This window comes from Patella vulgata, chromosome 4, assembly GCF_932274485.2.
Source record: "Patella vulgata chromosome 4, xgPatVulg1.2, whole genome shotgun sequence".
Classification (NCBI taxonomy): Eukaryota; Metazoa; Mollusca; class Gastropoda; family Patellidae; genus Patella; species Patella vulgata.
Window position 1 is genome coordinate 4,485,602 of NC_065882.2, and position 72,089 is coordinate 4,557,690.

The 72,089-nt window shown below is 37.4% G+C and overlaps 1 protein-coding gene and 2 long non-coding RNA genes across 10 annotated transcripts in view; 2 read left to right on the forward strand and 1 right to left on the reverse strand.

Annotated features, from left to right (window-relative positions):
- Positions 1-1,107: 1,107 nt before the first annotated feature.
- LOC126817367 (EF-hand calcium-binding domain-containing protein 7) lies at positions 1,108-35,649 on the reverse strand. 6 transcript variants are annotated; one of them, XM_056100638.1, is made up of 19 exons: positions 35,539-35,649; positions 33,571-33,761; positions 32,456-32,521; positions 29,878-30,023; positions 28,171-28,257; positions 25,248-25,377; positions 23,191-23,247; positions 21,653-21,751; positions 18,335-18,373; positions 16,238-16,344; positions 14,128-14,266; positions 13,897-13,988; positions 12,837-12,994; positions 10,830-10,963; positions 8,250-8,398; positions 6,486-6,608; positions 5,170-5,259; positions 3,874-3,981; positions 1,108-3,160 (listed from the first exon to the last, which is right to left on the reverse strand). In XM_056100638.1, the coding sequence occupies exons 2-19, from the start codon at positions 33,728-33,730 to the stop codon at positions 3,101-3,103; spliced, it is 1,944 nt and encodes a 647-aa protein (XP_055956613.1). In that variant the 5' UTR covers positions 33,731-33,761; positions 35,539-35,649; the 3' UTR covers positions 1,108-3,100. The 6 variants fall into 6 exon arrangements, with proteins under 6 accessions (XP_055956613.1, XP_055956615.1, XP_055956614.1 ...); XM_056100640.1 differs by lacking the exon at positions 21,653-21,751; XM_056100639.1 differs by lacking the exon at positions 18,335-18,373.
- Positions 35,650-40,042: 4,393 nt separating this feature from the next.
- Positions 40,043-62,943, forward strand: LOC126817407 (uncharacterized). Of its 3 annotated transcripts, none has more exons than XR_007678994.2 (5): positions 40,043-40,170; positions 58,222-58,380; positions 59,475-59,655; positions 60,859-61,065; positions 62,842-62,943. It is a non-coding gene; the product is annotated as an uncharacterized LOC126817407 (long non-coding RNA). The 3 variants fall into 3 exon arrangements; XR_007678995.1 differs by lacking the exon at positions 40,043-40,170 and adding an exon at positions 42,945-43,057; XR_007678993.2 differs by lacking the exon at positions 40,043-40,170 and adding an exon at positions 49,807-49,983.
- Positions 62,944-71,473: 8,530 nt separating this feature from the next.
- Positions 71,474-72,089, forward strand: part of LOC126817409 (uncharacterized) — an 11,345-nt gene continuing 10,729 nt past the window's right edge. Inside the window, exon 1 of the long non-coding RNA XR_007678997.2 lies at positions 71,474-71,703. This is a non-coding gene — a long non-coding RNA (uncharacterized LOC126817409). The remainder of the gene's footprint in view (positions 71,704-72,089) is intronic.

Sequence of the window (72,089 nt, forward strand, 5' to 3'; positions counted from 1 at the left end):
ACATTTCTTAACGTATCATCTTGAAACTATTCATACTTATTCTTTGTACCCTAAGGAACATCCCTATCGTTTGGAGTGCATGCCCGACCCCCAGGGGCAGAGCCACGCCCATTTTCTTTTCTTTTTATGTCTGTGTGTCACCTACAGGCCACAATTCTTAATCAATCGTCTTGAAAAATTTTCATATGAATTGCTTATACCCTAACGATGATCCCTATTGTTTTTGGTGCATGTCCGACCGCCAGGGGCAGAGCCACGCCCATCCCTTATATTTATTTATTTGTTTGTCATCTACAGATCGCATTTCTTATCACCTTGAAACTTAGCATACATATTCCTTCTATCCTAAGGAACATCCCTATTATTTGTGGTGAATACCCAACCCCCATTTTCTTTTTTTATGTCTGTGTGTCACTTGCAGACCGCATTTCTTAATCGATCATCTTGAAAACTTTTTTATACTTATTCCTTATAGCCTAAGGCTACTTTTTTATACTTATTCCTTAATCCTAAGGCTGACCTCTATTATTATTTTTGGTGCATGCTCAACCCCTTGGGACAGAGCCACGCCTAATGTTTGTGTGTCTTGTGTTTTGCCTACAGGACGCAATTCTTAACAGATCCTTTTGAAACTTTGCATACCTATTCGAAACGTCATGCTTTTAGAATAAAGACATTGATTGTTTTAAAATAAAAATGGTGTTCTGTTAATGTGAACGAAATGTTAAACTGATAGCAGTCCTACAACCCAGTTTTATATCACAGACCCTCAATGCAAACTGGACCATATCAAACAAAACAGGAATGTGGACGTATATTGCTGCGTTAGCGATGCTCTTGTTTTAAATAATGCAAGTAATTATGTCAACATATCCTTTCCATAAGTATAACACAACTACTCCCGGAGAACGGCGGAAATTACTAAGGTTGAAATTTACCTGTTGCAGGTAATACTGACATTCGGGTTCGTTTTATACTTATGGAAAGGATATGTTAACATAATTACTTGCATTATGTAAAAAGAAAAAAAAAAGAAGCTTTTCCAAGTCAGCGCTCACAAAGAAGTCCCAAGTCATATCAATAAAAAAATATAACCCAGATTTAGACATAAAATATTTATTTGTTTAAATAAATGAGATATCACAGCTAATGATATGGATGTATAATAAATAAAGGTTACAATATAAATGGACGGAACAATACAAATAGACAGGAACAAAATAAACGGGAACAAAATAAACAGGAACAATTATATAACCTATACAATATTACAATCAGGGTCGTAATTTTCTAAAATCTTTAAAAACTTTAAAAAAGTACTGTTAACCCTTTGAAGCCCCTAAAATTTGTTCTTTAAATACACACTTGAGCACGCTATAAATAAGACACTGTAGTGTTAATATTGAAGTTGGTGTCACATGAACAACTTTTAAAAAGTAGTGTTAACCCTTTGAAGCCCCCAAAATTTGTTCTTTAAATACACACTTGAGCACGCTATAAATCAGACACCATAGTGTTAATACTGAAGTTGGTGTCACATGAACATATGGGTTCCTATGATGCAACAATCCGAGCAGAACAGTCGGATATTAAACCCCATTTTATTCCTATGCTGCACAGATGACATGGAGAGAGAGAGAAATGGGGTTTAACGTCCACTCGACACAAACTAGGTCATTTCGGGACTAACATATGGTTTAATTTTTATTTCAATAATTCGCTTGCGCGTAAGGGTCTTTAGCAGTGGGAGGACCCAGAGAAAACCCACGAGGTTGGACAGGCGACCCTACTCCTGGTCACGTGAGATGACATGGAAAAGGGTATCCAGGATATAATGGGTTAATATTAATTCTATCAATTCAAAGACGACTATAAAAGGACTAACAATCTGAACAAAATACAGATTATATTTCGTTTCGTTTTTTATACTTATCATGGTCTACACTACATGAAGATCTAATAAGTTGCACTCGAAGGTCGTGTCAGTGGTCATACGAGCAGCTTTTGACCCTATGATGTCAGACATTGATTAATCAATCAGCGTTGACGTTTCTAGTGGTTTACCCACAGTTCCGTGAATGGCACGCCAAGAAATTGCCGTTACAGACAGTTTCATTGGCTTATCCCTCACTTTACCCAAAACGCCTGTAAGATAACAACTCTTCCAGATCCTAGTGTAGTAAAGACAATTAAAACGAAATTTTGAACTATAAAAAAACGAAATGAAATAGGATTTGTGTTTCAATCAGATTGAAGGACTAATGAAGTTCGATATGTGGCCTAAGGCCCCTGATATGTAAAAAAAAATTAATATGACAATGTTTCTTCACTACAAAATCTACAAAATGGTTATACATGAATTGTTAAAATCATTAAACATATCTAAAATTCCATAACTCTAAAAACATATAGTAACTGTCTACATCGTTATTCTGTATATAGTACTTGATAATCAAGTCTACTGTCAATGAGTATCAAATAAATGTTTTAACGAGATTATTGAGACAAAAGATCTAAAAAAGGTCATAAAAAAAATTATGTCTAAAAGGATATTGATACTAACAAATGGTAGATTGACATTCAAGGCTAATTTAAACTTACATAATTATTGTCTTGTTCTCCAAGTCTTAATTTATATTTAACTAACAGAACTAACCTGAATATAGACTCTAGTATTACATATCTGAACCGGTCGAGTTCCAAAATATATTAACATTTAATTTTAAGCCTGAAGAATTCCAGAATATATTAGATCTAAATTTTAACACAACAAATTCCAAAATATATTAGATTTAAATTTAATCCAGACAAATTCTGGAAATTATTTGAATTCCAGAATGTACTACATTTAAATTTAATCGCAACGATTTCCAGAATTTATTACCTAGATTTAAATATAACACCAACAAATTTCAATTTATATTACATTTAAATTTGAACCCGAAGAATTCGAGAATATATCAGATTAAATGAAATAAATTTTTTAAAGAACACATGCCTAGATATTTAATTATATATGCCCTATCTTTTACGAATTAATGGAATGTTGAACTGTATTGATTTCAAATTTTGTTTGCTAGCTGCACTTGATTGTGTAGGATTATTCACATTTCACACACCAATCCGATCTTTCATCTTCTGGCATTAAGTGGAGGGCAATCTGCAATTATTAGGAAAATCAAATTAGTTATAAATGTGTTCATGGAATAATGAATATTTGGCAAGCTTCTGTAAAGATAGATTCCAGGCAATGAAACATGCGCTCAAGGGATGTTGCACATTTTTCTTTTGTTTCATGAATGGAAATCCTGTGTATAAATTTAAGAGAGAGAGATAGATGGGGTTTAATATCCACTCGACACAACCTAGGTCATTTAGGGACTAACATATGGTTCAATTTTATTTCAATAATTTTCTTGCATCTAGGGGTCTTTAGCAGTGGGGGAAACCGGAGAAAACCCATGAGGTTGCACAGGCGAGTGTATAAATCTAAAGTCGATCAGATAATAACTTGGTGTCTAAAGTACGCACAAGATTTTTCAAAGTCATCAAGAGCAATAACTCTGAAAATCAAAAGACTTCGTCTCATGACATTAAAGACAGTGTATAAATTTAAAACCAATCGGATGATAACTTTTGTTTCTAAAGCATCAAGGGCCACAACTCTGGCAATAATTATCAGAAATCATTGAAAATCATCAGGCTTCTTCGTTTGATGACCTTAACCAATGTTTACAAATTTAAAGTCGATCAGATATTAACTTCATGCCTGTATAGTGTTTAAAATAATTTTCAAAGTTATCAAGGGCTATAACACTGGCAGTAATTATTGGAAATCACTGAAAATCAATAGGCTTCAACATCTGTACTTACAGCTGTAGAGTTTGCTGGTACTGTTACAGTAGGTTCTAGAGTATCGATATTACTACTACAGTTTCTACTACCACTACAATCAACATTAACTTTTACTGGACTTCGCGACTGTAATAAATAATAATAATAAATTATTGCTAAGAACATAATAATGGTGTTCACATTTATTTTACTAGAAGCAAAATAGTTCTACTAATCAAAATAAGTATTTGTGTAGCATATAAAATGAACTAACTGGAAAAGAAATGGGGTTTAACATCCTACTTTTCTGCTCCGACTGGGCTAATGAACATATGAATACACCATGCAGTGTGCTATGAGGGAATTTTTGCCCAGGCTTCAGCGTTAGTCCTACTTAAGGTTTCTTTTACATGCACACAGGAACTTGGTTTTTTTTTCGAACCATCAGAATAACTATACGTTGTCCCTAGCCGGGCCCTTCCTCCTACGCCACGCTGAAAAATCCTGATGAACTTTTTTAGCCAACACCAAGGATCAAACATGGGGCCTCCAGGTTAACTAGCCAACATCTTACTCACCGAGCCACAGCGACTCCCGAACTATTCCGTGGTGTTACAATATACAACTTACTGGGCAAGCAACCGGTGTCTAAAGTGGATTAGGAAATTATAATCTATAACACATACTTATGGAAAAACAGCTACTTAAACATGCATTATGCAAGAGCTAAATCTGCCTATTTCAGGTCTTTCTTTAGGCCTGAAATGTTATCTAAATTATTAATTAGACATTAATTAACTTATCCAGGCTATAATCAACTCTAGATGGCATCGCTAGCCTGCGATCTTTAGTGGATTATGAGCCGATTTACTGCATGATTTAACGATTAAATGGATAATTGAGACTATTCTGTTTATTGTACTGATAGTAATGATGATAGAGACTAGGCGGAAATGTCAATCGCTTAGTTCTCGGTTCATAGTGGATCAATTTGAATGAAATTTTCATCAAATTGCCTTCTACATTATCTAGTTTTTAACTATTATAGTGAGAACTGCCAACTCGTTACCGGATCTCCCATAATGTATCTTTAATTTATTTTGGGGATGTTTCGAAGAGTATTCTCTCAACGTTATCAAGCTAATAACGTTGAGAGAATACTCTTCGAAACATCGCCCAAATAAATAAGTAGCTATTTTTCCATAAGTATGTTTTATAGTTTATTGCTCTATCCAGTTACTAAATGTCTCTAAAAGAATAGGAAATTATGAGTTAAGCAGATTTTACACATAGCTTTGAATGAAAGGCTAATATAGATATTTATTTTTAATATACCTTATTCTCAGCAACTACTGTAGCTCTGGTTTCACCAATATATGTATGTAGGAGTATATCTCTTTTATCTCTACTGTTACTACTCTCACCCTACAAATATATATATATACATGTAATATAAGAGAGAGGGAGTGGCTATGAAGATCTGTTATCCAGGTGTCAGGAATAGTTTCATTTATATTGAACTCTTTAGACTGGTTAGGAGAGAGAGAGAGAGAGTGATGGGGTTTAACGTCCACTCGACACAAGCTAGGTCATTTTGGGACTAACATATGCTTCAATTTTATATCAATAATTTGCTTGCACGTAGGGGTCTTTAGCAGTGGGAGTAAACCAGAGAACCCGGTGAAAACCCACAAGGTTGGACAGGCGACCCTAGTCCTTGTCACGTACAACCGGGGATTCGAAACCACGTCAGTTGACTCAAGTGTGACACAGAATTCAGCCCTGTAACATTTCTGTCAGTCCCGACTGAAGGTGGTGTGAGTAGATTCATGACGTAATTAAACACAAGGAATATGATTCAGCTGTCGTGTATAGTTGAGATATAATCTTACGCAGTTGGTGCATGCATTGTAGTCCGAAATGCACCTTTTTCATTCGATTGCAATTCTGTCAGGACGTTCCCTGACGAAAAATCGCTTGTTAGTGTCTGTATTTTACTTATATTTTATCCTATATGGTGGAAATCAATCAGGCATTAATAATCAAATAGGTATGGACAATATAAGGTCTTAATACTAATTAATCCAATTAACAAGAAAGAGAGAGAAATGGGGTTTAACGTTCACTCGACACAAACTAGGTCATTTTGGGACTAACACATGGTTCAATTTTTTTCAATAAATTGCTTGCGCTTAGGGTTCTTTAGCAGTGGGAGGAAACTGGAGAACCAAGAGAAAACCCACGAGGTTGGACAGGTGATCCTAGCCCTTGTCGCGTACAACTGGGGAAGTGAAACCACACCTGTCGACTCAATGACAGACTTTATGATACTGCACACACGTACTAACCATTCGCGCTCTCCCCCCCCCCCCCCAAAATCAACAAAACCAAACGACTATACTGTAAGTTAACTTAGAAGTTTCACCAAGCATCATATATATCTATAAATGATCAATTTTTTTAACTTTATTCATGTAGGGACTACAATGATATCCGCCAGTCGATTCAATGACAGACCTTATGATACAACGCGCACGGGCTAACCATTCGGCCATCCAACCCCCGCAATTAACAAAGCCTAACGACTAAACTGCGAATGATAATTACTTTAACTTTATTCAGGTAGGAAGTACAAAGATACCTGTCCTTACCTTAGCCATGACAGATTCACAGACATAATCATTGAGACTATCCGATAAAGGTTCTATACCAGTTACTTTAAACTCAACATCATCACATTCTTCAGTATAAACATCTATTTTATACGGACAAGCCTAAAAATAAAACATTTTTTATATAAACAATTATCAACATGTGTTAGACCAGGAAATACTATTATTAAAGGAGCATTATGGGAGATTAGATGGGGACATCTCACTGTGCCCCCTGCTATTGTTCTCATGGGGGGATTAATCAAGCAAGGGGATTATCGAATACAATGGTGTTAAAAGTATAGTCTGTTTTTTTAAACTACTAGGTTTAAACTAATTAACAACTTTATTCACAATAAATTTCATAAAAGTAACAACAAATACATGTATCAAACATAAATCATAACCCTACTAAATGTGATATGGCGTCAGTATATTCAATTGCACTTTTTACTCCATTTAACAGTTTGATTTTTAGATCATTAATAGATTCTTCTACTCTTTTATATTTTCGTCTTTTAGGGGGCAATCGTCCCCCGTTATCCAATTGAACTATTGTATTTTCAGTAAAAGTCTGCTGGTGCTATTGGTTTTCGTATTTTTTACTCTGTACTTATACCCCAAATTAACTAAATTTTGACCTCCTTGAGAATTAGGAATAAACCCTATGCGAACTTGAGCCATTTTAAAAGATATAATGTAATTGGGGGTGACAACTATCCTTATATAATGATCGTGAGTTTCTAATCATATATTTGATTGATTTATGAGTACTGTCTGAATGAAAGGTAGGTGAATAATATTTAAGATACTCGTTAATCGATGACACGTGAACTTAACTTATATATTTTAATCATTAAAATAATTAAATTTTAACTAGGTGAACAGTACTAATAAGGATACAGTCTATAATCCTTTGTTTACTTAAATTTTCACACCACTACCCTATAACACCAGTTGATTGGGGGGCACAGTGAGATTAAACCGATTAGATAAAGCTGGTAGTTCTCACTATCATAGTTAAATAATAGATAATGTAAAGGAAATTTGCTGCAAATTTCAGTCAAATTGATCCACTCTGAACAGAGATATTAGCTTTTGAATTTTAGGCCTAGCCTGGATTATCATTACTGAAGTCAGTAGGATAAAAACATCGTCTCGATTATCCATTTTTTGATTTTAATCATCAATGAGCGTTGAGCAGCAGGTCGGATTCAAATCCAGTAAATATCTCAGGCTAACTATGACATTGTGAGTTGATTATGGTCTGTACAATTAAGTTAATTAATGTCTAATTAATAATTTATATAACATTTCAGGCCTAAAGAAAGACCTGCAATAGACAGATTTAGCTCTTGTATAATATATGTTTAAATGTAAACATCTAATGTACATGAACAGGTATAAACAAACAAACAAAATACGTTTACATGTAAAAACATTTATCTTATATGGAGAGAGAGAGAGAGAGAGAGAGAAATGGAGTTTATGTCCACTCGACACAGACTAGGTCATTTCGGAACTAACATATGGTTTAATTTTATTTAAATAATTCGCTTGCGCATAGGGGTCTTTAGCAGTGGGAGGAAATTTGAGGACCTAGATAAAACCCACGAGGTTGGACAGGCAACCCTACTCCTTGTCACGTACAAGTGGGGAATCAAAACCAAACCACTTGACTCAATGACAGACCTTATGAAGCAACGCGCACGTGTTAATCATTCGGCCACCCTATCCCCCTATATGGCCTTGTGAGAGACTAACCTGATCCAATTCTAGATTTTTATTAAATCCATGACTTGTTAACGTCACCCACAAATCTTCCGCATCTCCGCCATTATCTTCTGCTTCCATTTCATTTAGACGTATAAATCCTTTCTTAGTTATTTCTCCATCTTCTAACTCAACATTTTCTAAAATAAAAATATTTTTGATTAATAGGGTTGGACGATATTGTGAACAAAATATATCACGATAATATTTGAGATAATGTCGTAACATAGCAAGAGAGAAAAATGGAGTTTAACGTCAACTCATACTCCTCGCAGTGTTTCGTTTGATTAGAGCTAATCCCACTAAACATTGCTTTAATGGAAGCAAATTTCTGTTCCAAATTATGACTGGTCAATAGTCCGATTAACAACCAATAGCTAACTGCGTAACAATATCGTTACATTTTAAACAAAGCTCCAAATTAGACCAAACATGTTTATATAACGTTACGTTATGACTCACGATTTTATTATGCCCAATTAACCAGTGCATAGCAGATTATTGCAGAAAAACTAATTGCGTGAGAAACGAGGCTATCAACACGAATACAATGTAAACAATACTGTATGGAGACGAAGAATACTTTCACTGTTTTTAATACCTTAAATCACTGTCCAAAGTTTTAGGGAAGACCCCAGATTAAATGAAGGGCTGTCATGTTGCTGTACTTGGGATAGATTTGATTGAACGGGAAGAATAGACACACTCCCTCAAAAGCTCAAGTGTCAGAAGCCAATCAAGCAATGGCAAGAGAGGGATTTCTCGGACCATTGCTTCAGGAATATGACGTCAACTTGACACAAACTAGACCATGTTGGGACTAATATATGGTTTAATTTTATTTCAATAATTCGCTTGCGCGTAGGGGTCTTTAGGGGTCTTTAGCAGTGGGAGGAAACTGGAGAACCTTGAGAAAACCCACCAGGTTGGACAGGCGACCCTACTCCTTGTTATGTACAACTGGGGAATCGAAACCACGCCAGTTAACTCAATGACAGACCTTATGATACAACACGCGCACGCTAACCATTCGGCTATTCACTCCCACCCCCTTTGCAAATATGTGTTCAATTTAAAGCCAATTAATGTCCATCAAGCATGACAACTTGTCCCCTGACAACTCGTTCCCGGACAATTCGTTCCCTAGGACTATTCGATTCCAGATAATTTGTCCCCAGATAATTAGTCCCCTAGGACTATTCGTCCCCTAAAGATTATTGTTGTTCATGGACAAACTGTCCTAGGTGACGAATAGTCCAGGGACAAATTGTCCGGGGAAAACTGTCCATGGGGATGAATACCCCCTGGGGGCGAATTGTCCTATGGGACTAATAGTCCTGATACGAATTGTCCGGGGAGGAATTGTCCTCAGGGACGAGTTGTCTGGGGACAAATTGTCCTAGAGCCTGACAACTACCATCACAACTACAATAGTAAGCTGCAATTCCAAGATAATTCATCACTCCGTGACATTATCGGGAGAAGTTTCGGAGACAATTTGTTTCAGACTGACAAAATAACAAGCTGATTAAAATACAGATCTATATTTCGTTTCGATTTTTTATACATGCGATGACCTCTACTACATGAAGATCTGACCAGTTGTAGTAGGAGGTCGCATCAGATGTCATACGAGTGGCTGTTGACCCTATGGCGTCAGACATTTGATTAACCAATCAGCATTAATGTTACTAGTGGATTACCCACAGTTCCGTGCAAAACATGCCTAAAGCTTGCCATAACAGACCGCTTCATTGCCTAAGCCATCACATCATTCAGAACACGTCAATGATAACAACTCTTCCAGATCCTAGTGTAGTAAAGACAAGTAACAGAAATTTTGAACTATAAAAACGAAACGAAATATGTTTTAATTCGATTGCATTTAATGGTGACATTTGTTAGATTGTGTTGATGGTCGTTGTGCTATTTTGTTTGAGAAGTTATGAGTGTTTGAAGTTTGAACAAAAAGTAGCTTGGATTGTTTATTATGTTAACAGTATTTGACCGGCAATACTATACACAGGAAAACAATTGGAAAACACCAGAAAACAAAATTTTATACTGAATACCGGAAAACCACTAAATACCGGAAAACACACTAAATACCGGGAAATACTCTAAATAGGTAACCCGGAAACTGGCAACCTAAATAGGTAACCGGGAGCCTGGTCCTCTGTGTGCCTGGGTTAGGGTTAGTTTCTGGTTTATAGTATAGCCCTTCTCCGGGTTACCTATTTAGGATGTTTTCCGGTATTTAGTGTTTTTCCCGTGTTTTCCTGTATTCAGTATAACATGGTGTTTTCCGGTATATAGTATAGCCCATATTTGACAATCGGGGCTAAGTCTTGATTATCTATTTAATCGTTAAAATCTCAAATATAGTATATAATCGACTCAAAATTCGAGCCATCCGATGTTCTAGAAAGTTGATTATGGGCCTTTGTCAGATTTAGCTTTTACATAATGTATCTTTAATCGAATTTTAATTGTTTTACATGATTTAAATTTGTAGCAGATTGACAGAATAATGGATCTGACACAGCAAAAATAGAATTCTTATAAACCAACCTTCAACAACATTCCATTCATCATCTGCTACTTCTTCTCCACTGCTGCGTAAATTAAACATATTAAACTCTTGTCGACTTAATAAACCATTACCATCTAAATCACTCAACTGGAACAACTCTTCGATAGCTTTCCTGATAAAATAGAACAGATGTTCGTTACATCATCTACATTATTTATCCCTCTAATTAATTATTAATAACTCCAATGTTAATTATACCAATTATTAGTGGTCTCACTAATCCTTCATGTGCACCTTGCCTTTGATCATGTTGTTGTATTGCCTTTGATCTTGTTGTTGTTGTCATGCATGGTTTCTGATTTGTTGTTATTGCTTGAATGTCTATATGTAATTGCCCTACACATTTGTTACTGTACTTGCTTGAAAACGTTGAGAGAATATTCTTTGAAACGTCGCCTAAATAAATCAGTAATTGTTTTTCAAAAAGTATGTGTTATAGTTTATCAGTATAACTTATATTTGTGTGAACTTTTGACAAACTATAAACCCAAACGTGCACTAAGGTCGCATGGCAAAAATATACTTGCTGTTCCCAAAACAAAACTAAAACAATTTGGTGATAAAAGTTTCAGTGCTGCTGCACTTCGCCTTTGGAATCAGTTACCAGTAAACATTAAAGAATCTCAAACTTTCACAATATTTAAGTCACAACTAAAAACTCATTTGTTTAAACTCAATTATCCAGATTAGAAACAGATTGTTTTATGTGTGTTTTTAATGGCGAGAGACTCTTTAAATGTTGCGCTTTGAGTATGTGTATATGGATGGATTATTACAAATATACATTATTATTATTATTATTATTATTTATCATCTAAATCACTAACATTTGGGACCTAGAAATTGACAAAAGTGGGTCGCAACGCATATAATACTGTAATATGAATGTATATAAACTGATTTACATTCAATGGTTTCCGTTTTTACTCCAATTTCAAATCAGTTATGTTCCGCGAAATAAGCCAGCAGTCTCAATCGAGTGCAAATTTCTAGCGTCTGGTTATTCCAGTCTACATACGCCGTTCGATTTGGTGCAATGTGTCTAGCCTCGTCCCTCGAGTCTCTTTTTACAACTGGGGCTGAAGCGCATTATGGTACACGATTCGTGTACCAATGGTAAAATGTTTATTTTGTCTTAAATATTGGATATCAAAAGCAAAAGCCCATCTTATTCCGGTAAGATCACAACATCAATGTTGATTTAATTTGAAAAATAAATTGTGTTTTCAATGTTGAAGATTTTGGATGATATTGAGTTAGAGACTTAGCTACTTTAAGATTTAGAGAAACCGGGCCCAGGATCCTAACCAAGAAAGAGAGAAATATATCAAATAAAACCAGAGACAATACTAGACGATCAAGAGCTGTTCCACAATATGTAGTAAGAAGAAAAGAGTGGATGGGTCATACGCCAGATGTGGCGACCGGTTTGTCGAATGCCCATTTTTCACGTATGACACACAACCCATGGTGCTACACAAAATCGATCATTGTCAGCAAATCCTGCAGAACTTCTATGAATGGCATTAAGTAATTGAAAAGTTACAAACTAGGATTTCCATATCGAAAAACAATTATTAGTTTATAGACATGCAAGTAACAATAGTATGTTCGTCTTTATCACAGAGAGAGAGAGAAATGAGGTTTAACGTCCACTCGACACAAACTAGGTCATTTCGGGACTAACATATGGTTTAATTTTATTTCAATAATCGCTTGCGCGTATGAGTCTTTAGCGGTGGGAGGAAACCGGACACAAGTTGTCTCCCTTATGGTGTAGTTCTTCTAACATGGAGAAGGGTTGTTTTTTCCTTTTCACCCACATGTAACTGTGTAACACCCCTGGATCCAAGGATCTAAATATAACATAAAAAAACAACCCCAAAACAGAGAAATATAACAGTGTGCTGATAAGTAAAAAGAAAATTTGTGGATCATAGAACCAAATATGTCATGACAAACTATTTTTAAGACTAAAAATTTACCTGAAAACTTTTGTTATAACGACTTTATCATCTCTGTCTGTTTTAACTAATTTAGCTTCTTGTTTGTTTCTATGGTTACTGACTTTGAGACGACATCCAGTACTAAATGGTATTATCGTATATTTACCAGCCTCCAAATCACCACGCACACCATATTTCTACAATTAAATATATAACGATAAAATGAGAGGGAGAGAGAGGGAGAGAGAGAAATGGGGTTTAACGTCCACTCGACACAAACCAGGTCATTTCGGGACTAACATATGGTTTAATCTTATTTCAATAATTTGCTTGCGTTTGGGGTTTTTAGCAGTGGGAGGAAATCCGAAGGACCCAGAGAAAACCTACAAGGTTAGACAGGTGAAACTACTCCTTGTCACAGAGAATCGAAACCACGCCACTTGACTCTATAACAGCGTAAAATATTTGGTCGAAAATATCTAACATGCTTGTTACAGGCGATCAATCAGGGAAATGGTTCGCTGAGCAGAATCGTCCTCACTGGGCACACTAGCAATTTTAAAAATTGGCGTGATCGGGCAAAAAAATATGGTTGTCTGCCATAGGCATTAGCATATCAACGGTAAAATATGATACTTTAAAGATACATTATGGGAGATTAGATAAAGAGCTGGAAGTTCTCACTATAATAGTTAACGATACATTATGGGAGATTAGATAAAGAGCTGGAAGTTCTCACTATATAATAGTTAAAAACTAGATAATGTAAAGGCAATTAGCTGAAAATTTCAGTCAGATTGATCCACTCTCAACCAAGATTTTAGGGATTGAATTTTCGGCCTAGCCTTGATCATCATTACTCAAGTCAGTACGATAAAAAAAATAGTCTCATTATCCATTTCACGATTAAATCATGAATGAAAGTTAAGCAGCAAATCAGATCCTAATCCAATAATTATCGCAGGCTAACGTTGACATCGAGAGTTGATTATGGTTTGGATAAGTTAATTTAGATAACATTTCAGGCCTAAAGAAAGACTCGCAATAGGCAGATTTAGCTAATACCAAACCTATAAATTTCTTTACTATATCTACTTACTCCCTTGGAATCTCTTTGTTCAGTAAATGTCACGAGTTTTTTATTTTTTAAAATAAAGAGAGCTGTATCAATAGGGAACTCAGGAACTGGCGCTGAAAAAAATAGTAAAACATTTTAAAGAAACTCATTTCAAAGAAAACAAATCGTGTGCTTATATATTAAAGATAAAAATCGTAAATTCTAGTATCTGTCATAATACACTACATTCTCCCAACATTAATATCGAAATACCTGACTCAATGATCTTGATGGGATGTATGGTTATCCAGACGTTAGAAGCTGTAGGCAGATACAGTTGATATTTATGACTGACAATTCCTTCCTCTTGATCCAAGAAAAAACAACCGTTACTACGGATATGTGTCCATTCCTATAATAAACAAATTATAATTATAGATATAATCGGTTTAAGGGGGATCGCAGTGGCTAAGTGGGTAAGATGCTGGCTCGCTAGCCTGGAGGTCGGGTGTCCTATCCCTGCATTGGCAGAGAAAGTTCATCCCGATTTTCTGGCGTGGTTCTCCCTTGTCAGTGATGCAGGACGGACAGCCTGACAAGGACAGCTGTCTAGTCGTTCGGATGGGACAAAAAACTGAGGTCCCGTGTACACATTGGTGTGCATGTAAAAGATCCCTTGAAATTTGGAATTCGATATAAGAGTAGGCCGTAGTGCCGCTGCCCAGTTCGGAGCAGAACAGTAGGATGATAAACTCCATTTTGATTTTCGCAGTCCTAATGTTAGTCATTTTGTAGTCACGGTGACCCAGAACCTCCTATTCTTCAATGTATGGAGGATCTGGGACCGTTGTCAATATTTGACAGCAAGTTCCATTGTCCATGCGTAACCGAGAGTTTGTTTTATTATGTGGTTGATTATCCAGTATCTTTGGCCAAGTCAAGTAAGAAAGAGAGAGAGAGAGAAATGGGGTTTAACGTCCACTCTACACAAACTAGGTCATTTCTGGACTAACACATGGTTTAATTTTATTTCCATAATTCGCTTGCGCGTAGGGGTCTTTAGCAGTGGGAGGAAACCGGAGGACCCCGAGAAAACCCACAAGGTTGGACAGGCGACCCTATTCCTGGTCACATACAACCAGGAAATCGAAACCCCAACAGTTGACTCAATGTCAGACTTTATGATACAGCGCGGACGTGAAGTCAAGTAAGAGTTGCACCCCTTCCCGCAATAAATCCCATAATTCTTGCATTATTATAAGCATGTATGTATCGTGACGACGAATTAGGATTAATTTAAAAAAAACATAGACAATGCAATCAAATGGATTTTCTGAAGTGCCATTCTTAAATTGATTTCATCTTGTTTTAGGACTAGTTACCTCCCTTACACTTTGTTTATGATCTAGTAAATGATCAATGACCTATTATTCTCATATGTTGACAACACATTCTGGATGATAGAGACTAGTCATTTTGTGCTAAGAGAATTGAGATTTATGTTCAGGATGTCAGTTAATTTTGCCGAGATAAATGTAGATTTGGTCTGGCTACGATCACATCAGTTAAAATTATAAAATGAACTGAGATAAATCTAGATTTGGTCTGGCTACGATCACATCAGTTAAAATCATAAAACAAACCGAGATAAATCTAGATTTGGTCTAGCTACGATCACATCAGCTAAAATTATAAAATGAACTGAGATAAATCTAAGTTTGGTCTGGCTACGATCACATCAGTTAAAATCATAAAATAAATCATAAGGGAGAGGGGTTTAATATAGGCTATGCCTGTTCCCCAATCCCTATTCAGATACAAATCTGAATAAAATATTGCTTAAAAAAAAAAAAACCAAGATAAATCTAGATTTGGTCTAGCTACGATCACATCAGTTAAAATTATAAAATAAACCGAGATAAATCTAGATTTGGTCTGGCTACAATCACATCAGTTAAAATCATAAAACAAACCAAGATAAATCTAGATTTGGTCTAGCTACAATCACATCAGTTAAAATCATAAAACAAACCAAGATAAATCTAGATTTGGTCTAGCTACAATCACATCAGTTAAAGTCATAAAATGAACTGAGATAAATCTAGATTTGGACTGTCTACGATCACATCAGTTAAAATTATAAAATAAACCGAGATACATCTAGATTTGATCTAACTAACTACGATCACATCAGTTAAAATTATAAAATAAATCTAGATTTGGTCTAGCTACGATCACATCAGTTAAAATTATAAAATAAACCAAGATAAATCTAGATTTGGTCTAGCTACAATCACATCAGTTAAAATCATAAAATAAACCGAGATAAATCTAGATTTGGACTGGCTACGATCACATCAGTTAAAATCATAAAACAAATTACCCGCAGATTCCTTGGTTCGGATAATTTACTTGATCTAGAAGAAACTGCAGGTTTTAAATCTCTCTTTCCTCGAGGCGAAGGTTTTGGATAATCATGTGGACCTTGATCTAAGAAAGAAAAACATAAAGAAAAGAAAATTAATAATTTGAAAAAAGAAGTGAATAATAATCTTTTATGACAAGGGAAACATATCTGACATATCAATCTTAAAATACTTCAAAAAATCACAAAAACAACACAATGCTGCTTTAAACAGACTTGAACTTCCAGATAAAGAACTATAATTTCAAAATATATACTGTTTGGTAAATTATATTATTAATGTAACCATTATCTTAAAGTAAAGAAATTCAATAAATGCTGTTAACTCTTTCACTGCCCAGGCCTTCTAAAAAAAAAATAGACGTAAATTGCCCAGGTTTTTCTTTAATAGAGATTCATGTTCAATCCCCACTGATGTCGACCTTATAAACAAGCCACGTGGGAATGACATCAACAGTACACGATGGTTTATTCACTAGCAGACGATCCATGTTGTCTGTAGAATGAACTACAACACCAGTTGAGCAGCTACGTCATCTACATTTGGTATTTGATATAAGAGTAGGCTGTAGTGCTGCTGTCCAGGCAAAATTTCCTTCATAGCACACTGTATGGCGAAAGCCTGTCTTCATTAGCCCAGTTCGGAGCAGAACAGTAGGACGTTAAATCCTATTTCATTTAATTTAAATTATGTCTAGTTATTAATCCTCCCTATTATTTTGTTAAATTCTTCGTTTGTAATTACTATACTGTTAACTTGAACACATGAATAATTTTCCTGTTCATTAAGAAACTTGATCATTCCACTGTACCTATGTATTTTATAAAAGAGAGAGAGAGAGATGGGATTTAACTTCCATTCGACATAAACTAGGTCATTTCGGGACTAACATATGGTTTAATTTTTTATTTCAATAATTCGCTTGTGCGTTGGTGTCTTTAGTGGGAGGAAAGCAGAAGACCTGTAGAAAACCTACGAGGTTGGACAGACGACCCTACTCTGTGTCACGTACAACCAGGGAATCGAAGCCACACCAGTTGACTCAATGACAGACCTTATGATACAACGCCCACCCCCCACCCCCCTTAGCTAAAAAATGATTTTTTTATGAAAATCAAAAGATAAAAGCCACACATCTAACTATAAAGCAGCAACTCAGCAAGCCTATAATTTCATTTTAACAATAATTGACCATCTCAATATGTTTAACATTAATATCTGTGAGGTTGGGCTGAAACAATTCCAGCACATGAATTTATCTCGCTTAAGCCGTATGTTGTTTTTTTGAACACATGTAATGGGGTTTAACGTCCACCCAACACAAACTAGGTCATACTGGGACTAACATATGGTTCAATTTTATTTCAATAATTTACTTGCGCGTACAGGTCTTTCTTTAGCAGTGGGAGGAAACTGGAGGACCCGGAGAAAAGCAGGGAATCGAAACCACGCCACTTGACTCAATAACAGACCTTAACCATTCGGCAAGCCAACCCCCCCCCCATTTTAAACACAAGTGGATTTACTTCGATGACTTTCACTGCTCACATATTTAACAATCATTTTTTCCAGAAGCAAGGACAACATTTGCAAGGATGAAGATTGGAGGCAAACAAAGAAAGCAATTCTGTAGTGTGCACAACACGGGTGTCTGTTTATCTTCACAGCCAGAATTCCGACAAATAGCAAATAGGCAAAAAACTGTCACAGGAACTTAGTGTATTTGCCGTAAAACGAGGGTAAAACGGTTAACCATACAGAAGAATTGCTTAGTGTTCATTTGATATTCCTGAAATAGAATGCTTTGGTGCAAATACAAACATAAAAGCACAAACGCTTATACTTCAAGCACTGCCCCAAAAAGCTCTTTGGCTTTAATTGCAATACAAATTTCAAAAACAAAAAACTCATGCAATAAATCAACATTTGGTTAGTTAAACAGAACAGGTAACTCCATGCAAACAAAATGTAAAATACGGGAAAACGTTTAAAAACATAAAAGAAAACTGGGAAGAAAGCAAATAAAAGAAAATAAAAAAGAAAAAGTTTAGTACCAATACTGAGAAGAGATTGACGAGACCCAGACAGACTCGCTGAAATAAAACATTACAATATCATTACAAAACATGCACAGATAGATTTAGTCTAGGTCATCAAGACATCAGATAATATGTCTACACTAAATTGATGATTTAATTAATGATTAATAGTCTTGGTCACCAGGACACTAACAAAAATATATATTTTGACTGGATAATCTTGACTGACGTAGCATTTTTCAAACTTTTATTGAGGAAGATTCTAGCATGCCACATAAAGCAGTATTTAATCAAGACTATTAAGGTGTTAAGAATGCATGATATATGTTTCAATGCATATTATCATACAACTTGGCTAGAATATAATCCTAGAGTCGCATTTAGTGATTGAGCACATTAAAAAACGCAACACAATTTATATGGAATACAATCACTGGTTTATACACATATAGCACAACTTTTCGACAAGTATTCTCTTATCGTTATCAAGTACAAATGATAGAATACCTTGGCTAGAATACAGAGAAGACAGTATACCGCCCGCCACAGATATCTGTTCATTAATGATTGGCCGAACAGGTACATGTGGCGCAGCCGGTAGAACGTCTGCACAGTACTCCAGCCAAGTGGCATCGACGGCCAGTCCTTCAGTCGCTCGTATCCTAAGAGTTAATAATTGAACTGGAATATACAGGTTACAATGCTATGGAATACAATTACTGCTCATTACTGAGTGACTTCGACTAGGCTTCTCTAGTCATTATGAAACAGAGAGAGAGAGAGAAATGGGCTTTAACGTCCACTAGACACAAACTAGGTCATTTCGGGACTAACATATGGTTTAATTTGAGTTCAATAATTCGCTTGCGCGTAGGGGTCTTTAGCAGTGGGAGGAAACCGGAGGACCCGGAGAAAACCCACAAGGTTATTATAAAACAATGATCATCACTCAGTGATATACAGGTCATGAGATACAAGTGAATAGAATTACTGTTTATTAATGAGCAATCTAGAAAATCCTAGTTGAAACGTCATTCCGTAATAAACATTAAAATACAGATGTGACGTCATCCTTTAATGTTGGCATACCATTATTTCAAATCATATACGGGCAACTTGCCAATCGTACATTATCTATACTAGATGAAATATTGGACTCGCGTGACGTATTTCATTGAAAAGCACGTGCAGGATAGTGTCTGTATTTTAAGTTGTTTAATGGTCTCGAGCTAAAGACATTGCGTATATATTGAAACAACACTCGACTAACACCTCCTGCAGTATTAATATATTGACTTAATGTCTCGCTCTCGACAATTAAACCATACGTAATATTGTATTCCACAGAATTGTGGCCTGTGTATAAAACTGTAGCTACGATGGTTGTCAAAACAAAAGCATGCAGGTTTTATGTGTTTTATTTTTATGATGTACGGTTAGATCACAATCTGATTAAAACACAGATAATCTGTATTTATCAAAAAAAAATTATATGCAATTATACACCTCTTAGAAAATTGAGCAATAAATGATAAATATTAAAAGTGACACAATTTACACAAATTTTACGAGGTTGATACAGATCATCTGGTCTGTAATTTTAGATTAAGTGAGAAGACTCCATGTCAAAAATATGCAATTTTGGTAGCCCCCCCCCCCTTCACCCCAAATAACCTGTTTGTTATCAATGACATATTGTTAGATACAAAAACAAGCCTATCACGAAACAATCTGACTAAAACACAGATCCTATTTCGTTTCGTTTTTATAGTTCAAAATTTTGTTTTACTTGTCTGTAAGAGTTGTTATCATTGACGTGTTCTGGATGGTGTGAGGGATTAGCCAATGAAACAGTCTGTTACGGCGAGCTTTAGGGGTGTTATGCACGGAACTGTGGGTAATCCACTAGTAACATCAATGCTGATTGGTTAATCAAATGTCTGACGTCATAGGGTCAAAAGCCGTTCGTATGACCTCTGATGCCACCTATCGCTACAACCGGTCAGATCTTCATGTAGTGTAGGCCATCGAAAGTATAAAAAACGACACGAAATATAGATCTGTGTTTTAATCAGATAGATTGTGAAATCTAGCTTAAGGACACATTCCATAATCATCGCAGGTACTCGAAATTAGTTTCACAGCAATTCCAGGAGAATCTGATCAAGATTTAGCGTATCTTGAACCAAATCAGTTTCACGTACAGCAATTTCAGGAGAATATGATCAAGATTAAGCTTATCTTAAAGTTACAATTTCATATTTTCTAAGAAAGTCAAAACATAATTATTTCTATGTCTTTTGCTCAATAGGTTGTCGACTCACTATTATATGATCATAGTTTATCTTTCTCACACTTAAAAATCTTCACACCGGAAATAATAACACAATTACCTCCCAATTACCTCCCTTATATTCCTATTCCCCACCATGGAATAGCTATCTTCAAACGTTTGAATTTGAAGTTAAAAATGATATTTTTGTCAATTTCTCAATTGGCAATAGTGAATTATAGGATTAATAGGATTATTCTTTCACAAGGTAGGACTGTTTATAAATACCGTCTAATTTAGGGCTTTATTTTAATACATTTTAAAAAATATAACTTAAAAATATGAAATTTTAACTTTAAACCAAACCAAACAACTTATTTAAAACACAATAGTGAATGTTAGTGGCAGGTTAAGCAACATAGTTTAATCAACCCATTACCATCAAAATTATTGTGTATTAGATTTGTTATCAATCATATGACTCATGTCAACCAATCACACAAAAGCAAATTAATAATAAAATGTTAGAGCGAACTGATTGATCGAACAGCTTGTTGTGTATTAGATTTGTTTAATCATGTGACCCATTTCAACCAATCACACAAAAACATAAAATATACGTAAATTAGAGCGAACTGATACAATTTGTTGAGTGTTATGTATTAGATATGTTATCAATCATGTGACTTATTTCGACCAATAACACAAAGGCAAATTAATGATAAAATGTTAGAGCGAACAGATTGATCGAACAGATTGTTATGTATTAGATTGATTATTAATCATATGACTCATTTCAACCAATAACACAAAAGCAAATTGTTGTGTATTAGATTTGTTATTAATCATGTGACTCATTTCAACCAATCAAACAAAAGCAAATTGTTGTGTATTAGATTTGTTATTAATCATGTGACTCATTTCAACCAATCAAACAAAAGCAAATTAATGATAAAACATACGTGTATTAGAGCGAACAGATTGTTGTGTATTAGATTTGTTATTCATCATGTGACTCATTTCAACCAATCAAACAAAAGCAAATTAACGATAAAACATACGTATATTAGAGCGAACCGATCTAAGGGATTGTTGAGAAGCTCTACGACTACTTGGTGGTACCGATTCTATTGTCTCATCATCAATTATTTCTTCTTCATCTACAGGTGAGATTAATATGGACTGATTAATTCTACTATACTTATAATTATATATCTACATCATATATTAAAATGTTCATAAGCGCTTCACACATGACTTATCATAACACTGTCCGAAAAGATGAGTTTTCAGTTTATGCTTAAATATAGTTTGGATTTGATCAGATTAAAAAGAAGCCAATCAAAAGATTTTATCCAACGCTTAGAGAGAGAGAGAGAGAGAGAGAGAGAGAGAGAGAGAGAGATAGAGAAAGAGATCTTTCGCTAACTCGGATCTAAGCGGAACTCGGAAGAAATTGGTCAGTCAATTTAGATCCGACTTATGTGAAGTTTACTGTACGATTCTTCCATTTAGTACTGGATGTCGTCTGAAAGTCACTAGTCGAAATTACAGAGTTATTCTTTATTTTCATTTAAATCAAAGAGTTCAAGTTGTGTCGTTCAAAATATTTTTTGAAATACTAGACTATTTTCATTAGAATATAATTCATATATATATTTATTATTTGTATTAGTGAGAGAGAGAGAGAGAAATGGGGTTTAACGTCCATTCGACAGAAACTAGGTCATTTTGGGACTCGGGACTAACATATGGTTTAATTTCAATAATTTGCTTGCAGGTAGGGGTCTTTAGCAGTGGGAGGAAACCGGAGGACCCGGAGAAAACCCATGAGGTTGAACAGGCGACCCTACAACCGGGGATTCAAAACCACGGCAGTTGACTCAATTGTGTACATGGCGATTTGGGTGCTGGCAAATATACGATACTACCATGTAGTACTGGATGTCGTCTGAAAGTCAGTATTCAAAAATAAAAAGTTATTCTTTATTTTGATTTAAATCAAAGAGTTCAAGTGTCGTTCAAAATATTTTTTGAAATACAAGATAATTTTCATTAGAATATATAGAGAATCTTCTACGAGTCTTTTTTGATATCAAAAAATATCAACGCAAGTTGATAATGCAAAAAAAAAAAAACCCCAAAAAACAAAAAAAATCCTGAGACCTTGCCAAGTTTTTTTTTTACTTTATCGATGAGTGTTGATCTTTTTCTTACATGCACAAATAAATAAATATAATTCTTTGCTATAGATTTCACTTTTACTGAACCTGATTACATTACGGCGTAGTAATACATCATTTTTGACAGCAATTCAACCATTGCAAAGTCCTTTATGTTGACCCAGTGTTTCCATCAAGGCCAATTAAATAAAAATAGTTCTTTTTTAATAAGGAAGACGTTACTTTTAATAAAAAATGAAAATAAAAAGAAAGTGGTTCCTTTTTGATTGACCAATCAAATTCATGTAAATCCAGTAGATTATGAAATTCATCACACTAGCGATGTCTACTGTAGAATGTATTATTGGGTGATAAACTTCATATTTATTTATTATTTGTATTAGTATTTGTGCACTCATTATAAATAAATAAACTACCTTTATCAGATTTATTTGATCGTAATGAAACCTGTGATACAGATTTTAACTGGGATTCTAAAATACAAAATACAAAAAAAAACTAACAACTACATAAACAAACATTACTAGTTAGTATACTACTGCCACATACATCTGGATAAAAAGTTTATCACATCATTTTGGTAATTAGAAACCATGTAATGTAATTGTAATTCAAATGATTTTATTTGAATGATATCAATTCCAGTGTTTGCTAAGTTTCAATACACAGTGTTGAATTCCAGTGCTTTAGATATTTTCCTCAATGCTAGGTTCCCACTCTCATGATTCGCGCTACGATAGAAATCGTAGTTTTAATCGAGGACTAAACGTGGTGATCCTATCAAGACTTATCATATATTGAGGTCAGTCGTAGCAATCGTTTAGATTGTATCTACATGTACCAGATCACGAGCTTAGTAGGGATACTCCTATCGTAACGCATCGCACGACAGTGGGGAACATAGCATTACATACAGTGCAATAATTATGCTGCTATCCTATTTCGTTTCGTTTTTTATAGTTCAAAATTTCATTTTACTTGTCTTTACTACACTAGGATCTGGAAGAGTTGTTAAATTACTGGCGTTTTAGTTGAAAGGAGGGATAAGCCAATGAAACAGTCTGTTACAGCGTTTTTTATAGTTCAAAATTTCGTTTTAATTGTCTTTACTACACTAAGATCTGGAAGAGTTGTTGAATTACTGGCGTTTTGGTTGAAGTGAGGGATAAGCCAATGAAACAGTCTGTTACAGCGACTTCTTAGCGTGCCATGCGCAGAACTGTGGGTAAACCACTAGAAACACCAACGCTGATTGATTAATTAATGTCTGACGTCATAGGGCCAAAAGCCGCCCATACGACCTCTGACATGACCTTGGAGTACAACTTGTCAGATCTTCATGCAGTGTAGGCTATCGAAGGACAAAGATATAAGAAACGAAATGAAATCTAAATCAGTATTTTCACAGACTGTGCTATGATTAAAATTAATTATAAAATGATGCATAACAACAGTACAAATAAGGAATATAAATGATTAAAATGAAATTAGAAAAAAATTATAATTCTAAAAAAAAAAAATGTTTTTCATGCCATTGCATATTTTACAATGATAAAAACACAAAGTGTTCTATGAAATACCATACTACAAGGTTTCAATGTGACCAATATTATTGATGAATGTTGACTGATGATATTTGAAATCAACAATAAAATAAAAGAATAAAATAACCTCTAAGTAAATCTCCTACAAATATCACTAATGTAATATTGGGTGATATATCTATTGTTCCTACTTCGTCTACTCATTATTGGGTGATATATTTATTGTTCCTACCTCGTCTACTCATTAAAGGGTGATATATTTATTGTTCCTACCTCGTCTACGCATTATAGGGTGATATATCTATTGTTCCTACCTCGTCTACTCATTAAAGGGTGATATATCTATTGTTCCTACTTCGTCTACTCATTATTGAGTGATATATCTATTGTTCCTACCTCGTCTACTCATTATTGAGTGATATATCTATTGTTCCTACCTCGTCTACTAATTATTGAGTGATATATCTATTGTTCCTACCTCGTCTACTCATTAAAGAGTGATATATTTATTGTTCCTACCTCGTCTACGCATTATAGGGTGATATATCTATTGTTCCTACCTCATCTACTCATTAAAGAGTGATATATCTATTGTTCCTACCTCGTCTACTCATTAAAGGGTGATATATCTATTGTTCCTACTTTGTCAACTCATTATTGAGTGATATATCTATTGTTCCTACCTCGTCTACTTATTATTGAGTGATATATCTGTTGTTCCTACCTCGTCTACTCATTATTGAGTGATATATCTATTGTTCCTACCTCGTCTACTAATTATTGAGTGATATATCTATTGTTCCTACCTCGTCTACTCATTATAGGGTGATATATCTATTGTTCCTACCTCGTCTACTCATTATAGGGTGATATATCTATTGTTCCTACCTCGTCTACTCATTAAAGAGTGATATATCTATTGTTCCTACCTCGTCTAGAAGTGACTGATCTATTATCATCAGCGTTTCCGCGTCGTTGTTTTCGTCTTTCCTTTTTCTCCATGACTTTGAGAGATAGTTTTTTACAATCTTCTGCTGTAGATATCATCATGTTGCAAAACTGAAAAAAGTTTCATAAGTCATAATTTATAGATGTCAGTTAATATGACTCCATAGTGTATTTATGAGAAAGAGAGAGAGAGAAATGGGGTTTAACATCCACTCGACACAAACTAGGTCATTTCGGGATTAACACATGGTTCAATTTTATTCCAATAATTGACTTGCGCGTAGGGGTCTTTAGCAGTGGGAGGAAACCGGAGGACCCGGAGAAAACGCACGAGGTTGGACAGGCGACCCTACTCCTTGTCACGTACAACCGGGGAATTAAAACCACATGCTAACCCTTCAGCCATCCAACCCCCCATTCGGCCATCCAACTAGGGTAATGAAACAAGACAGACCAAGACAATTGACCTGATAATCCACTGTTTATAGAATATGCGTTATAAACTGCTGATTTAAACGATGAAAATTTTCTGATATCCACATTAAGAATCTTCCTACGGTACTTAAAGATAAATTATGTAAGATTTAGATAAAGAGCTAGCCATTCTTGCTATAATAGTTCGAAAATCGATAATGTAAAATGAATAATTTGAAAATTTCATTCAAATTACTCTATTGCGAGCGAAGATATTAGCCTTTGAAGGTTTGACAAGACGTGTGCAATAATTGCAACCACCATACTGTTTGTTCAAAGCTAAGTCTCGCTCCTCTATTTTTAGCTTAAATCAAAATACGGCTGAACCGTTCTAACCTATTTAATATCAGAGACATCCGATGCCATCGAGAGTTGATTATGGCCTGGATAAGTTAATTACTGTCTAATTAATAATTTAGATAACATTTCTGGCCTAAAGAAAGACCTGCAATAGACAGATTTAGCTCTTGCATAATAGATGTTTAAACTAGACAGTTGTTTTTGCAGGCAATTCTCTTTCAAAATATCCTGCCAAAGTTGATTACAAGGGTCCAGATCCTTATTCATGAAGACTTGAACTAAAATATTCTAAGAATACTGACTGTTCATTGGCCGAGAACGAAATTCATAGCACACATTTTTTTCTCTTGTTCAATGAAAAGGCTTCATTCTTAAAATATTATATTAATCCACAGACTAAAGATACATGCTAAATGCTTATCATGCAACCCTGAAAATCTTTATAATTAAAATGTACAATCTCTCACTAAGTCACAAACACCTGTTTTAATAAACCCCAAAATCCAAAGCAAAACTTATACGTCTGTCAACCCCTATACAAAATAAATTTCTTTGATAGCATGCAAACATGCAGATTGCAGAATTTTATGCAACAGACCGTTTGGCCTTTAAAATTAAAAAATAATTAAAGTATTTTAAAGATGGGCATTACCAGCACAAGGACTTTTTAATAGCTTGCATTGCCACCCATTACAGTAATTGAACGACCGGTATTACCACAAAGGCATTTTAATAACGAGCATTACAACCTATTAAGGTATTTTATGGACTGATATCACCTCCACCTATGGAAGTTGTTACCAGCCACTAGAATTTACCTTATAGACTGGCATTGCCACCCACCAAGGTATTCTAAGACTGGTATTACCACCCACCAAGGTATTTTAAAGATTTGCCTTGCCACCCATTATGGTATTTTAACGACTGGTATAACCACCTACTAAAGTATTTTAAGGATTGACATTACTAAGGTATTTATAAACTGAGCTCCGCAGATATGAATACTAACTAAATGTACCTGACAAAACATGCTGTCTGCTGATGGTTTAATTGTTTATTTATGGATGAAATGGAATGAAACCTAAACAGGATACAAAGCATTCCTTATTGTTCTTAAATCCCCCAAAAAAACATGGCGTCCATTGATTGACTAATTTTTATTTATGGACGAAATGGGACATAAAATATTCCTTATTGTATTTTTACGAGAAACACATGCTGAAAATTAATTATGGATGAACTCTTGACACAAATGCATTCCTTGATATATCCGTGATTGTGAATATCTATACTACGCATTCATGGATGATTGTGATTCCTTGTGAGATAATTCAACCTATTGCCCTGTTCATTATGTTATTATCTCCCCTGATTTCAGATCTATTATGTTTCTGGAGAATGTCATAGAAATAGTTTTTGTTAGACAAAATTTCCCTCATAGCACACTGTATGGAGTATGCCTGTCTTCATTAGCCCAGTCGGAGCAGAACAGTAGGACGTTAAACCCCATTTCATTTCATTTCACCCTCCAAAGTAGTCACAACCTGGCTAATGATCTGGGGCCTGTTTCACGAAACTAAGATAAAATCCAAATTTTAGTAATTTGATTGGATAATATTAGATTGATTTTAGTGCTTAGCCAATCAAAATTGAAGTATCTACTAAAATTTGGATTTTATCTTTAGTTAAGATTTCAAGAAACAGGGCCCTGATTTTGAGAAACTAGAGAACAGTCATACATAATGAACAGGGATATAGATATAATCATATTATTTTATATGTACCTCCTCATAATATAACTTATTCTCCTAAAATAAAAACATTTTATAGGTTAATTGAATATTTTAAAAAAATGTCAACTAGACAGGGGTATTTATAACAAAAATAAGAAACGAAATTATGGCCACTAGCACTTTAATCTAAACGATCATTTTGTCAAACCCCAGTAAGCAAGCAACCGGACCCCAGTAGGCGATTGTGTGCCTCAAAAAAACAATGACTGAGTCATGATTTTTGAATTATGAAGTCATCAATTATGCTATCCCACCATGAACCTTGACAAAAATTCAAATTTTCAGATTGCTAGGACAAGAAATTTTGGTTGTCTTTACATAAAAATATAAAATTTACCTCTCTATAATCTAAACGACCATCTCTATTTTCATCAACCTCCTCAATAATATCCTGTACATCACTTTTCGACATTCTTTCTCCACGCTGGAATAATTTAAACAAAAAACAACTAGAATTTATCTTAGACAAACCTGGGTTGGCAGAGAAAGCTTCTCAGGATTTTTCAGCACGGTTTCTTCTTGTTGGTTCCGTGGGAAGGATGGCAAGGTATGGAACAGTCTAGTTGTTCGGTTGGTGAGGCAAGGAACAGTGTAGTTGTTCCAATGGCGAGGCAAGGAACAGGCTAGTTGTTCTGATGGCGAGGCAAGGAACAGTCTAGTTGTTCGGATAGCGAGGCAAGGAACAGTCTAGTTGTTCGGATAGCGAAGCAAGGAACAGGCTAGTTGTTCTGATTTTGAGGCAAGGACAGTCTAGTTGTTCGGATGGCGAGGCAAGGAACAGTGTAGTTGTTTGGATGGTGAGGCAAGGAACAGTCTAGTTGTTCAGATGGCGAGGCAAGGAACAGTGTAGTTGTTCGGATGGCGAGGCAAGGAACAGTCTATTTGTTCGGTTGGCGAGGCAAGGAACAGTGTGGTTGTTCTGATGGCGAGGCAAGGAACAGTCTAGTTGTTCAGATGGCGAGGCAAGGAACAGTGTAGTTGTTCGGATGGCGAGGCAAGGAACAGTCTATTTGTTCGGTTGGCGAGGCAAGGAACAGTGTGGTTGTTCTGATGGCGAGGCAAGGAACAGTCTATTTGTTCGGTTGGCGAGGCAAGGAACAGTGTGGTTGTTCTGATGGCGAGGCAAGGAACAGTCTATTTGTTCGGTTGGCGAGGCAAGGAACAGTGTGGTTGTTCTGATGGCGAGGCAAGGAACAGTCTATTTGTTCGGTTGGCGAGGCAAGGAACAGTGTGGTTGTTCGGATGACGAGGCAAGGAACAGTCTATTTGTTCGGTTGGCGAGGCAAGGAACAGTCTAGTTGTTTGGATGGAGAGGCAAAAAAAGCAATATTTTGTACAATCATAATCCAGGATGTCACAGTCTGACATGCGACAGTATTAATAAAAGGAACCCATGTTCTTTGGGATGTAAAGATAGTAAAGACTTTTTTTTAAAGAAAGAGGTTTCTATTTTATGTATCATTCATCTATTTTAATATATGTATGCTTAAAAGTTCATGATATTTATTTTTAAACTTAAGAACTGTGATTATTTTTTTATAATTAAGTATATAAATATAATATTTTGTAATGTCTTATAGTCTGTCTTGTATATTTCACCTTACATCTATTTTTGGAGAAATATAGCCCAGATAGAAATTGTGACCTCTAGAAGATCCACAAGCTAAAAACTTGAGTTTTCGTACAATCAGGAGCCATAATTCAGGATGTTACGATCCTATATGCACAAATATCTAAAGGAACCAAGATCTTTGGGCTATAACATGCATTTCAGAAGCCCATCTTTTCCTGGTAAGATCACGACATCAAGATTTTTGATGATATTGAGTTAGAGACATAGCTACCCAAAAGATGGCATCTAGAGTTGATTAAGGTCTTGTCATGTTAATAAATGTCTAATTAATAGTTTATATACCATTTCAGGACTAAAGAAAGACCGGCAATAGGCAGATATACATCTTATATAATGTAGCCTATGTTTAATATCAGTCTCATAATGTATGTTTAAGATGGCAGCCGAATTTTCCTTCAAAAACTTTCTTACCGTTGTCATTAATTTATAAAGTTCATCTAATGAAATATAACCGTCTCCATTTAAATCAACTTTACGAAAAGCTTTCATTAAATCATCTGCTGTCGTTACAGGTTCTTTTTTACAAATATGAACAAAATCATCAAACGTCAGCGATCCTAAAATTATACAAAAATGACTTAAATTACACAAGAATGAACAAAATTACACAAAATTACAGAAATAATTGGAAAAGTTACGACAGAATGTCTACACTATCCCCTTTCATTTTCAGTCTTCGAACTGAGCTAATGAAGACGAGCATACGCCATACAGTGTGCAATGAGGGAAATTTTGCCCAGGCAGCAGCACTATGGCCTACTTTTATATCAAATTCCAACTGCCATGGGATCTTTTACATATGTTCATTTTCAATATGTGGTTTAAGTGAAATGAAATGGGGTTTAACGTCCTACTGTTCTGCTCCGACAGGGCTAATGAAATGACATGGGGTTTAACGTCCTACTGTTCTGCTCTGACAGGGCTAATGAAATGAAATAGGGTTTAACGTCCTACTGTTCTGTTGAGAACTGGCCATGGACTATTAAAGATGGATGTGGTGTAAGACAGTTATTAATGAAATTGTTTTGCACTGAACACGGACTATAATCTGATATTGTGTACATTGTACATGGGAAAGTACAAACTATATCAAAATTTTCCGGCATGATTTCCCCTTGTCATGGGTGGAGAATGGAGGGCCTGAGAGTTGTGTAGTCATTCGGATGGAACAAAAAAACAGGTCCCATGTACACATTGGTGTGCACGTAAAAGATCCCTTTGCAGTTGGAATTCGATATATGAGTAGGCTGTAGCGCCGCTGCCCAGGCAAAATTTCCCTAATAGCACACTGTATGGCGTATGCCTGTCTTCATTTGTTCACAACTCGGATATTTTAACGGTAATCACAGAGTCGTTTTGAACAGATATCGGCAACTCCAGTATCGGCAAAATGGCGGTGTATCGGCCGATACCGATTTCTCCCGGTAGGCCACTTATTGGCCAATTACCGATGTTGAAACCGATTATTAAACCATCACTAATATTATCTACACTATGTAAGATCTAATATATTTGAAGTGACGTCTGTTTGGTTGGTGTCTTTAATGGGTCAGTGGGTGTTGTCCTGGCGTGATTGGAGCAGCCACTCTTTCATTGACTGAAAGAGATTCCTAGTCACTATCATCCAGAAAAATATTCTACAAATATTAGTCTGGATGCAGTGTCAGCATTTGAGAAAAAAAGGTCATTGGCTAGATTATCCGGTCTTTTACATTATCATAAATAAAGTCTAAGGGAGGTAACTAGTCCTAAAACAAGATGTTGACGCCCATTTCAGAAAATCCATTTGCATTGATAGCATTGATAGTTCAATACTCTTAATTTTTTTTTCTCTCTTCATGGGCAATATCTATGTTTTTTTTAATTAATCCTGATTCATGTTTGTTTATATTAATGCAAGAATTTTGGGATTTATTGAGGTAAGGGGCGCAACTTTTACTTGACTTGTCCAAAGATACTGGATAATCAACCACATAAAAAACCAAACCCCCGATTACACATGGGCATTGAAGATTGTTGTGATCGTAGCCACAATAATGACTGCTAAAACAAAATTAGTCATATGCATTAGTGTATGACGAACTTAAGGGGACAATCCTGTCGTCCAGGGAACTGACTGCAGGACCAGCTACCGGATTCATGACCGTGAAAGAAGAAATAGTTATCATGATGATATTCTGACAAAACCTTTTTCATCTCCAGTTTATCTAACCCGAAGTTCACAAAGCATTCTCAGACTTAAGTTAAGAATTTACTCAACTTTCAATCACTGTTTATGAGAAATATCTTTGATCCAGAAACAAAAAACTTTGTATATAGTTTTTTATTGATGTATTTGATACATTAAAACAACAAAAATTTTATAAAGAGTTATATTTTAGTTAAAATGAGGTGAACAATTTTGAGTAAATTCTTAAACATGCATTAAGCAAGAGCAAAATCTGCTTATTACAAGTCTTTCTTTAGGCCTGAAATGTTATCTAAATTATCAGTTAGGCATTAATTAACTTATTCAGACCAAAATAAACTCTCGATGTCAAGGCTAGCCTTCGATGTTGGCTGGATTAGATTCCTATATGCCGCTAACGGCCGTTGATAATTAAATCAGAAAAAGTGGATAATCGAGACTATGCTGTTTATATTAATGATTTTAGTAATGATGACCGAGACTATGTAAAAATTACACCCGCTTCTCTCTCGGCTCATAGTGGATCAATTTGACTGAAATTTTCAGCAAATTACCTTTACACTATCTTGTTTTTAACTATTATAGCGAGAACTGCCATCTCTTTATCTTTAACTTAAGTCTGAGAATGCTTTGTGAATACGGTGCCAGGACTAGTAAAGGGATTCATGACCATGGAAGAAAAAATAGGATGGTAATCTGTGAAAACATTTTCTATCTCAGTTCATAATTTCACAAGTGACATTGAGAATAAACATTTGCTATAATAGAACATTTCTATTCATTAATTTACTCCAAACTTACTGGTATCTCTTGTCCAATATTTAGTCAATGATCTGTTAGTAGGATTTCTACCCGTCTGCTGTAAGGCTAAAACAGAAACAAAATAATACTTACATAACATACAGTTTTAAAATGGAAAAATTAAAGCACTCATGCATAATAAATGTAATTTTTCTAATTCAATATTTATAACATCAAACAAGGAAAGCCTCAATATAAACTCCACAAATCCAATCTGTTTCACAGTGCTATAATGTCAAAGCCTTCTTTTAATTCTATACACTACAATGAAATGAAATGGGGTTTAAAGTCCTACTGTTCTGCTCCGACTGGGCTAATGAAGACGGGCATACGCCATACAGTGTGCTATGAAGAAAATTTTGCCCAGGCAGCGGCACTGTGGCCTACTCTAATATCGAATTCCAACTGCCAAGGGATCTTTTACGTGCACGCCACTCTGTACACGAGACCTCGTTTTTTCATCCCATCCGAACGACTAGACAGCTGCCCTTGTCTATACACTACAAGATGACCGACCTTTACTTTATACGCAGTGTAGGCTACTTCTAACACCTTTGGGGTTTTTTCTTAATAATTTAAAAAATTGTTTTAGAATGTAATTTGATGAAGAAAAATATACTGAGAGCTAATTAACTCGCCCCGATGTCATCCCTCTCAGCGATAATTTACTGCTGATTAGTTTGTCGCAAATACCAGCCGATTTCTCATCAATTTCAAAGTATCAGTCTAATGTTCCTCCACATTCCCATGAACAGGGCAACTACCCAAGGGCATTGCCTGGATTCTCTCCCCTTCCACAGTACTAGGGGATGCTCGATTGAACGTTCCGGAATTCTGTTAAACCCCCAAAATAGTGACAATTGAGTGAAAATGGGATTTTGGGCTAGAACGCATGCGCTGACTGCATGAGAACATATATCAACCAACCATGACGCCTGAAACATATTCATTATGTTTAATTACATCGTGATTCTACTCACACCACCTCCGTTGTCGGGACTGGCAGAACTGTGACAGGACTGAATTCTGCGTCACTCAATTGCAATTATGTCAGTTTGGAACGTTCCCAACTGACAATCGAGCATTCCCGTAGTCTTTCTTTCTGCACTACCTACCTGAAATTAGATCTTCTTTCGAAGTAATCTCTTCAGATAAATCGTCAAATAAACAAAGAAAAGCGGCTTTACATTCCAGTCTTAATTCTCCATCGAGTGTTGATGACCGACTGCTGTAACTAGCAGCAGACGACGGTCGACTACTCTGTCTTCGGGACATTTTCTGTCAGTGCTAATCGTCTTGTTCTTTACTGAAGAAAAAGGACAGAAACTCACAATACTGGATAACTGCACAAAAAACCCAGACAGATTAAACATTAAAATAATATAACAGAGACAGAACCATTCGTAGAGGGAGAGAGAAATGGGATTTAACGTCCACTCGACACAAACTATATTGGGACTAACAGAGAAAACCCATGATGTTGGACAGAGCACCTTACTCCTTGTCAACCTTGGAATCAAAACCACACCAGTTGACTCAATGACAGACCTTATGATGCAACGCACACATGTTAAACCATTCGGCCATTCCCTACCTACTAGTCCAATCTTTTATTTGTATAATATATATTGGGGGTTGAGAACTATAACGGTGCCCTGTTGGTAACCTTTTCCCACTCCCTGCACGTCATGTCTTGTAAGTTCTGTATGCCGCAGTTCAGCTCTGAACGTAGGTCTCATTATTTTTGAAAAAATTTGATTGTAAATTATTGTAATTGGAATAGACAAAGCAATAAATGACTGAAGATTCTCAACTTTTCAAAGATTTCAATTTTTTTCCCCCAGGCTTACCTAAATTTCGTTTCATCTTTTATGGCGGAACTTGTAAATTTGTGTGTTACCCTATCAATGGCATCGGTCAATTCGTTTAGAAGACAGGAATGTATTCTATAACAGCGTGTTGAGTCGCTCATACTGGTACTAGCGAGGTAATTAGCAAGGTCTTATTTTCTTTATATTGTTCAGGCATTCACAGGGACTGACACGCGACCGTTTAGCAGTAAAAAGTTGCGCAGTAAAATTTACTGGGAAGTAAAATTTTTTGTTCGCCAAGGATTCAACAGGACGGTTCCTGAACGTACAGGGCGAGTGTAATATGAGTCCTACGTTCTGAGCTGAACTATGGTATGCCTATGCCTATAAACCTGTCATGTTCTGCATGGTGTCTCTTCCCAAACATTACTGTCAACATATGACTGGAATTCGACAAGGAACAAATGAAGAAATAAATCTCTTTCCACCAGATCATCAGTACATACATATAGCAGGCTCCTTAAATTCAACTAAATTGTTATTTTGTATTTCCAAAGTCAACAATTTGGAGTTATTGGGTGTTATTGGGCAGTTATTGGGTGTTATTAATTTCTTGTCAACAAAAATCACATACAGCAGTTATCTTCCTTCAGGCGAGTGAGCGTGAAACTCTGATTTCGACACAAAGCAGCGATACTTCTTATATTCAACTAAATTGTTATTTTGTGTTTCCAAAGTCAACATTTTGTAGTTATTGGTTGTTATTTTGGAGTTATTAGGTGTTATTGCGCAGTTATTGGGTGTTATTCGGTAATTCGACGCGCCCTTATATAGTACAACAAGTATTATAAGGCCTATTTCCAAATATTCCTGGGAGGTTGGATGGCCGAATGGTTAGCATGTGCGCGCTGCGCTGTATCATACTGTCTGTCATTGAGTCATTCCCTGGTTGTACGTGACAAGGAGTAGGGTTGCCTGTCCAACCGCATGGGTTTTCTCCCACTGCTAAAGACCCCTACGCGCAAGCGAATTATTGAAATAAAATTGAACCATGTGTTAGTCCCGAAATGACATAGTTTGTGTCGAGTGGACGTTAAACTCCATTTCTCTCTCTCTCTCTTTCCAAATATTCCAATACAATTCAACAGGCGGGTAACCGGCCTTCGCTATCCGCGATCGGTAGCCTAAAACACATTTTTTCACAAGTGAAATATTAACAAAATCTACATTAAGAAAATTGTTCAGTTTGTACAAATCTAATAAAGTTATTACCTAATTGATATTAAATACGTGCGTCCATAAAATTGTAGTACATCAAAGAATTAACAATTCTGTATTTTTCTTCTGTTGACAAGCGATGAGTGCAGACATGCTCACTGCTCATCTGAGATACGATTGTCCAGTTCCTCAATAATTGGAGTTGTCTCCCATAGACATATTTTTAGATTGAGTAAAATTGTTCCATTGGGACACAAACTGAACACCTTAGATCACTACAATCACTGATAAGGATGACATCGATGCGAGAAATATTAACTATTTCCTGCGACAAATTAAATTCTAAAACATTTTTTTTTATGTAGGCCTAATGGAAAAATAAATAAAGGCGTTTGACGTATTTGTAGGTAAACATTATTTTCTATTTAGTGTAAATGGGTATTAAAATGACTAAAAGGCAGCATTCCGCCCGAAGCAGTAACGTCTTATGTAAACAATGCATGCGCTATTCAGCCAATGATTGACGCCGCGTGCTGTGCACGTGTTAAGACAGTCCTCTTTGACAGAGATATTACTAGACTCGTAATTCTCTGTGAAACGATTGATTGGGACCTTGTAAATATTTTTTTGTAAAGAGTTCTCTATTTTCTTGATATTTCATCGATAACCTCGTTTTCTACTGCCACTGGGAATACCGAGGATGTCATCCCAGATCATCCACACGCCTGTCTGTCCATCAGGGGCGCGGCGACCCGTGATTTTGCATGAGGAACAATTAAGATCCCAAGATCCCACCCGGGCGCCTAATAATAATATATATTGTGTGTGTGTGGGGGGGGGGGGCTGGGCCCTCTCCTCAGTGCTGCCGAGTAATATTGGGCTGTGTGGGGCGCAAAAACTCAAAACCATGACGCAAAGCTCGCCATTGCACCCCTCTCACATATAGGTCCAAGCTGCTCCATTTTGAAGGCCACTTTCATCATGGACCTTACAATAGATTATCGATCCCGTCTATGGTCAGAGTTTTTATTTATATAAAAAAAACAAATTCCTAAAAATCTTGCTGGGATTGTTGCAATCTGGGATTGTTGAGCTGTTTATGGAGAACCCTGTGCTGTGCACCTATCGAGTTATTTAACGATTTTATTGCGGCCTTGGACCCCAATCACACACCGAGAAACCCGTAAACGCGATAGGTTACATCTTTGGGGGTTTCTGCAAGATTTTTCTTTGTGTTACTGTTAAACATTTCAATCGCTCTATAGTAGTAGCCTATTCCTGGGATTATGCCTTACAGTACAATGACCTAATCATCCAATCATCGTAAAGGGTAGAGAGAGAGAAATGGGGTTTAACGTCCACTCGACACAAACTAGGTCATTTCGGGACTAACATATGGTTAAATTTTATTTCAATAATTCGCTTGCGCGTAGGGTTCATTAGCAGTTAGCAGGAAACCGGAAAACCCGAAGAAAATCCACGAAGTTGGACAGACGACCCTACTCCTTGTCACGTACAACCGGGGAATCGAAACCACGCCAGTTGACGCAATGGCAGACCTTATGATGCCGCGCGTACGCCATCCACCCCCACCCCTGCGCATCGTAAAGGACTACAGGTGCAACATAATATCTATAACTATTGTTATGTCACCTATCAGGTACTATATGACGTCATGGTATATGGACACATATATATCCCTGGTGCATCTAGGTAATATCTCCTCCCTCTCTCTCTCTCTCTCTCTCTCTCTCTCACCTAACCATCCATATCTATAACTTTTGTTATGTCAACTCTTAGGTACTATATAACAACGTCACGGTGTATGGATACATATATCCCTCGTGCATCTAGGTAATATCTATAGTTAATGAGACCTTTACTGAAAATCGTTGAAACGCGTCAATACACCCATGCGGAGGATAAACGTGGTTAAGAACTATATTATTAAATATAAACAATTGAATAGTTATAGAGTAAATTATTTATTAATATAACAATGTAATAAGAAAGATAACAATGAGAGCTCGATTTTTATGTCTAATTGTTTTGTATTGAATTCACCAAGGCGTTTTTTGTTTCATTTATATATAGAGCATTATTTCTGTTTTGTGAGATGCCCATTTACATTGCCGGATGTAAGGGGTAGGCGTGGGACAAATGTTTCGGGCCCCCCGACATATTGGGTTGAGTACCGTGAGATTGTTTTTTAAATTTGAAAATATGAAGCCCACCCTCGAATCGCGACAAAAGCTGGTGAATTGATACGATTGACTGGCTATACCCACTCGGCAAACCTCAGCAGATTCCAGTACCCGACATCTAGCTAGATGTAGAGTGACGGAATCTGTCGAGGTTTGCCGAGTGTGGCTATACCCTTTTATTAGTGACTGTCTTTAAAAAGGACTTGGAACAACGGATGCTAAGTAGGTAAGACTTTCCGGCGTGTTTCCCCATGTCAGTGGTGCATGACCGAGGGACTGACAAGGACAGCTGTCTAGTCGTTCTGATGGGACGAAAAACCGAGACCCTGTGTACACATTGGCGTGCACGTAAAAGGTCCCTTGACAGTTGGAATTCGATATAAGAGTAGGCCGTAGTGCCGCTGTCTGGGCCTAAATTTCCCTCATAGCACACTGTATGGCGTATGCCCGTCTTCATTAGCCCAGTTTAGGAGCAAAACAGCAGGACGTTAAACCCCATATCATTTCATTTCTTTAATAAAATTTGCTGGACTGACTTCGTAATCGCTCGATTGATTTGTTAATTTCTAGCCTATTGGTGAAGTCGATGTAATTTCTAATCTGACGCATGTTGTCTGGGTTGTAAACAAGCCAGCAGTCACAGTCTGCTAATTCTGTTAATCACCAGACTACACAATATCTCGATCGAGAATAGAAAAATCAATCTTCCTCTAACAACAGAACACTTTTCTACGCCATTACTTCAACGAAAATTGTGATATTTGATACACAATTAACACCCATATTAAAGATACATTAGTTTAGATTTTAATAAAAAGTTGACCGTTCTTGATCTAACAGTTCAAATATAGATGTAAAAAAAAAGATGATAGAAAATTTCAGTCAAATTACTTTATTCTGAACAAAGTTATCACTGTTGGAAGTTTGGACTAGAAATAGGCGTCAGCTGTCTCCGCACCGTCTCCGAGAATTGCTGATCGTTTGATTGGCAGACGATAACTCCGCCCACATATTCTCGATTATTAAGTAACATTCTCAATGCCTGCGGTTCTCTCGATTGTCAGTCCTTTCATCTGCAGCCATTTAATGATTTAATTATTAAACGGGCGACAGTTTAAATCCAAGCCATCCGAGGGGCTTGGTCTTGTTATGTAAATACAGGTCTAATTTTTTTTTTTTTTTTAAATTTTTTTTTCGTCAATAAAGGGGTCCTTTATTATTTTATGATTTAATACTCTGTTACAGGATGGACAATATTTCTAGGGACAGAAACTCTTTTAAAAACAAAGTTGTATAAAACGTATTTGTAACCATTACAAAAATACGTAATCGTTTTTAAACAAGAGTTTACTTTTATATTAATTCATTCGAGTTGTTTTTGGTAAAAATACTGCATGGATGATATTTGATATATACAAAAAACAAACACGTAAATTTTCAAAACGTGGAAAGAGACATCAAATTTTGTGATATTTTTTTAGCACTAAATCATATATTTTGGGAATATTAATTATGTATCTATTATTTTTTTTTTATTTATCACAGCTAAAATACAAAACAATACTTAATGATAAAATCAACGACTAATATAATAATAAAATAAATATATGATTATGATATTCTACTAATTAAATTTCACAAGGATTTTATCATCAACAATTTCTATATATGGATTTAATTGATATAAAAGTTGAAATAGGCAGATTTAGCTCTTAACTAATGTATCTTTAAAGAAACATTTATCATTACGGTAGACATCGTTTGCCTGTCAAAACTGAACAATAAAATGTGCCCAAGTCTTATTATTGGATAATGGATTAGATCAGTACACCAATCCGATTAAAATACGGATCTATATTTCGTTTCGTTTTTACACTTTCGATGGCCTCTAATACATGTAGATCCTGCCAGTTGTAGTGGGAGGTCGCTTCAGGGGTCATACAGGCGGCTTTTGACCCTATGACGTCAGACATTGATTAATCAATCAGCTTTGACGTCTAGTGGTTTACCTACAGTTCCGTGCACCTCACGCCAAAAACTCGCCGAAACAGACCGTTTCACTGGCTAATTCCTCACATCAAGCACAAGCAAAACGCCTGTTATATAACAACTTTTCCAGATCCTAGTGCTGTGAAGACAGAAAAAATGAAATTTTGAACTATAAAAAACGAAACGAAATAGGATCTGTGTTGTAATCAGATTGATTCGCGACACATGGTTGACAGTAATGGAAGCTGTATGAATGGTGAAATCGATCTAGTAGATCAAGTCTATTAATCGCGACTACTGTAGTGAATAGCAATTAAAGCGACAAGTGTTGAGGGAATTGATCAGTGTATTATATATTATTTATAAAGAGACTGGTAAGGTATATCCCTAACAACACGGTATTGTTTTCATTGTTGAAGACGTATATTACTCTTCGTTTCGTTATATTGTTCCTGTAATTAACACTACTTCAATTTTACTCAGCCTTAGGCAGGTAAGTGGTGGTCTTTTTTAAACCTTGCACAATCCATAAGAGAGAGAGAGAGGGGGGGGGGGTAACGTTCATTTGTTTTTCGGGCATTGTTTTGATGCTTTTTATCTAATTTTATCCGCGTTAAGCCAGGAATAGCGTTTCTCCCGGTTCCCCCAAACCGTTAATGACACCTGCGCGCTAACCACGAGTCTACTGCTATGTTAGTATCGAAATGATCAAATGTATGTCGAGTGAGCGTTGTTTAATTTAGCTAACAATCAATGTTGTGATGTTTTATTGGAATAAGATCATTTTACAGATAACAAGGTTTACTTTGTTCATTCAATGATTTTTATTTGACGTGTTATTTTTCTGAATCGAATCAATAAGTAGTCAGTTCTAGACACAGTCAGAACCCGGGTGCAAATCCAGGCGTGGATCGCAAGGACAGCGTCTAATCCGGTGGTTCCCAACATGTTTTGCCAACGGCACGCCTTGTCACACATGAAAAAATAGCGGCACACCTGGCTAAATATATTTATGAAAAATATTTGAATTTTGCAAAATAAAAACATGACAAGTCATAGACGGCATACAACTGTAGACACAGACAAGTCATAGACACATGGAATGACTCAAACTAAATGACGATAAACACGGCTATGACCATACTTTATTGCAGTGTTTTGAATTTCATCAATCAAAAAGCTGGCTTCTTTAGTGAGAAATTTTCTCAGTGTGCTGTTCAAAATTTCGCGACACGCTTAAGAAGATCTCGCGGCATACTGGTTGAAAATCACTGGTCTGATCGTTGTGATGGACGAAACACCGAGGCTCGTATACACATTCTGGCTGTACTTTAAAGAACTCTGGCTGGACTTCGTAATAAGGATAGGCCATAACACCACTGCCCGGACAAAATTTCTCTTTATTAGCTCAGTCAGTGCAGACAAGTAGAACTTATACCCCATTTTACAAATCCTGGCATGTGTCGTGTAGAAATTTCGGGTTGATCGGAAATTTCCGTTAGTGACTGGGCCAGATATATAAGATTTCAAACGATTTAAGCGGAAATCGGCTTGTTTACAAATTTTACTTTAAATTTCGGCTTACTGTGTCGATAACAGAACGCAAACACAAAATGGACATAAAATTTCCAACGTACACTGACTGGCATCCAACAAAATAAAACATCACAAACAATCCCAAATGTCGCATGTCAATGAGTGCACGGGAGGACCGAGATTTTTCGTCCTATCAAAAGGACAAGATTCCTGTCCTATAGGCACCCGTCCTGCATCACCGGTAGAAGACGTTAAAATTCCAAGGAACCTTCTCGGTCAACACCGGGATAGAATCCGAGACCTCATGATTAGCGAGCCACCGCAGCTCCTTATCCCATAGCACCAACCATGCTTATGAAGACACGCGTGTGCCAACCATGCTTATGAAGACACGCGTGTGCCAACCATGCTTATGAAGACACGCGTGTGCCAACCGTTCTTATGAAGACACGGGTGTGCCAACCTTGCTTATGAAGAGATGCGTGTGCCAACCGTGCTTATGACGACACGCGTGTGCCATCCAAGCTTATGAAGACACGCGTGTGCCAACCGTGCTTATGAAGACACACATGAACCAACCGTCCTTACGAAGACGCACGTGCGCCAACCGTCCTTATGAAGACACACGTGCGCCAACCGTACTTATGAAGGCACACGTGCGTCTACCGTGTGCTAAGAAGGGAATTTAACCGGGGAACCTCCTTGGTCAGCAATGAGATTGAATCTAGGACCTCCTGACTCGTAAGTCAGTAATCCACTCATCAATAACGTGGTAGTGAGATGAGCTGTGATATTACGTTATGGTTGACTCAATAATTGATGTACAACAAATTCTATAATAGATGACAATGTAACAATAGATTTATAAGATGTCGTTTGATCGATCTATCGATTAATAATAATAAAACCATATCCAGATGTGTGATAATTATGGACATATTGATTCTAAAGACACCTTTAGTCTAGCTCAAAATACACCGTACGTGTTACTACAGGCGGTGTACGGGGGGGGGGGGGGGGATTTTAATAGACTTGTGCGTGAAACTTATGCGTCACTTCCGTGTATTCGGCACCAAAGAAGATCGCGCACTGGCCGTAGAGACTTGTGACAAGCACTGTGGTTGTGCTATTTTCAAAACTTTGACCCGGTTTCTTGCGGCCGGTCTGCGAGCTACCAAACCCTACGATACGTGCGTTTCCAAAACACACGTACGGCGGGTTGTGAAGCAGGATTTAAAGATGCATTATGTCAGGAAAGAGTTACACCCCTTCCGGAAATAAATCCCATAATTCATACATTAATAAGCAAACATGAATCGTAATTTCGAATAAAAACCGTAGACTGGTAGAGATCAGTTTTACAATAAAGAAAATAAAAAAAAAACTTAGGACCGTTGGATGCTAAACGGACAATGCAAATAAATTTTTCTGAAATGATAGCTTTTAAATTAATTTTATGGGCGTCAACATCTTGTTTTACCTCCCTAATTATGTAATGGCTATAGCCCCCACCCACTCGGCAAGCTACACGTATGTTTTGAGCCCCATTCTGATCTTTAATTTATTTTGAAGATAATCAAGATAAAATCGGAAGGGCGTTTGAGGAGATTTCACAATAATCTTGCAGTTAGAATATTATTGAATTCCGAATTTCACAGCCGTGAATAAATATTGCGCCAGATTCAGGTGTGTAATTATATACATTACCATGACAACCAGGTGATTTTATAGAAAACATATTGATTATACCAAACGGTTAAAAATATCAACAGAATCTATCCTTATAGTAACTGCACGTGTGTACGCGTAGCACAATAACCAACGCTATTGTTATTACTGGTCAGGTAGGAAGTTTTATTTTAATGAAAACTGATTTTATAAAAATATTAACTATTATATAGTCATTTGCATTTTTTGTACAATATATTTAAGTATTGAGAATTATGTGTTTGAAATTTGCGTTCTGTTGTTATATCCGTGGACATATATTTCATACATATACATCAGGACACGGAACGCCATTTACATAAATGTTATTATTTGATGGCTACAGAGATAACAACAGAACGCAAATCTCAAACGCATGATTCTCAATACTTAAATATATCAGATTCGTCGGTTCGCCAGAACGAACTTATATATTGTAAGAAATATGCCTTGACATCGAGAGTTTATTATGATCTGGGTAAGTTAATTAATGTCTAATTGATAATTTAGATAACATTTCAGGCCTAAAGAAAGACTTGTAATAAGCAGATTTTGCTCTTGCATAATGCATGTTTAAATATTTCAGATTCGTCGGTTCGCCAGAAACTGTTTTCACGACTTAATTCACGATAAAATGTACGCAGGTGTATTTTATTTTAATGTTGATTAAAGATGCATTATAGGCAAGAACAACACCTGCCTTTTGCAGGTCTTTATTCAGGGTTTAAATGTTACCTAAATTATTAATTAGACATTACTTAGCTTATCCAGACCATAATTAACACTCGATGCCATCGCTATTCTGCGATATTTGTGATGGATTTTGTTTTTCAAACCTCCTGGCAGTATCATAATAGGGAAGAAACCAATCGAAACTCACCGTCTAATAATAGGTTGTATTAATATTTAGATGTGACCGGCTTAAAACCCCATTATATCTCATTTCATTCCCGTTAACTATATATCTGATTCATTTACACTTAGACATTAAACATGATTCGGACGATATTGTTGTTCTAGTTTATTCAGCGAGAGAGAGAGAGAGAGAGAGAGAGTTTAACGTCCACTCGACACAAACTACGTCATTTCGCGGCTAACATATGGTTCAATTTTATTTCAATAATTCGCTTGCGCGTAGGGGTCTTTAGCAGTGGGAGGAAACCGCGGAGGACCCGGAGAAAACCAACGAGGTTGGACAGGCGAACCTACTCCTTGTCACGTACAACCGGGGAATCGAAACCACGCCAGTTGACTCAATGACAGACCTTATGATAGAGCGCGCACACGCTAACCATTCCGCACCCCCTACAAGCTTGGGATCAAAACTACCCTAGTTGACTCATTGACAGATCTTATGATTTAAAGCACACGCGTTAGACCACTCGACCATTCGACCACATTTATTAAAGGGACAATAACACTCTTGTTGGCTTGACAGTTCCAGAAAATAAAAAATAGCCTTATTCTAAGTACTAGATGTGTTAGTGTCCTAACTGTTGTGTAAATTATCCATTAAATCCTATTTTACTTGTCCAGAGGGTTCAAAAATATTTTTAAATCCAAGTCAAATCATTTAGTTGAACTTTTACAATTTTTTAAATTAGGTGTGCTAAGATAAAATTTGTATCATCAATTAATTGGAATATTGTAAAAAAGTACAATATGTTAACCAGAATAAAGATTGGGACATATTATTCAGTTACAACAAGAGTGGTATTCAGCCTTTAAGTATACTTACATTGTAGGTTATGATGACTGTTTTGGTGGTTAACACCTTTGTATTCAATTATTATATAATATTAATTAGCTTACCCGTAACTGTAATATATTCACAAACATATGATTAATAATTGACGAATATGTTATATATTATTATATATTATGTAGAGGCCTAACCAGTGTACGAAATGAAATGGGGTTTAACGTCCAATTGTTCTGCTCTGATGTGGCTAATGAAGACGGGCATACGCCATACAGTGTGCTATGAGGTAAATTTTGCCCGGACAGCGGCACTATGGCTGCCAAGGGATCTTTTACGTGCACATCAATGTAAACACGGGACCTCGGTTTTTCGTACCATCCGAACGACTAGACAGCTGTCCTTGTCAGGCTCTCCGTCCTGCACCACTCACAAGGGGGAAGCACGCTGGAAAATATGGATGAACTTTCTCGGCCAATGCAAGGATCGAACACCCGACCTCCAGGCTAGTTATCCAGCGTCTTACCCACCTAGCCACCGTGATCCCCGGTGTTGACCGGAAACCACGTCGGAAAATCCCGTTCAACCGTGTCTCCCTATAACCAGTGACTCCCTAACCAGTATACAGGTATTGGTTAATACTTCGTTTCGTGTTAAATTTTACTTTCGTTTTATGCTCCTTTAAAACCATGTCACACTTTGGACTGTAGATAATAGTCATCATCGGTATCTCCGGTGGCCTCATTCCGTTCCACACCCCTAATCGCTAGCTGGGATCCGGGGAAGGAGGGGAGAGGAAAGGGGGGGGGGGGCACGTATTCAATTTATCTGCCATTGATTATTCAATCTAATTAAATTACAGATCTATATTTCGTTTCGTTTTTTTCTCTATACCTTCGATTGCAGAACGAAATTTTGAACTATAAGAACCGAAACGAAGTAGGATCTGTGTTTTAATCAGATTGTTGATTTTTTTGTTATTTTTTATCGACCAATGAAAAAATCGTTGAATACTTAAAAACAGACATAAAGATGTCTTTTCCATTAAAGGGACAATAACACTCTTGCTGGCTTGACAGCTCCAGAAATAAAAAAATAGCCTTATTCTAAGTACTATGTGTTAGTGTCCTTCCTGTTGTGTAAATTGTCCATTAAATCCTATTTTACTTGTCCAGAGGGTTCAAAAATATTTTTAAATCCATGTAACATTTGAAAAGCTTTACGTCAGGCTTTTCAAATCATTTAGTTGAATTTTTCCAATTTTTTAAATTAGGTGTGTTAAGATGAAATTTGTATCATCAATTAATTGGAATATTGTAAAAAAAGTACAATTTGTTGACGAGAATAAAGATTGGGACATATTATTTAGTTACAACAAGAGTGGTATTGAGCCTTTTAAAAGATGTTTTAGGACATCTTTTTTGTGTGCATTTCACTTCTTTTATATTAAATTTCTTGCAAATTTTCTCATCGAGCGAACAAGCCGCCATATTGTTGTGAATGGACAAAATGAGGCCAAGACTGTTTTGTAAACTGTTTTTGATTGGTTCGTAGAATCGAGCTACGATCAAGAGCAGATAATTTGAATACGCGATTATGCCATGGATGCACGTAGGGTATAGTGAAGTAGAATGGAATGTGACCACTAGAGATGTGATAATGGTATAATAATATATTAATGAGTATACAGTTATTGTGTATATTATCAATATTTCGTTTCGTGTTATACTCATTTCGTTTTAATTTCATACGCAACCAAATCACGCCGAGGACTGTAATATTAATTGTAATATACCGATATTGGGTTTATTTATTAATATGATTTCCCACGTAACCATGGAATCACGCCAAGGACCATAATATTAATAACTCGGTGATATGTTATATAACGTTATGTAGAAACCAATTTGTTGATTTATAGTTGGTCATAACTCAGCTGACTAAAATTTGATATATGAAATTAAACCCCCGTGATCGCCATTTGCATTTTTCACACAATATATTGTTTCTCGGTTTGATCACCAATTGATCCTTTAACACTGAAGCCTACAGAAAGACTTGCAATAGGCAGATTTAGCTCTTAACTAATGTATCTTTAATTTAAAAAAAAAAAACAAACTAAAATATCAAATATGCGACGAAAATTCAATCGGATTTAAAGATACCCACGAAAGACTCTTATCCAAAAGATATAGGTGGCGCTGCAAAGCGAAATTTTCAATTCATCATATTGCTGTAAATACAGAACGGAATTGAACGATTTATTAAGTGATATTCAGATTCGGGATTCAACTTCCATAACATATAGTAGTTTGCAGGGAATTGAATTGACTCAAACGCCGATGAGCGGCTTTAACTGAATGAACACGGCATATAATAGTGAAGTATTTTGAAGTCCGGAAGTAGTCAAGAAGACCAGACCAAACTGGAAACAATGGTTATTGATCCATCATGCCGTATTATAGCCATAGACTATCCAGACACCAACATAACCAAGTGTTAGTTAATCATTACTTCGTTGTTATAGCATCTTCTGACAATATTACCAGCAGCTTGTACTTCTGAAATCCAAGTGGGAAATTATTTTAGCCCTGGGGGGTTGGATTGCCGAATGGTTAGCACGTGTGCGCTGTATCATAGGGTTGGTCATTGAGTCAACTGGCTTGGTTTCGAATCCCCAGTTGTACGTGACAAGGAGTAGGGTCGCCTGTCCAACCTCGTGGGTTTTCTCCGGGTCCTCCGGTTTCCTTCCATTGCTAAAGACCCCTACACGCAAGCTAATTATTAAAATAATTAAAATTGAACCATATGTTAGTCCCGAAATAATGAACAAGTTTGTGTCGAGCGGACATTAAACCCCATCTCTCTCTCTCTCTCTCTCTCTCTCTCTCTCTCTCTCTCTTTAAGGCCATGTTATTTTACACTGTGTTAGTGTGAAAGTATGTCAAATAAACAAACAATGATGACGTAATAGAAGTCAACGATCCGAAACCTCGGGCTTGGTGTCATTCCACCGATTCAATTATTCATTAGAACATCGTTAGTTTGTTTTCGATGATATTTTTAAATTTCTTTAACGAAGTGATAGGTATAATCGATAAATTCCCCGCCGATTGATCAAGAATGTGTCGTTATGGTTACTGGTTCAGTTGAGTAATACCGTTCTGTCATTTCTACTGTTGTCATAGTAACCAGATAAATAAACAAAACCGTGCGTGGATATGGCCATATATGGTTGATTTTGTTAAGTCGTCAAGATAGTTTTTAAATATTTATTGATAATATTTGCTCAAGAGGCTGAATAAACATAATTCGTTGTTTCAAATTGTGAAACCAATAAACAAAACCAAATAGTACCGGTATATCATGAAATGTTTGTTTATAATGAAACCATCAGACCAAGTACCACAGTAAATAAAAGTATATTGTAATCGTATTGTCAATGAAATCGTGAGCAATTACCTTCTGTAAATATTGGGAAATGTTTGTTTATATTGATGTATGCTTTTATTATTAGTTACAAAGTACGTTTCCTTGGCAGTGTACGAAAGGGCACTGAGATCAAATTTGCTGTGGCCCCACTTTTTATGATGAAACGGTTGTGGTATGCGTCTTAGGGGGGTAGGAGAGATCCACCATCAAGGCAAACTAAACATTTAAATCCCGGTAATTTCTGGCTTTATGTTTATTCGTAATCTGATTAAAACACAGATCCTATTTCGTTTCGTTTTTTATAGTTCAAAAATTTCGTTTTACTTGTCTTTACTACATTAGGACCTGGAAGAGTTATCATTGACGTGTTCTGGATGATGTGAGGAATTACCCAATGAAATGGTCTGTTACGGCGAGTTCTTGGCGTGCTCTGCACAGAACTGTGGGTAAACCACTAGAAACGTAGACTCGGGAATTTCTGGAGTCCACAATGACCGCTTTATATAAATGAGTATTTAGGGGAATACCAACTCCAACCCTTTTAAGAGGTAAAAGGTCAATTGTATCCAAGTTCAGTCTTCTAAAAAGGGTTAGGGTTATTAGTATTCCTCCAAATTCTCATTTAAATAAAACGGCCATTTTGGATTCCGGAAATTCCCGAACTTCCCCAACTACAGTTAGCATCTGCCAAATATGTTAAACTTAACGTCGAATACGTATATTCGCCACTTTGCCCCAAACACATTTAGTCATATAATAACTTAAGACACGGCGAATATTAGGAAAACTTGGAAATTTATCGGACATTAGCCAGAATACCATTAGAAAGAGAAGAATAGGGTTGCTAAGGAAACCACAGAAAGTTTATTTATTAAAAATGAAATGGGGTTTAACGTCCTACTGTTCTGCCCCGACTGGGCTAATGAAGACGGAGGGGGGGGGGTGCGGAATATGATTATGACCAAGTGCATTCACACGCACGCACCTGTTAAACCATTCGGCCAGCCTCAGTGTTTAGATAGTTTTCCCTATATCAGTTTTGGTGCCTAAGTGGACAAGAAAGTTCATCCAGATTTTCCGGCGTGGTTCCCCCTGGTCAGTGATGCAGGACGGATGGTTTGACAAGGACAACTGTCTAGTCGTTCGGATGGGACGAAAAACCGAGGTCCCGTGTACATATTGGCGTGCACGTAAAAGATCCCTGGACAGTTGGAATTCGATATAAGTGTAGGCCGTAGTGCCGCTGCCCGGGGAAAAATTTCCCTCATCGCACACTGTATGGCGTATACCCGTCTTCATTAGCCCAGTCGGAGCAGAACAGTAGGACGTTAAACCCCATTTCATTTCATTTCAAAACGGAGGTGAATGCACCACCACCCTTGCTAGATCCGCGCCTTTGGTTAATTAATCTATCTGTAGAATTGTAAGAACACATGTTAATTGCATGCCACTAGCGTTAAAACCCAACAATGAAACCATATGATTTTATTCCATGGATTGAAAAGGCGGCGCACAATCTGAAAGAAGCGCAAAAAACTCTAAAGCCATAACACAAAGGCCTGACGTGACGCCATTGTAACGGAGCCTTCATGTGAAACAAACGCGTTTTTAACACTTAACTTGCAACCTATTGTCCCATATCTAGCTCATGTAGTATTGTTTATGTCTGTTGTTTTAAACATGATCTTACATGTTTATAATTATAACACCACCACGATCTCGATATGAATATTTAAATATATATAGAGACGACCATAGAGAGACTTATAGATTACACCGTTAGTTGGTATATATAGACTGAACACGTAAACACAAGGTAGCTTAAGTCATTGTTGCCTGCCTTGGAGTATCGGTGACAGTGGATTGTTGTATTGATATTACTATTAGACATTGAAACAGGATAAAGCCCACTAACTACATCTATCTATCTATGTAAGTATTTGATTTGATTTTTATTTATTTTGAAACAACAACGAAAAACAAAACAAAACAACCGCTCGTAAACAAACAACCCGAAAACAACACACTGTCTAAAACCGATATGTCTGGGGTACTGCAGTATCATTGAACAGAGTTTATCGGTTATTTTTTTCATTAGATATCTCGCCTGTCTAACTTTAGTGGGTTTTCTGGGGGTCCTCCGGTTTCCTCCCACTGATAAATTATTGAAAGCGAATTATGTTAGTCCCGAAATGACCTAGATTGTGTCGAGTGGACGTTAAATCTGTCTGTCTCTGTCTCTCCCTGTCTCTCTCTCTCTCCCCCCATCTCTCTCTCTCTCAAAAGTAAATATCTCTACGTGAACCTACGTTGTAATTATTGTTGTAAAACAAGTAGACCTATCACCACGTAATGTGAGTATTTGTGTTGTGTCAGATTAGGTATTGTTTTTATCTGTATAAAGAAACACAACAGGTTGTGGATATTTCTAGAGAAACGATCGAGTACTTGTATTGTATTGTAATTATCTGAATACAATAGTTTTATTATATATTATATATACGCATTTCTTAGTAAAAGAGAGAGGGAGGGAGAGAGAGGGAGAGAGCGAGAGAGAGAGGGGTGGGGAGAGGTCAACGTCCACTCGACACAAGCTAGGTCATTTCGGAACTAACATATGGTTCAATTTTATTTCTATAGTCGAAAGTCACACCACTTGACTTAATGACAGACCTTACGACCCAACGCGCACGCGTTAACAAATTCGCCCCCTCCCGACAGAAGAAAGGGACTGGTACACTTGTTGTGACATATTCTTATATATATATATATATCGACTACGTATAGAACAAACCCAACGACTAATTGTGGTCACACCGATGGACCACCTGGAGGGAAAGGGGGTGGAGACAACGCGGGTGGGGATTAGATAATATAAATTACTGTATCCCCACTCCACACCTTTCAGTTACTACGTATATCATATGAAACTTGGTCCTTGGTTATAATCATAACATATCTTATATCAAGTCCATTGTTATCAAATATGTATGAATAATAACACGAACATAATAATCCGCCATTGTTAAACCATTTGTCTAGGCTATCAACTGACTAACTAATGAAGGCCTTTTGTTAGAGCGGAGACATGACCCCAGGTAGATAATCAATATAGAATAAAACTATTCATAAACGGGATTATTTTATATACTCCAGTAATACACGATTTGTCAATTATTAAAATGAAAGTAGAGTGTTATTGTCAGTTTAACAATAGGTGTGGGATATTATTTTATTTATCAGTAAAGCTGCATTAGATCGACTGAATTGTGGCTTATGCACAAAACGTAATTATTGTCTGGGGCTATTCTCATATTTAACAAAGGAGCCACGGTGGCTCGGTGCGTATGACGCTGGATTACTGACACGGGGCCCCTAGGTTTAATTCCAGTCTTGGCCGAGATTTAACAGGCAGATGTCCCCTCAACAATAGTCCCAAGACCAGGGGAGGGGGGGGGCGAGTAAAATTGACTAGTCGTTATGATGGGACAATAAACTGAACTGGATGGCATCACGTTAAAGATGCCCTAAAAGGCACATATGTATTATAGTATTCAAAACTTAACCTCGAGCGATTCATTTTACAATTATATAATTATATTTCTATGATATATGGTCTAATGCTCTAATGTTTGTCCCCGGCTTCTACGCTCATGCGTTACACCCCATTTTATTTCATATTTAGCCACCATACAGCCTAATCAGCTAAACATAGAACAGCTTACACGATCCATAATATCCAAACGAATGAAACTATTATTAAATGATTAAAGGGAAAGCAGCTTGTTATTGTATATCTAATGGTATATAGTCAGGTGTTAATTGACTTTCAGGTGAACAGGTGTATTTTATGATTTTTACACCTGTTACACATTGAATTGATTACCAGAGTGTGCTAAGTGGTAAAAGATAATTAACATTGTTGTAAAATGCTTATTAAGCAGAATATGGATCCAAACTAAGTTTTATAACCGGGTTGTTTTTCTGGCGTTTCTATAGTAATTCTAGTCTAGTAAACTTTCTACCATGTTATACAGGTAAATGCTATAATCTAGTAATCTTTCTATCATTTTGTATGAGTAATTGTTCTATTGTAGTAATCTTTCTACCGGTTTTTTTTAGGAGTAAATGCTGTATTCTAGTAATCTTTGTACCATTTTGTACGAGTGAATGCGCTGTCATTTTGTACGAGTAAATGCTATATTCTAGTAATCTTTCTACCACTCTTTAGGAGTAAATGCGGTATTCTAGTAATCTTTTGTACGAGTAAATGCTATGTTATTGCTATCATTCTGTACGAATGAATGATAAAGGAGAGTGTTCGTGCTGATATTTTATATGGGTTATTATTGTATAATGGCTAGCTAGTAATCGTTTCGATATTTTGCACTGAGAAATTGATTTACGCAAGTAAACTTCCCGAGGTTTGATTGAATGAAATGCTGTAGGTTAGTATTGATGCTGAAATTGTATAGGCTAGTAATCTAGATTTTGTACGAGTAAATGACGTAGGTAAGTAAACTTCCCGAGGTTTTATTGAATGAAATGATGTAGGCCAGTATTCAAGCTGAGATTGTGTAAGTTGTATATCCTAGTAATCGAGATTTTACACCACGAGTAAATGATGTAGGCCAGTAATCTTGTCGGTGATTGTATACGAGTAAATGATGTAGGCCAGTTGATGTTGTATACGAGTAAATGATGTAGGCCAGTAATCTTGTCGGTGATTGTATACGAGTAAATGATGTAGGCCAGTTGATGTTGTATACGAGTAAATGATGTAGGCCAGTAATCTTGTCGGTAATTGTATACGAGTAAATGATGTAGGCCAGTTGATGTTGTATACGAGTAAATGATGCAGGCCAGTAATCTTGTCGGTGGTTGTATACGAGTAAATGATGCAGGCCAGTAATCTTGTCGATGACGTATACAAGTAAATGACGCAGGCCAGTAATCTTGTCGGTGGTTTTATACGAGTAAATGATGCAGGCCAGTAATCTTGTCGGTGGATGTATACGAGTAAATGATGCAGGCAAGTAATCTTGTCGAGTGAATTATTTAGGCCCTTGCTGGTAAATGATATAGACAAGGAATCTTTACGAGATTGTGTGCTAGTACATAATAAGTTAGTAATCGTGCTATGATCACAAATTCCTCATGGAAGAATTATGACAAATGTATTTACACTTAGCGATGTTTGTGCAGTAATCGAAACTCAACAATCAATAAATCAATAAGATATAGGAATTTATTTCCGCAACATTTTTGATTATGAAAAGGATTATTATTCATTCATTGATTTTATAAAAAAAATGACTTCATGTTTGATCGATGATACAATTAAAATATATCGACATTTACTTCAATACGTGGATAAATTAATATACAGATAGATAAATTAACCAAAAGCGCGGATCTAGCAAGGGTGGTGGTGCACTCACCTCCGTTTTGAAATGAAATGAAATGGGGTTTAACGTCCTACTGTTCTGAACCGACTGGGCTTATGAAGACGGACCTACACCATACAGTGTGTCGTGAGGGACATTTTGCCCGGGCAGCGGCGCTACAAGCTACTCTTATATCCAATCCTAACTGTCAAGTGTTCTTTTACACAGGAACTCCTTTTTCGTCCCATCCGAACGACTATACGTTGTCCCTTGCCAGACCCTCCGTCCTACACCGATGACAAGGGGGAACCACGCCGGTAAATCCCGGTAAACTTTCTGGGTCAGCACTGGCATCGAATACGGGATCTGTAGGTTAGCGAGCCAACGTCTTTCTGGGTCAACACAGGGATCGACTATGAGACCTGTAGGTTATCGCGCCAACGCCCTACTCACTCGCGTCACTGACGTCCCTTTTGTCTGTGAATTAGAGAGAAAATGGTTGAACTACATAGCGTGAAGAATCGGGAATCGGAAATCAGATTTCAATGGCGTGCATTTTAAAGAACCCTTGGCAGTTGTAAATCGAAGAACAGTAGGTGGAAAGGCACCTTTCCGAGAAAAATTCTCCTACCTCGATTTGCACATGTTACTATATAATTAAAATTCCCATGATGTTGTCTCAAATGTGGAAAGAGAGGGAAATGCTGTTTAACATCCACGCGACACAAGCTAGGTCATTTTGGGAGTGGGACTAACAACATGTTTGAATATTATTAAAATAATTCGATTGAGCGCAGGGGTCTGTAGCAATGGGGAGAAAACCAGGGGACAGGCGACCCTACTCCTTGTCACGTACAACCGGAGAATGGGAACCACGCTACTTGACTCAATGGCAGACCTTATGATCTAACGCACACGCGTTAACCATTCGACCACCCAACAACGATTTCTGAAATGGAATAAGATTTAACCTGATCCTCATCTGCACCAACCGAAAAGGGGCATACGCCATGCACACCAATAAGACGATTTTTTTGTCCCATCTGAAGTACTACGCGTCTTTTCCCAACCAGACTCTCCGTCTGGCACCTCTAACAAGGGGGAAAGCAGGCTGGAAAATCCGGACGACATTTCTCTGCCAACACGGGATCACTATGCAGATGGGCGAGCCACTGTCATGCACCATAACTCCATTTGGCTTCTCCATAATCATTTACCAATGAACCCCACGCACCTCTGCCTACGAGTACTTATTCAGCGAATTTAATGTTTTTGCGCTTTTTATTGACCATGAAATAGTATAATATAAAATCCATTGTTTCCCCAGTTGACAACTGACATGGAGTCAAAGTGGATAAATACATAATATTATCTCATTATTATCTCAATATTATCCCTGGATTAGGACAATAGATGGAATCCATGGTAGCAAAATAATACAATGGGGCAGTGTAAACAAAGAAACAGAGAGAGCGAGAGAGAGCGAGAGCGAGAGATTAACGTCCACTCGATACAAACTAGGTCATTAACATATCGTACTTTGCAGTGGAAGGAAACCGGAAGTCCCGGAGAAAACCGATGAAGTTGGACAGGCGACCATGCTCTTTGTCACGTACAAACATGTGAATTGAAAGCACGCCAATTGACTCAATGACAGACCGAACACGCACGCGTGCAACCATTCGGCCACCCAACGGGCTAGATCTATTCTTCGTCAAGGTCGCCGAGATGTTATTAAGTCTAGGGCACGTGATTATTGGCAACATCGGAGGTGGTGTGAGTAGAACCGTGACGTAATTAAACCTAATGAATATGTTTCAGCTGTCATGGTTGGTTGAGTTATTTTCTCATGCAGTCAGCGCATGCGTTCTAGCCCAAAATCCCATTTTCACTCCGTTTTCACTGTTTCAGTGTTTACCAGGCCCGTAGCCAGAGGTGGGCAAGGGCGAACAAAAAATTGTCTGCGTTCGCCGCTGGTATAGCAGCTAACCAATGCGATCGTGTGTGACAACAGGTGACATTTCTAGATGATATATTAATGGATATTAATTTTATACACAAAGGTAGAAATAAAACATGTGGTCTGTTGTTAAAACTCCCAGTAGAGTTATAAACATATATATTAATGACGATTCGAGACAAGATCCGATGGTATGGTACCACATTACCAACTATCATCTAGCAAAGTACCACATTACCAAATTAACAATTAACAAATTACTTTATTATCACTGAAAGCCGCTGATGGTCATTTGAGGGATTTGACACGGGGGAGTCACGGTGGTTCGGTGAGTAGGATTGTAGCTCATCAACCAGGAGATTACAAGTTCGATTCTGGTGTTGGCCTAGAAAGAGCCCCATGATTTTCCAGTCTGGGTTCGTCATTTGAGGAATTTTGAAAGGGGATCGAGAGCCACGGGGATTCAGTAAATATGGCAGTAGCTGATGAACCAGGCTGTCCCGGGTTTGATTCTGGTGTGTGCAGCCTGGTTTCTCATTCGTGTAGGGCCTAGTGTAGCGCCAGGTTGTTCGGTTGGGACAAAACGTGTTGCAGACCGGAATAAGATTAGGCCGTATATATTGCCACTGTCCAGGCAAGAATTTTCGTTATAGCACACTGTATGGCGTTTGTCTTCTCATTATGCAGTAAAACGTTAAGGGGCAGTTACTGCTCGACAGTATTTTAAAAAATCTCATTTCTGGTAGCACTATCAGCTATTTTAAAATGCATATTGTCGAGCAGTGCCCCCCCCCCCCCCTTAAACAATATTTCATTTTATTTTGTATGAATGCAGTGGGGTTTAACGTTCTACGTTTTTTGCACCAATCGTGTTAACGAAGATGGGCACACGCCAGGCAGTGTTCTGCTAGGGTAAGTGTGCCAGGACAACATTTGAGTTCCAACTGTCAAGGGTTCTTTGACGTGCACACCACTGACAAGGGAAAAACACATTGGGAAATCCCAGGGAACTTTGTACAGCTAAACCTTTAATGAAGGGTTAGCGCTAAATGATAAGGCTAGCTTAATTTTTCGTCATAGGTCACTAGGTGTAAACGGGGCTAACGTTAATCCCAACTCTGGGCCAGCCCTAACCCTGGGCCTAGCCCCAATGCTTACCCTAACCTACAATCTCCCCAACAATCACGTGCCCTAACCTTATTTACATCTCAACGACCTTAACAAAAAATGAGCTGACCTTAGCAAATAGATTTATTGAGTCAGTGAACGTATTGACACCGTATAATCGATTAAAATCATGTATCGCCTGATCAACTAACGTTTGTCTATCTACCCCACACAACCTTATATTGACCTGCTATATACACGCTGTTCATTTCCTGGCTATTAATTATTACCACTGCAATTACCAGATGGTATTTAATTACAGGTAATTACTATTAATATCGACGTCACATTCTCATTCATTATACCACCGTGTTTAATTAAAAACACACACGAGAGAGAGATAGAGAGAAAGAGAGAGAAAGAGAGAGAGAGAGAGAGGGGGGGCACAAAATAGCTAAGAGAATGTTCTTATAACTATTATGAGCATAGATCCTGTCTTAAATCTGCCACAGGTCATTGATGGTGACCTATACATTTCTAGGGAAGGCTCACACTGATCAGCAGTGAATATTCGCTAGGCCGCTACAATCACTGATATAGAGCGCCAAATATTAACTTTTCCTCCGACAAATTAAATTCTAAACATTTTTGTTGTGTATTAGAAAAATAAATAAAGACTTTTGAAGTATTTGTAGGTAAAAATTATTTCTTATTTAGTGTAAATGGGTGTTGAAATGAGTAAAGGTCGCCATTCTGCTCGAATCAGTAACGTCTTATGTAGACATTGCCTTGACGTCAGTGGCGTATGGCCGTCCGCCCAGTAGGAGCAGAACAGTAGGACGTTAAACCCCATTCCATTCATTCATTCATTCATTTGTGCACTTGGCCATTGGAGGTTAATATTGCTTCAATATCAACCCTTAATGAAATGAAATGAAATGGAGTTCAACGTCCTACTGTTCTGCACCGACCGGGATAATGAAGACAGACATTCACCATACAGAGTGCTATGAAGGGCATTTCCCCGGGATAGTTCTATCGTTTAGACGAATTAATTAATTTGTTTAAACGAATTAATTAATTTTTTTTAAGCGAATTAATTATTTTTTTTAAGCAAATTAATATCTCTTTCAAATGAATGAATATCTCGTTTAAACGAATGAATATCTTGTTTAAACGATATAATATTTCGATATACTGAATTAATATAAGAGTGATGTAATAATTATATAAGAGTGGAATCGTGCACTTAGGGACTCCGTAGAATAGCCATCTTAAAACAGTTGCTGTGGGAGATATAACACGGAGGTTTGTTAGTTCCTGTAGTGGGAGGTAGAGTGGGGGTCATTGGGTCACGTAGAATAGGGACTCCGTAGAATAGCCATCTTAAAACAGTTGCTGTGGGAGATATAACACGGAGGTTTGTTAGTTCCTGTAGTGGGAGGTAGAGTGGGGGTCATTGGGTCACGTGGTGTGGCTTCCTACGCACAAAAGAATTATTTAATTAAAATAGAACCGTGTTAGTCGCTTGGGTTGTGTCGAGTGGACGTTACACCCCCCACCCCTCTCTCAATTTTGACCAGACGCCAAACCCTATACCATAAGACTGTGTTTTGAGCAGACTCGAAACCCTATAATGAGAGTTTGTAAATAAGAGCCAGACAATTACTAAATAATTCCCTTTATTCATTCTTTGTCCTTGTTTTATCATTTCAGTTTTTAACGAAACGTAATTAAAATGGCTAATCTTACACAGTTGCAAAATGAATTGAATAGTAAAGCCAAGAAACAGAAAGTTAACACAAAAGACCCGGTGGAGAAAGTCAAACTGGCTCTGTTAGGTCGAGGTCCAGCCGGTATAAAAAATCTCTCAAGGTAGGTTCAAGTGACAGCTCATACAATCTGATTCAAATACATATCTATATTTCGTTTCGTTTTTTTATACTTTCGATGGCCTACACTACATGAAGATCTGACAAGTTATAGCGATAGGTCACGTCAGGGGTCATACTAGCGGATTTTTACCTTCTGACGTCAGATATTTGATTACTAATCGCCGTTGATGTTTCTAGCGGGTTACCCACAGTTCCGTGCACCTCACGCCAAAAGCTCGCCGTAACAGACCGTTTCATTGACTAATCCCCCACATCATCTAGAACGCAGCTTATATAACAACTCTTCCAGGTCCTAGTGTAGTAAATACAAGTAAAAGGTCCACTCGACAAAAGCTAGGTTATTTCGGGACTAACCCATGGTTCAACTTTATTTCAATAATTTGCTTGCGCGTAGCGGTCTTTAGCAGTCGGAGGAAACCGGAGGACCCGGAGAAAACTCACGAGGTTAGACAGGCGAGCCTATTGTCACGAAACAACGCCAGTTGACTCAATCGCAGACCTCATGATACAGCGCACACGTGCTTACCATTCGTCCCCCTCCCCCCCATTGATCAAATCAAGAGCTCACTATGAGCTGCATTTTGATTAAAACACAGATCCTATTTCGTTTCGTTTTTATAGTTCAAAATTTCGCTTTACTTGTCTTTACTACACTTGGATCTGGAAGAGTTGTTATTTAACTCGTGTTCTGAATGGTGTCAGGAATAAGCCAATGAAACGGTCTGTTACTGCGAGTTTTAGGCGTGTTTTTCACGGAACATCAATGCTGATTGGTTAATCAAATGTCTGACGTCATAGGGTAATAAGTCGGTCTTTTGACCCCTGACGTGACCTATCGCTATAACTTGTCAGGTCTTCATATAGTGTAGGCCATCGAAAGTATAAAAAACTAAACGAAATATAGATCTGTATTTTAATCAGATTCCGTGACAGAAAGAGCGTATTATTTTATATAACGAAAACTTACCAATATGATGGTGTATTTCCTTTTTACAAATAGTTTTATATGATTTGAGTTTCTGAAATGTTTTATTCATGTTTTTCTATGGTTTTACTTCCGTTTCCGTTTAACAGATGGTTTCGGATAATGGATGATGACAGGAATCAGAAACTAACACTAGAAGAATTTAAAACTGGTATGAGAGATTTTGGTTTACATGATGTTACCGATGCAGAGTTTAAGGAGGTTTTTAATAGATTTGATGAAGACGGAAGCGGAAGCATTAATGTCACAGAATTCTATCAGAAAATGAGGGTAAGGGTTCCGCCTAGATTTAACTGGACTATTTGCAACTTGCGATGACCAAGAAACGAAATGAAATGTGGTTTAACGTCCTATTCTTCTGCGCCGACTGGGCTAATGAAGACGGGTATACACGCCATACCGTGTGTTATGAGGGCAATTTTTCCCAGATAGCGCTACGGTCTACTCTTATGTTGAATTCCAAATGCCAAGGGTTCTTTAACGTACACGCCAATGTTTACACGGGACCACACTGGTTTTTCGTCCCATCTGAACGACTATACGTTGTCCCTTATCATGCCCTCTATCCTGCATCACTGACAAGGGGAAACCACGCCGGAAACGTTAAACATACATTATGCAAGAGCTAAATCTACCTATTGCAGGTCTTTCTTTAGGCCTGAAATGTTATCTAAATTATTAATTAATTAACTTGTCCAGACCATAATTAACTCTCGATGTCATCGCTAGCCTACGATATTTACTGGATTACGATCAGATTTGCTGGTCAACTTTCATTCGTGATTTAATCATGAAATGGATAATCGAGACTATGTTGTTTATCGTACCGACTTTAGTAATGATGATCGAGGCTCCGTCGAAAATTCATTCGCTAAAATCTCGGTTCAGAGTGAATCAATTTGACTGAAATTTTCAGTAAATTACCTTTACATTATCTGGTTTTTAACTATTATAGTGAGAATTGCCAGCTCTTTATCTAATCTCCCATGATATATATCTTTAAATCACTCGGGATATAGATTGCATATGAAGAGTCCAGGGGAAGAACGATCTAAGTCACATTTTTGTCTTTTCGCATAAAAGGTAAAACAGACTTTGGACGAGAATGCTTGACGCGAAGAGAACAACGAGTGGATTTAAATACAACTTCAAAATGATGTTTAATACGAATCATAATTACCAGTACAACAACTGACTTCAACTTTTCAGCCTATTAAGGTCAAATAAAAACGATGGACTTGTATTTCAGAAGGGCTTTGGTTCGATGGTTAAATCAAGGGTACGGTGGACTTCTATTTGTCCGGGAGGCCATTTCGGCTTGGTTCATAGTGACTCCGATCGTTTTTACCTGAAATTGATTGTTCCACAGAAAGCTTATGCTAGATGGCGCCATTAATTGGGGATCGTTGAAAAGGTGACTTAGATCGTTCTTCCCCGGGGCTCTTCGTATACATGTATGCGTTTTTATTTCAGCCAGCAATGTCACAGAATCGTATGAATATAGTTTGTCAAGCGTTCAATAAATTCGATAAGTCTGGAGATGGGGTGATTACAACTGAAGATTTAGGGGAATACGACATCTCCCACCATCCTAAATATTTAAATGGCGAATGGAAACCAAAACAATGCCTTGAAGAATTTTTAAAATCATTTGAATCTGATAAACACGTAGATGGAAAGGTATGTTATAAATGAATTGAAATGACATGGCGTTTAACGTCCTACTGTTCTGCTCCGACTGGGCTAATGAAGACTGACATACGCCATACAGTGTGCTTTGAGGGTAATTTTGCCCGGACAGCGGCACTATGGCCTACTCTAATATCGAATTCCAACTGTCAAGAGATCTTTTACGTGCACGCCAATGTATACACAGGACCTTGGTTTTTGGTCCCATCCGAATGACCAGAAACTGTCCTTGTCAGACCCGCCGTTACAACTGACAAGGGGGAATTACATGGGAAAATCCAAGAAACGTTCTCGGCCACTATTGGGAGCGAGGCCTAGACCTCCTGGCTGGCTAGCTAGCAAGCGCCTTACTCGCCGAGCCACCACTGCTCCTGAGACCTAGCGTTATACTCGCCAAGTCACCGTGGATCCTTGTAAATGCTAGCATAGTTTTCTAAAAGTAGCGAAAGTGATGTCCATGAAGGGAATATTCTTAAATATGCCAATAAGAATGATCAAGAGAGACCCTACTACTTGTGACGTACAACTGGGGAATCAAAACCACGCGACTCAATGACAGACTTTATGATACTGCGGTCAAGCGCTAACCATTCGCCCATCCCCACCCGAAATCGTAGAAACCCTATGGATTAACCCGTGTTAATAGGCTCTAATCCCTGATTTACAAGCTAAGACCCCCCCCCCCCCCACCCTCCCTCCCAAACTTCCTATAGCAAAATGGAAATACCAATGCCCAGGCAAAAATCTCTTAACTAATTCCACTCCCCCACATTCTCCTTCAATCTGTTTCACAGAGATCTCTTAATATCCCTGTTACCTATTTCGACACGTGACGTCACATCACGCGGCGTCAATCATTGGCCCAATAACGCGTGCATTGTTTACAAAAGACGTTACTGATTCGGACTAAATGGTGAATTTTACTTATTTTAATACCCATTTACACTAAATAGGAAATGATTTTTACCTACAAACAATTCAAACGTCTTTATTTATTTTTCTAATAAATGAAAAACATGTTTTATAATTTAATTTGACGGAAGAAAAAAGTTAATATTTGGGACTCATTAAGTCGCATCGATGTCATCCTTATCAGTGAATGTAGCGGCCTAGCGAAAATTCACTGCTGATCAGTGTGCTTCCCCTTCTTCAAGCGTCCTAATTCCACTTATAATCGGAGATATTTAATTCTCAAGAAATAGAGAGAGAAATGGGATTTAACGTCCACTCGACACAAACTAGGTCATTTCGGGACTAACACATGGTTCAATTTTATTTCAATAATTCGCTTGCGCGTAGGGGTCTTTAGCAGTGGGAGGAAACCGGAGGACCCGGAGAAAACCCACGAATTTGGACAGGCGACCCTGCTCCTTGCCACGTACAACCGGGGATTCGAAACCACGCCAGTTGACTCAATGACAGACTTTATGGTACAGCGCGCACGTGCTAACCCAACCTCCCTACTCGCAAAATACTATGTTGTACTGGGTTGTATAAATTTCAACTTTTTTTTTTATTTTCATATTACATCCATTAAGAACAGTATATAAAACATACACATACATCAATAAAACTATATTTTACATGGAATAATATATTGGAATAACATGATATAATGAAATGGAAATATAATGAGATATATACATGTTCCAGCAGAAAAATAGACTAGGCATGAAAAGAATTAGACCCGACAGGTGCTCCCCTTTACTCAAAAACATGATATGTATACATATGTCTAATGGTGTGATATTTTCCTTCATTCTTCAGGTTACTAAAGACGAATTTATTGCCTATTATTCTGCTTTAAGCTGTAGTATCGACGAAGATTCCTATTTCGATCTGATGATGAGAAAAGCATGGGGTTTATAGGCAGGTTTTCTTTTATATAAAGCACGCATTTCATATTATGGCGTCATTACGTTCGGGAAGTGTCTAAAGGGACGCCACTCTTGTTGTATAAAGCGGGATCAGACCACCTGTATTTTACTTTCCATTGTCGTCCATGTTAATCCCATATTTCTAAAATATATATATAATGATAAAATGAGAGGGAGAGAGAGAAATGGGGTTTAACGTCCACTCGACACAAACTAGGTCATTTCGGGACTAACATATGTTTAATTTTATTTCAATAATTCGCTTGCGCGTAGGGATCTTTAGCAGTGGGTGGAAACCGGAGGACCCCGAGAAAAACCACGAGGTTGGACAGGCAACCCTTCTCCTTGTCACATACAACCGGAGATTTGTAATCATGTCAGTTGACTCAATGACAGGCCTGATGATACAGCGCGCACACGCTAACCATTCGGCCACCCAACTCCCCTCGGATAGAAACTGGAACAAAGGGTATGAATAGATGAGATATCAAACCTTCCTGATCTCTCTCGTCCATCTTTGCCACATTGTTACGTTCACATGAGAATGGCAATTTCTTAAATGCGCATGGAGTCGATGCTGGTTTAAACAGCATTCCTAAAAATATTGGCTGAACAGCAATCCCGAACAAGGGTTTTCAAGTGTATGAGTGACTTCAAAAATTGTATCGGGTTTTACAAATAGTAAACATATTGTTTTTTGGGCCCGGTTACAAATAGTAAACATATCGTCTTTTGGGTATAAGACCCAGGTTACAAATAGGAAACATATCGTCTTTTGGATATAAGACCCTGGTTACAAATAGGAAACATGTCAGCTTTTGGGTATAATACCCTGGTTACAAATAGTACCGCAGTTACAATTTCAGTATATATTTAATTTATTTATTTTTTTTATTTTCAGATTAAAGCTGTTATTACAAAATAGAGAAGCCTTTTGATAAAATTATCTCCGACCCTGTGTAAATAGCCCTTTAATATTTCTTCATAGATAACAAGTTCACATCTCCACCGCACACTACTCGATTTTCTGTTCGGCGTTTCACAAATTATATTAGGAAATAAAATGGGGTTTAACGTCCTACTTTTCTGCTCTGACTGGGCTAATGAACCCGGGAGATTAAATTAGGACTGTAACTTTATTCAACGTTTGGATTTAAATTCAGTGTATACAACAGCAGAATGTTGAAATCGAAAGTGGGTCCATGTGAAAACTCAATGAAAGCTCCAAATATCCTGGAGCGATGCATTTTACGTTGCGGCTACGGTTCTGTTTTTGGACAGTATCGTAGATACATTTCAATGGATTGTATATTGTGAATATTAAAGTCATGATTTTAAATATTGTATTGGACGGGATCTAATTAAGTGTTACGTTTTAATGTTTCGTTTGGGACAAAATTCTACGGAATAAGGAAGTTAGTCAGTACCGTTAAGGTGTGTTAATAAGTCCGTCATAATAAGGAAGTCAGTCAGTACCGTTAAGGTGTGTTAATAAGTCCGTCATAATAAGGAAGTCAGTCAGTACCGTTAAGGTGTGTTGATAAGTCCGTCATAATAAGAAAGTCAGTCAGTACCTTTCAGACGTTTTAATAAGTCGTTATAATAGGGGAAGTCATTTCTAACCGCGTCAGGGTTATTTTAGAGTGGCCTTGAATGATTTTTTATGTTCCCCTATCCATAGTGACATTCGCGACAAGTGCCAGCATGCCCACATGTAGTTACTCTAGTAACGTATTGTATCTGATCTCCTCTCTACAACGTTTACGGTAAAATTCCATTCCTAAATTTGGAATATTGGTTGAGCGTGAGTTTGATAATGGCAACCAATTCAAATGAAAGTTGTTTTTGTTTTTGTATCGCACAATTCTACATGAAAATGGTGTTGGATTTTTATAAATTTGTGTCGGGTGTGGCAAGAAATGATTCCTTTTGGCGATCAAAGAAGAATCACGGTGAAAAATTGAGGGTAAGGAATCAAAAATAACCTTAGAAACGAGGCGGGGGAAAAGCCTTATTTTCATATTAGTTGCATGAGCACGCAGCAGTAACGTAGTAGAGAGCAGAGCCGATACAATACGTTACTAAAGTTACTAGCCCAGATGCATATTGCGTGAAGGACAACCCTCCAACCCACTCGGCAAACCTCAGCAGATTCCAGTACCCTACATCTAACCTCGGCTGTATTACGGCAAGTGATATGTACCTACGCCTATACAATTGCGATGCGGCACCAGTTTACTTATTAGAAAAACTTGCCGCTTTTAAAAAAAAGTTATCAAAATTGCTTCGTTCGAAGCGTGGGTAGAATTTTCAGTGCAAATTTGTCCTTGTTTGAAGAAAATTGGATAAACTTGAAAGGAAAACAGCTTCAGCTTAGAAATATTTGTATGATAAAACATTTTTCAAAGGCGTCGTCATGGGCAACGCCGTTGGTAATCCGGGATGGCGGACTTCGTCATACAGCCGAGGCTAGACGTAGAGTAACGGAATCTGCCGAGGTTTGCCGAGTGCCCTCCAACCATCTCTTCCACAACTCAAACACAGCAATAAAATAATCGTAGCAATAACACCCAGCCACCCCAGCCCCGAGCATGACCTTGACCTTTGTCACTTTTTGCGCATAAATTCAAGAAGTCGTTCACACTATTTTTAACAATCTGAATAATTGTGTCTTTTTTTAAAATATGCCTTTAAGATTTTCGTATTTTCTTGTGAATTAACATTTGAATTGGGGAAGAAGCTTTAATGATGCACTCTTATTTTGCACCCGCTTGGATGAACTGAGAAGGAGTCTGCGAGGCCCTAAGAAAATGAATTTTTCTCTCGTAGTTTTGGTGCCCTTTTTAGTCCTAAGTATAATAATGTAAAAAAGAAAATTCGATATCTAATTGGAGTTATTTCTTACTATTATCCGTTGTAGTCTGTGGAAGTTTGGTATCCAGGAAAAACTCTAGAAAGCACCATTTACAGATAGTTTTGCTTCTCAAAACATTCTCACTCCCGGGCGGAGAGGGGCGGGTGAGAAATCCAACCCGGATCCCCGGTAGAATAGGGGCCCCCAGTCTTGCGGCCCCCAACCCGCCCCTGTTGCACCCCAATAAATTAAAGAATAATTGGTCTGTTAATTAAATTCAACATTCTCTGTTATTCATTTTAATGATGTCTACGGACCCTATCCCGCCCGTGTTGCACCCCAAAAAAAATAAAGAATAATTCGTTTGTTAATTAAGGAGTAAATGCAGCATTTTCTGTTATGCCTTTTAATGAAGTCGCCTTGATAGTTTTATATCGAATTACTGTTTCTTATCAAATCATTTAAAATTTATATAGTCACATTTATCTATTTAAAGATACTTTCCCAGAAAAGTATTTATCGGGTGGTTATTTCCAATAAAAGTACGGCAATTTTGGTATATATGGAAAGTAGAAACATCCAATCTTACTAGAAAAATACCAGATTCCATGAAAAACACCCATGGAGTGCATACAGGACAAAATTGTAAGGGTTTCCCTAACCGGCAACCCGACGATTAGTGATGTCTGCTCGAGTGACGTCAAAGGTAGCACGCACAACTAATCGCCCAGCGTTAGTGAGCGTTTGATGTATATGTTGATAAACCTGATAGTACCACAGTTTCTGAGTTAAAAAAAAACACGGAACAAAACATGGGCAGTTGATAATCCGAGAATTTATTGGGCTCCGATATTTGTAATAAATAGTCACCAATTAAAGACAACATCGTCTTGTATATGCAATGAATTCGCGCCCGTTGCTAGTTACCGAGAGAAGTAAGTCACGTGACACAAACATGACCTCTTTTGATCGATTTTTTATAACAGGGGTATTCCCTGACAATTACAATGTTTTAAAAAGGATTTGAAGCAAATTTATGATAAATTAATTAGTTTGAAAATATATTCAAATCACCCAGTTTGTACGCGGGAATGTATCTTTAAAGAAATCCTGTAATAAATCTATGAATATGTCACTCTTTTATTATTTATTGTTTGTAGTAATCCGTCCACGGTATTTTGTATTATATTTAGTTTATTGTAACTTATTATAGGTGTTTTCATATGATCTTAAATCCTCATTATATCAACAGTTAATCTGTTCATATTAATAACCATGAGTTATTGTTCTGATAACCCGAACATCGTATGTGAACTCAGACTAGCAATTATTTGCCCATTGAATTCAATGTTAAATGGCTGTAGCATCACAGCCATTAAGCTGAGGCTAAGTATTAGGACTAACGTCATCAACCCAGTCTGGTTAAAATACAGATCTATATTTCGTTTCGTTTTTTTTAATCCTTTTGATAGTCTCTACTACATGAAGATCTGATAAGTTGTAGTGGAAGGTCGCGTCAGACATTTCATTAACCAATCAGCGTTGATGTTACTAGTGGGTTACCCACAGTTCAGTGCACATCATGCCAAAAAATTGCCGTAACAGACCGTTTCATTGGTTAATCCTTCACACCAACCAAAACGCGGTAATATAACAACTCTTCCAGATCCTAGTGTAGTGAAAAAAAGTAAAACGAAATTTTGAACTATAAAAAAACGGAACGAAATAGGATCCATGTTTTAATCAGAATGTCTTACAACAATTGACATCGTTGATTATATAATTGTACAAATTGTAAAATTTCATACAGATCCCAAACACTAGTTCTTCTCTTATTTATTTTTACATATTAATGTTAATTATCTCTAGATCTCGTTTTAATCGTTGTACTATTGTATATTAGTTAATCTGATTTCTATATTACTATATGATATTATAATAAACCATTTGTCATCTCAACATAATGACTCTAATTATATGGGGATCACTTGGCTAAGTGGGTAAGACACTGGCTCGCTAGCCTGGAGGTCGGGTGTTCGATCCCTGCATTGGCCGAGAAAGTTCATCCAGATTTTTCGGCGGTGTTCCCCCTTGTCAGTGATGCAGGACGGAGGGCCTGACAAGGACAGCTGTCTAGCCCTTCGGATGAGACGAAAAACCAATATAAGAGTAGGCGATAGTGCCGCTGCCCGGGCAAAATTTCCCTCATAGCACACTGTTTGGCGTATGCCCGTCTTCAATAGCCCAGCATACGAGCAGAACAGTAGGACGTTAAACCCCATTTCATTTCATTTCCTCTAATTCTATAGATTGCCACCCATTCTCATCTTTACCATATGTTAAATCCCAAATCTGATTATAATACAGATCTATATTTCGTTTCGTTTTTTTTTATACTTTCGATGGTCTACACTACATGAAGATCTGACCGGTTGTAGCGAAAGGTCGCGTCAGAGGTCATACGAGCGGCTTTTGACCCTGTGACGTCAGACATTTGATTAACCAATCAGCGTTGATGTTACTAGTGGATTACCCACAGTTCCGTGCAAAACACGCCGTAACAGGCCGTTTCATTGGCTAATTCCTCACACCATTCAGAACACGTCAATGATAACAACTCTTACAGATCCTAGTGTAGTAAAGACAAGTGAAACGACATAAAAAAACGAAACGAAATAGGATCGGTGTTTTAATCAGATTGGTTAAATCCCTAAAGGGTTTTATGGACCGAGTCGGGTCTGCTTCTGAATAGAATTGACTGTAGTCAGGGGCGGATCCAGGATTTTCAGAAATAAGGGGGGGGGCGTGCGAAGCCCGGCCCTCCTTAGGCGGACTGACGGGCAATCAACCAAGTCACCAACCCACTCGTTTCGGAGTAAATTACGACGGGGATCACTACCATTTTTAAGTATTTTTGTTCTCCTTTCCCGCAAATTGTTCGCCACCGCCAAAAATAGGGGGTGGGGGCGTGCACCGGGTGCGCCGCCCCCCTCCCATTGGATCAACGCCTGGTAATCAGAGGCATTATTATTGATGGTAGAGTACATGACTCTCAACGAGAGAGAGAGAGAGAGGAAGAGAGGTCCACTTGCCACAAACCAGTTCATTCTTCCGGAATAGCATATGATATATATATATATATATATATATTTAAAAATTCGCTTCCGGGTAGGAGTCTTTACAAGAGGGTAGAATCCGGAGAGCATAGAGAAAAACCCACGAAGTTAGGCAGACTACTCCTTATCACGTACAGGCCTTTTTGGAAACTTGGTGAAATCAACGTTTTTAATCTACCTTAAATGAAATGGGGTTTAACGTCCTACTGTTTTGCTCAGTCAGTGATGCAGGAAGGATGGCTTGACAAGGACAGCTGTCTAGTCGTTCGGATAGGACGAAAAACCGAGGTCCTGTGTACACATTAGCGTGCACATTAAAGATTCCTTGACAGTTGGAATTCGATATAAGAGTAAACCATAGTACTGCTGCCCAGGCAAAATTTCCCTCATAGCATACTGTATGGCGTAGGACGTTGAACCCCATTTTATTTAATTTCGATGTTGAATGCTCCAGTTGACATGGATCAAATATAAAACTTAAAATAGAAGCAGTAGCCATGTACCTCTCACACTCGACTTGTGATTATTTGATTTCACATATTTATTATCATCTTCAATCTATGCTCAAATCTATGTCTATTCACTTGGTATGTTGTATGTTTTTCCTGTTGCTATGGACGCATCAATGGTTTTGTTCTTTGGATATTAGTAACACGACCAAACAGATCGATCAACCTAGTCGATAACAACCTTCTTAGGTCTCACGTTCACACGGACCAGCAACCTATTCATTCGAAACATGTCGGTTATTTACGATAACCCTTTTGTCCTTCTGCTCATATTCGAGTCTATATTTCTATTAGCAGAAGGACTAATATGACGTCATGGATTATTATTGACGGAAAGTTGTGACTACTCACGGAGAACGGCGGAAATTAATTACTAACGTTGAAATTTACCTGTTGCAGGTTATATTGACATTCGGGTTCGTGTTATACTTATAGAAAGGATATGTTGACATGATTACTTGCAATATTAAAAAAAAAAATTATGAAGCTTTTCCGGTGACCTTTAAGAACAGCTGGATGATAACGTCTGGTGTAATGAGCCAAAACGAGATGACACTTTCAGAATGAAATGAAATGAAATGAAATGAAATGAAATGAAATGGAGTTTAACGTCCTACTGTTCTGCTCCTAACCTGGGCTAATGAAGACGGGCATACGCCATACAGTGTGCTATGAGGGAAATTTTGCCCGGACAGCGGCACTACGGCCTACTCTTATATCGAATTCCAACTGCCAAGGGATCTTTTACGTGCACGCCAATGTGTACACGGGACCTCGGTTTTTCGTCCCATCCGAACGACTAGACACGCCGGAAAATCTGGATGAACTTTCTCGGCCAATGCAGGGATCGAACACCCGACCTCCAGGCTAGCGAGCTAGCGTCTTACCCACTTAGCCAGGTGATCCCCTTTCAGAATGAGAAATCAATAAATGACAACTCCATTTCTATCAAGGTGTGTTTCCGCACTCATGTTTTAATTATTGGGTTTTTCTTTCATCTTTTGTATAATTTGGACAAACAAAGAATACTGGTCACAATAGCGGTGATTCTTCTTGGTCAAGGAACCCCCGGTGGTTCTTCTTGCTCAAGGGACCCGCGGTGCTTCTTCTTGCTCAAGTGACCCACGGTGGTTCTTCTTGCTCGAGTGACTCACGGTGGTTCATCTTGCTCAAGGGACCCACGGTGGTTCTTCTTGCTCAAGGGACCCACGGTGGTTCAGTAATTACGGAGCTGGGCCAGTAGGTCCCGAAATGGTGTTTAATGTTCAATCAACACAAACTAGGTTTAAAGCTTACGCGTTGTATCATAAGGTCTGTCTTTGAGTCAGTTGGCGTGGTTTCAATTCCTCAGTTGTACGTGACAAGAAGTAGGGTCGCCTGTCCACCCTCGTGGGTTTTGTCCCCGTCTCCCGGTTTCCTCCCACTGCTAAAAGAATTATTGAAATAAAATTGAACCATATGTTAGTCCCGAAATGACCTAGTTTGTGTCGGGTGGGCGTTAGACCCCACCCCCTCTCTCTCTCGCTCTCTCTCTCTCTCTCTCTCTCTCTCTTGTGTTATTATCGAAAGGTAACACACAATAAGTTACTTATAACTGGAAAATACAATTTAAGTGTGTTTTGTGAAATGGGATTCCATTCTGTATACAGAGATCTATCCACTTCATACTTTCAGAATAGATCTCTGCCCTAAATGGACGCCATATCCAAAAATTAATTTACTATTTTTTAATGGGGCTCTACTCCGTTTCACATCTGTCATACACACCAAGAACAAATAAACCTTTTCAATTTTATTGAATGGATACGAAATAAACACGTCTCAAAATTCTCGAAGTATGCATAGCGTTTCAGCTAAAATCGTCGATTTATTACTTAAAATGTCGGCCAACTAGCTTAGAGTCTTTGCTCAGGCGGAGCTAGCTGTAGACAGACAGCCTCAGTTTAGTATGTACATAATCAAGACGAATGAAATATTTTAGTTCAGGACAGGTGCAAACATCTTATCAATCAATAAGCAGCTCGGTTAATTGCGCATGACCGGTAGTTTATCCAAGATGACCATTAAATCGATAGAGCGATAAAAGACGATCTGTGAAGAATCTAAGAATCGCCTGGATGTACCGAGTGGATGGATCTATACTGTCTCTGATGTAACCTATTCTAAAGCAGACTGTATCGAATTCTCAGTTGGGATAAAACTCCTATTAACGAGTGGTGAATTTTGTAATTAAATCTGGATTATTATCCAAGTCAACCATTTTAATAAAATCGGTAAGTTACCTATGATTGATTTTTTGATTCTATCTTTGTGTTTTCTTTGAAACGTGAGAAAAAAAGAGAGAGAGAGATGGAGTTTAACGTCCACTCGACACAAACTAGGTCATTTCGGGACTAACATATGATTTAACTTTATTTCAATAATTATTTTGCGCGTAGGGGTCTTTAGCAGTGGGGGAAAACCGGAGGACCCGGAGAAAACCCACGAGGTTGGACAGGCGACCCAACTCCTTGTCACGTACGACCGGGAATCGAAACCACGCCAGTTGGCTCAATGACAGAACTTATGATACAACGCGCACACGCTGACCATTCGGCCATACAACCCTCAGAAACGTGAGAAGATAATTCATTTCTGTTGATAGCAATAACTTGACGTG

Coding starts and splice junctions, on each gene's coding strand:
- LOC126817367 (XM_056100638.1), bottom strand. CDS start 33,730: ATGTCCCGAAGACAGAGTAGTCGACCGTCGTCTGCTGCTAGTTACAGC. Junction 14,267..16,237: donor CCGAACCAAGGAATCTGCGG/GTAATTTGTTTT, acceptor TGTTTATTATAG/GAATGGACACATATCCGTAG. Junction 3,982..5,169: donor CAGTAGTTGCTGAGAATAAG/GTATATTAAAAA, acceptor TATTTATTACAG/TCGCGAAGTCCAGTAAAAGT.